Here is a 72,089-nt window from a genome sequence, read left to right on the forward strand (position 1 = left end):
ATAAAAAGTAGTATAGTGAGCTGCGAGCGCTGCCATTTTCAGCTTATGTGAAAGCTGAGAGTCTGCCCTTTAAAATAAGCTAGCGATCAGCTGACCAGGGGGTCGCTGATCGCAGCTGTCAACTAAAAAACATGGCAGTACCGCTCCGTGACGCGACAATAGAAGGGGAGGGGGAGCGCTCACATAAAGCTTTACAGTGAGATGAAAATTGCAAGCAGCGTTGCAATTTTGATCTCATTTGAAAGCTAGGAACATGGGCTACAAAATAAACCAGCGATCAGCTGTCCAAAAGGTCGCTGATCGCAGCTATCACATAAAAAAATGTCGATATCTCTCCACCGGTCCCTCACTTGTCTGTACTGCTGAAGAACGTGCAGCGCTCGTATAAACTACGACTGTAATATGAATCTTGTGAATAGTATCACAATTTTAATATCATTTGGAAGCTATGAACATGGGCTATAAAATAAGCCAATGATCAGCTGTCCAAGGGGTTGCTGATCACAGCTGTCAACTAAAGAAGTCAGCGGTACTGCACAGTGTCGGCACTATTGAAGGGGATGAGGGAGAGCTCACATAAAGTGTTACAGTGAGATGAAACCTGCAAGTAGATTTGCAGTTTCCATCTCATCTGAAAGGAACATGGGCTATAAAATGAGATAAAATTGTGAATCTACTTGCAGTTTTCATCTCACTGTAACACTTTATGTGAGCTCTCCCTCATCCCCTTCAATAGTGCCGACACTGTGCAGTACCGCTGACTTCTTTAGTTGACAGCTGTGATCAGCAACCCCTTGGACAGCTGATCATTGGCTTATTGTATAGCCCATGTTCATAGCTTCCAAATGATATTAAAATTGTGACACTATTCACAAGATTCATCTCACAGTTGCACTGTATACGATCGCTGCACGATCTCAGCACCATAGATAAGAGGGACAGAGGGAGCGTACGTCTTTTTTATCTGATAGCTGTGATCAGTGACCTTTTGGTCAGCTTATCACTGGCTTATTTTATAGCCCATGTTCCTAGGTTTCAGACAAGCTGACCAAAAGGTCACTGATCACAGCTATCAGATAAATAAGACGTACGCTCCTGCCATCTCTGTCCCTCTCTTATCTGTGGTGCTGAAGAATGGGCACTGTGCTACTGAGTATGAGATGTATTGTGACACTCACAATTTCAATCTCATTTGGAAGCTAAATGTCTGAGCTTCAGAGTAAGGTAACATCTAGTGAGCAATAGGTCATCAGATTATTCCTATCTGCATGGAAACTGTCCTTACCTGTGTAAAGTGAGAAGCCCAGGAAGCCGTGGCACTAAGCACTTCCACTAACAGAATAACATTTATACACGGACATACCCCTTTTTAAAATTCTTAGCACCTTACCCCTGTCCCTGATATACTGACCCCACTCCCCTTCTATTATCCAAAACCCCTATTTCCTATCATTTCTTTAAGTTAAGGGATGATTCTTTAAATTTAAGCAATTATATACTGTTAAAAGTTAGTATTGCTTAGTGCACAAAGAACTCAGCTTTATATATATATATATATTTATATATATATATATATATATATATATATATATATATATATATATATATATATATATATTCTGTATGTGGGGGGGCTAACAATGTCTTATGAAAAATTATGTATAGAGGTGGGGGCTGAGATTGTTCTATCTGTCCAGAGATGAGCAGTTTGGAACTTGCCAGACTGGTTATGTAGACACTATGCTCTGTGTATTGGGTGATGCTATCTTACAAAGAACGGAGACAGTTTGGCTGGGACCAGGGGCATTGTTAGGAAAAGATCAAAGACGAAAGACCCCTTTATAGATAAAGGAAGAAGAGAAGGGTAATTAAGCTAATTGTCTCCAACGAAGATGTAAACAGAGGATGTCTATTGTCTTTAGAATGCCTTGAGATAGACATCTAGAGAGAGAGAGAGACTGTGGGGTGGTAGTTTCCTGTTGGAATGTACTAATTAGATGTAATTAGGCCTTAGCCAATGAGAAGATGCTAGGTTATGTTACTATGTCATTAGAATAACCCAACCTGTATAAATACTACCTCTCTGTAACAATAAATCAGAATCCATTTTGATACACCACCATCTGTGTCTTTGTGGTTCTCCAGGCCAAAGGATGGCTATAGCCAATCTAGGCCTGTTATTTAAGTTGAAACTACAACAACATAAGCTCTGGGGGTCTTGTGCCCCTAACATGTATATATAGTGCAAACTGTCTCAGAGATTTAGTTTCAAACCTGAACTTTTGTGTAATTTTTGCAAAAAATCAATGTTTGATAAAAAGTTGCATGAAGGTGTCTGTGAGTATAATAAGCTAGATGGTATTTTTATGATCGTCAGGGTGTCTGCTGTTAGGAAATATATAGGTTTATGGGGTTTAGTCATTGATTGTAATGTCTATGGCATGTTTTATTCATGCTACTATTTTTTTCACATTTAAGGCCAAAATCAAGATTTTGAGGTGCACTTTTTTAGGGTCTTAAAGGGAGTTTAGTCACATATATGTAGTATTGATGAATTAAAGGCACCTTAGACTTTAGTATACTAAAGAAATTATGTCAGTATATCCCAGCATGTGGTAGTTTAGGTCAGAAATTTGATATTTTGGATATATTTTAGAAAAAAAAACTTTAACTCAAATGTATAGAAGTATAATGTAGCATTCCGAGATAGAACTGTTCAAGCTATATTCCCCTGGCTCCCTGCTTTCAGAAAATATATTGGTTTGGGGGTCTTTGACAAACATTTAATTTAGAAATATGAGTTTTATTCAGACATGTCAAAACTGTGAAAATTGCTCTGGCTACCGGAGATGCAAAATTTCCAGAGACCCTTTGGCAGTGAAAAGGTTAAATGAAGCCCAAGATAAGTATCAAAGTGTCATTTATGCAGTGAGTAACATGTGAGACCAAAACTCCATTCTCTTTATGTTATTAGGCAGGGGAGGATTTGGCATCTCTGGTGTCACAAGTAAAGTTATATGTGAAACACACACAGTACACTGCCCCCTACGTGGTCCCCACACAAACAGCAAAACGTAGAAAATCATTGCAATATGTAAATTATCAGTTAGGAGTCATGCGGTTGTTGCTGATACCAGGAAGCGTCAGGAAATCTGGATTGATTGACATGTCCCAGGTTGTGCTGTGTCATCTCCAACTACCTCCTATGTTCTAGCAGCATGGCACATACAATGTTGGTCAAAAGTATTGGCCCCCCGCTGCAATTCTGTCAGATAATACTCGTGTTCTTCCAGATAATGATTGCAGTCACAAATTCTTTGGTATTATCTTCATTTAATTTGTCTTCAATGGAAAACCACAAAAAGAATTGTCAAAAAGCCAAATTGGATATAATTCCACAGCAAACATAAAAAAGGAGGTGGACAAAAGTATTGGCACTGTTTGAAAATCATGTGATGCTTCTCTAATTTGTGTAATTAACAGCATCTGTTACTTACCTGAGGCACCTAACAGGTGGTGGCAATAACTAAATCACACTTACAGCCAGTTGAAATGGATTAAAGTTGACTCCACCTCTGTCCTGTGTCCTTGTGTGACCACATTGAGCATGGAGAAAAGAAAGACCAAAGAACTGTCTGAGGACTTGAGAAGCAAAATTGTGAGGAAGCCTGAGCAATCTCAAGGCTACAAGTCCATCTCCAAAGACCTGAATGTTCCTGTGTCTACCGTGCGCAGTGTCAGTAAGAAGTGTAAAGCCCATGGCCCTGTGGCTAACCTCCCTAGATGTGGACGAAGAAGAAACATTGACCAGAGATTTCACCTCAAGATTGTGCGGATGGCGGATAAAGAACCGCGACTAACATCCAAACAAGTCCAAGCTGCCCTGCAGTCCGAGGGTACAACAGTGTCACCCCGTACTATCCAGCGTCAGCGTCTGAATGAGAAGGGACTGTATGGTAGGAGACCCAGGAAGACCCCACTTCTTACCCACAGACAGAAGCCAGGCTGGAGTTTGCCAAAACTTACCTGAGAAAGCCAAAACCGTTCTGGAAGAATGTTCTCTGGTCAGAGGAGACAAAAGTAGGAGAAGGCCTCAACATAGAGATTACAGGGAAAAAGAGAAGAAGACGCCCCCTACAGTCAGACATGGCGGAGGGCCCTGATGGTTTGGGGTTGCTTTGCTGCCTCTGGCACTGGACTGCTTGACCGTGTGCATGGCATTATGAAGTCTGAAGACGACCAACACATTGTGCAGCATCATGTAGGGCCCAGTGTGAGAAAGCCGGGTCTCCCTCAGAGGTCAGGGCTCTTCCAGCAGGACAAGGACCCAAAACACACTTCAGGTCAGCACTAGAAAATGGTGGTGAGAGAAAGCCCTGGAGACTTGTAAAGTGGCAGCAATGAGTCCAGCCCTGAATCCCATAGAACACCTGTGGGGGAGGGGGAGAGATCTCTTGGTGGCAGTTTGGAGAAGGCCCCCTTCACATCTCAGGGGGGACCGCGAGCAGTTTGCCAAAGAAGAAGGGTCTAAGATTCCAGCAGAGCCTTGTAAGAAACTCATTGCTGATTAGCGGAAGCGGTTGTGCGCAGTTATTGTGTCTAAAGGTTGTGCGACCAAGTATTAGTCTGAGGGCGTCAATACTTCTGTCCGCACCAGTTTTGGAGTTTGGTGTAAAATGATCAATGATCTGACTTTTATTTTTTCATTCTCTGTGTTTTTTCATTGCAAGCAAAATAAATGAAGATATTACCAAAGAGTTTGGTTTGTGCTTGTAATCATTATCTGGGGGACAACAAGGATTATCTGACAGGACTGCAGGGGGCGATACTTATACTGTATATACCCTGTGTCACTTATATACTATATAAGAGTCTGTGCTGTGTAATCATTATCTAGGGACAACGAGGATTATCTGTTATGTCAGTCCAGGTAGCTGCAACGGGGCTAAGGGATAGCAGTAGGGAATCTCGCCCTGCACTACTCCCACTAGCTATCCCGGTCCCTGCCTCATGGGTGTGGGTCGGCTGTACTCAGGCTAAGCCTGACCCCGACAGCTCCTCTCTCACTGATACCGTAGGCCTAGAGGGAAGTGGGAGAAGGAATGCCCTATAAGACCTCTAGGGACTGGAGACTAAAGGGGGTCACCCCTAACGAACAAGTGAAGCTGCTACTGACAGGGACTGACAAGGGTGTGCGCTGACTAACAACACAAGCAGCACACAGGAAAAATGTGGGAAAGGATTCCCCCAAACCAATATGGGAAGGAACCTTACACTAGGAAACAAACACAGGGAAACTGAGTAGAAATCAAAGGATAAGGCAATTCACTCACACAGTCAATTATACACAGAGGGAGGATTGGTGAACACAGAGGGGAAAACACACAAACCAACTCGTTCACCCAAACCTCCCAAAAATCAACCACGGAACTTCCTCTATCCCAGAACACCACCTACTCCTCCTGCTAAGGCCTAGCTCTGTAAAAGCGACACTCAGCACAGAACCATGGGAGGCATGGGTTTAAATACAGAGTAGAGACCACTCCTCCCAGGTGCAAATGGGAGGACAGACTAATCAACCAGGAGATAAAGCTGCCTACCATCAGTGCGCACGAGCAAGCCAGAAGGTGTGCACCAATACTCACGACAGGACAACCCCGCAGCGCCAGGATGCCACCCCAGACACTGCGCAGCCAAAAACTCCCCAGGTAAGAAAAATAGAAATTAAAGAACCTAAATACTCCTAACATTATCTGACATGACTGCAGGGGGCGATACTTATACTGTATAAACCCTGTGTCACTTATATACTATATAAGAGTCTGTGCTGTGTAATCATTATCTAGGGACAACGAGGATTATCTGACAGGACTGCAGGGGGCGATACTTATACTGTATATACCCTGTGTCACTTATATACTATATAAGAGTCTGTGCTGTGTAATCATTATCTAGGGACAGCGAGGATTATCTGACAGGACTGCAGGGGGTGATACTTATACTGTATATACCCTGTGTCACTTATATACTATATAAGAGTCTGTGCTGTGTAATCATTATCTGGGGGACAGCAAGGATTATCTGACAGGACTGCAGGGGGTGATACTTATACTGTATATACCCTGTGTCACTTATATACTATATAAGAGTCTGTGCTGTGTAATCATTATCTGGGGACAGCGAGGATTATCTGACAGGACTGCAGGGGGCGATACTTATACTGTATATACCCTGTGTCACTTATATACTATATAAGAGTCTGTGCTGTGTAATCATTATCTGGGGGACAGCGAGGATTATCTGACAGGACTGCAGGGGGCGATACTTATACTGTATATACCCTGTGTCACTTATATACTATATAAGAGTGTGTGCTGTGTAATCATTATCTGGGGGACAGCGAGGATTATCTGACAGGACTGCAGGGGGCGATACATATACTGTATATACCCTGTGTCACTTATATACTATATAAGAGTCTGTGCTGTGTAATCATTATCTGGGGACACCGAGGATTATCTGACAGGACTGCAGGGGGCGATACTTATACTGTATATACCCTGTGTCACTTATATACTATATAAGAGTCTGTGCTGTGTAATCATTATCTGGGGACAGCGAGGATTATCTGACAGGACTGCAGGGGGCGATACTTATACTGTATATACCCTGTGTCACTTATATACTATATAAGAGTCTGTGCTGTGTAATCATTATCTGGGGACAGCGAGGATTATCTGACAGGACTGCAGGGGGCGATACTTATACTGTATATACCCTGTGTCACTTATATACTATATAAGAGTTTGTGCTGTGTAATCATTATCTGGGGGACAGCGAGGATTATCTGACAGGACTGCAGGGGGCGATACTTATACTGTATATACCCTGTGTCACTTATATACTATATAAGAGTTTGTGCTGTGTAATCATTATCTGGGGGACAGCGAGGATTATCTGACAGGACTGCAGGGGGCGATACTTATACTGTATATACCCTGTGTCACTTATATACTATATAAGAGTCTGTGCTGTGTAATCATTATCTGGGGGACAGCGAGGATTATCTGACAGGACTGCAGGGGGGACAATACTTTTGGCCAACACTGTATAGTCGTGAATGAAGCCAAGCACAGTAAAGCTCACTTCAGCCTGTCACTGTGCTATACTCCCCACGTATAGGAGGTAGTAGTAGACAGGTCAGACAAGACTGGATTGTATGTAGAGGGACTGGACAACAATCAGATGACTCCTAATTGGTCATTTTTATACTGCAGGCATTTATCTCGCTTTATAGTTTTTTGCTGCATCTGCAACTATACATAGAAGCGACTTGTACTACCGCACGGTGCCAATTTAAGGGGCTAATTGTACTTGTGAAGTAGTGCTGCTGGTGAAATCTCTGGCCTACAGGGAATTGTCATTATGGGAACCCGAGATGGCTTCACTTCTGACACTACCAATGAAACATCAAGTCAAAATTGCGAATGAGAACATAGAAAAACCCTTTAGGGTCCCTAGTAGCCATAACTAACCCCCCCCCCACCTGGCAAGGGTCTCTAGTAGCCATAACTAACCCCCCCCCCACACCTGGCAAGGGTCCCTAGTAGCCATAACTAACCCCCCCCACCTGGCAAGGGTCCCTAGTAGCCATAACTAACCCCCCCACCTGGCAAGGGTCCCTAGTAGCCATAACTAACCCCCCCACCGGGCAAGGGTCCCTAGTAGCCATAACTAACCCCCCCCCCCACCTGGCAAGGGTCCCTAGTAGCCATAACTAACCCCCCCACCTGGCAAGGGTCCCTAGTAGCCATAACTAACAACCCCCCCCCCCCACCTGGCAAGGGTCCCTAGTAGCCAGAACTAACCCCCCCCCCCCCACCTGGCAAGGGTCCCTAGTAGCCAGAACTAACCCCCCCCCCCACCTGGCAAGGGTCCCTAGTAGCCAGAACTAACCCCCCCCACCTGGCAAGGGTCCCTAGTAGCCATAACTAACCCCCTCCCATTGTAACTTACCTGAACCATGATCAGGAGCTGCTCCACGAACTGGCGTGTCATCTTCCTGGTGTGTCATCATCCTCGGCTGCCGTCTTCTTCACTGCCCTGCGAGCTGACGTAGTTCCGGCAGTGTCCAGTCTTGACATCCACAATTACGGATACACACTGAACATGTGCTGTGTGTATCCGCAAAAATGCACGCGCCCATAGACTTGTATTGGACCTTCCGTGCTGTGCCGTAAAAGCACGGCCATTACGGACATGCGGTATACTGTCCGCACCACGGTTGCGGCGCGCCACAGCACTGTCAAAATCTATGGTATTGTAAGAGGCCTCATATACAATTATGGTACCGTAAATGGTCCGCAATTTTAAACCCGCAATTGCGGACCATTTGCGGTGGAAAACTACGGTCGTGTAAGACCAGCCTAACTTCCACTTGTAGAGGAGGAGCAGCTATAAATCACAGGTGTTAGACTATGACTGCAGCACCAGGTATCAGATAAAGCAAAGATTAGTAACATCTAGGGGTTAAATTAGAATGCAGAAAGGAAATCCCATCCTGCTAATATTAGAAATGTGAAACTTTGTGGCTTTGTTATTCTCTCACGCAAAAATAGCTGAACAGACTGTCTTATATTCATACTAGCTTCTGCCCGTGACTTTGTCTGCGTGTTGTTGAAGGCTGTGCTCTGCCTATATTCAGCAAATTGCTGACGTCGATGGTTCGCCTACTCCGGCGTTTCGGCAGCTCTCAACCTGTCCTGCTGCTGAACTTGTTCCTTGCACCGTGCCTGTGATTGTTCCGACATCTCAGCAGCTGGCTGGGATGTCATATAATGAGTCAATGATCCACCTGCACCAGTGTTTTGGCTACTCTAAGAGCCACTTGACAACTAGCTTACTCAATTCTCCTGAGCTCCGCTTGAGGAGAAGTCTGTGACTTCTGACTACCTTCATAGCTCTCATTGCTTGAGAATTTTGCCACAAATTAGATTTTCTTTTTCCTAGCAAGTTTAAAATTGGCAAACTGCCAATTTGGATTTAAGGGGTTTTCCCATCCAGTGTGTTAGCACTGGAGCAGATCAGATAATATGCAAATACTTGTTCACAATGGACTCAGTGTTAGCTGTGCGTTTACATAGAGAGATAACAGACCAGGCTTCATCAGCAAAGAGCAATTAGCTGATAGTCCTGGAAGCAAGAGCAGTTTGATATATATATATATATATATATATATATATATATATATATATATATATGAAATTATTATTATAAATGTGAAAGTTTGTGGGTTTGTATTATAAATGTGAAAGTTTGTGTATTTGTGGGTTTGTTACTCATTCACGCAAAAACGGCTGAACCGATTTGGATGAAATTTGGCACATAGTTTGTAACCTCGATTCAAACATAGGCTACTTTTTATTCCAGTAAATGACATGGCGTCATGACTTATGAATTTATGTTCATATACTATATTAAACTGCTCTTGCCAGCAGTAGTGTCTCAGCTAAAAGCCTGGTCTGTTATCTCTCTATGTAAACACACAGATAACACTCTGTCCATTGTGTACAAGCATTTGCATATTATCTGATCTGCTCCAGGCAGTGCTGAGACACTGACATAGGAAAACCCCTTAAATCCAAATTGGCAGTTTGAAAATGTGGCAAAATTCTCAAGCAATGAGAGCTATGAAGGTAGTCAGAAGACACAGACTTTCTTCCTCAAACAGAGCTCAGAAGGATTGTGCAAGCTAGACATCGAGCGTCTCTTAGAGCAGCCGAAACACCGGAGCAGGCGGATCATCGATGCCAACAACACACTCATTATATGGCGTCCCAAATGAGGGACAATCAGAAATGTAACTAAAGACAAGGGAAGAGAGGGACAAGCGACATGAGGACTAAAGGGAAGGGGAGTGAGCGGCACAGGATGGGTAGGGGAATAGCAGAGCCAGGAGAGCAGCCTCCCAGAGTACCATATCACATTGCCTTTAATGGGATTCTTTTGGAGATCCTGTGTTCATACCTCTGCACATCATGGCTGGAGATGGACCACTATTCTATAAGTCCACTTTCCACTGCAATTGTGAGTTACCACTAAACATGGAGAAAAAGGGACCCGAAAAAACACAGAAAAATTTGGTATATGTTGGGGGAGAGGGGGACACCCTTTTGGAAAGGCGACAATATATTACCTGATAGTGGTATAATGTACTTACCTGTATACCAAGTAAGTGGCGATTCACCCCGGGAGATTCGGCTACAAGCTGATTTCAGCATCAAGTGGCAAATATGCAGATTTGGATATCTCCTCCAAAATGGTGTGTATGGTGGATGGGCTGGCAAGGCTTGGGGTGCCTCCACCAAAAAATATGGAGGGTACTCTATTTGTAATAAAACATAATAAATTATTCATTCCTCAGATGCCATATAATGATCGTGTTGTTGGCATCGATGATCTGTGTAAGCAGCCATTTTCTTGTGGCCGGTGGGCATGTGCAGTCAGCTCTGCCCGAGGCCTAGAAGTTTGACCCCCAACGCTGGAAGAAGATGTGTGAAGAGGCCATTCCTGAAGAAGATGGAGGCGGCGCTGGAGAGTTCTCTCGCAGCATTGGGGACACCCCCATTGCTGCAAGAGAATGCATTTGCATACCGACAAAACCCGGGATTTCTACCGAACGGCGGCGCAGAAAAGATATCTAAAGGTAGGAGAATAGCTTTTCATAAGGCTATTCCTACGTGTTAGTCACAAAAAAATGTGTTTTAATGACAGGATCCCTTTAAAAAAACATTTTTGATATTTTACACTCCCCACCTTCCAAAATCCACACCTTTTTATTTTTTCTGTTCATTGAGCCACATGACGACTTAATATTTGAGGAACATACAGGACTTTGTAATAGTGTTACCTGTATAGGTGGTGCTAACACAGTCATAGCCTCAGCAATTTTGGGTGTCAAATTGTGATGTAGAGGAGAACTCTGTCTCCAGTATAGGTAACCCTAACTCTGTCTCCAGTATAGGTAACCCTAACTCTGTCTCCCCTATAGGTAACCCTTGCTCTGTCTCCCCTATAGGTAACCCTTACTCTGTCTCCCCTATAGGTAACCCTAGCTCTGTCTCCTCTATAGGTAACCCTAGCTCTGTCTCCTCTATAGGTAACCCTTACTCTGTCTCCCCTATAGGTAACACTAGCTCTGTCTCCCCTATAGGTAACCCTAGCTCTGTCTCCCCTATAGGTAACCCTAACTCTGTCTCCAGTATAGGTAACCCTAACTCTGTCTCCAGTATAGGTAACCCTAACTCTGTCTCCCCTATAGGTAACCCTTACTCCGTCTCCCCTATAGGTAACCCTTACTCCGTCTCCCCTATAGGTAACCCTAGCTCTGTCTCCTCTATAGGTAACCCTTACTCTGTCTCCCCTATAGGTAACCCTAGCTCTGTCTCCTCTATAGGTAACCCTTGCTCTGTCTCCCCTATAGGTAACACTAGCTCTGTCTCCCCTATAGGTAACCCTAGCTCTGTCTCCCCTATAGGTAACCCTAACTCTGTCTCCCCTATAGGTAACCCTAACTCTGTCTCCCCTATAGGTAACCCTTACTCTGTCTCCCCTATAGGTAACCCTTGCTCTGTCTCCCCTATAGGTAACCCTAGCTCTGTCTCCTCTATAGGTAACCCTTACTCTGTCTCCTCTATAGGTAACCCTTACTCTGTCTCCCCTATAGGTAACCCTTACTCTGTCTCCCCTATAGGTAACCCTTACTCTGTCTCCCCTATAGGTAACCCTAGCTCTGTCTCCCCTATAGGTAACCCTAGCTCTGTCTCCTCTATAGGTAACCCTTACTCTGTCTCCCCTATAGGTAACCCTAGCTCTGTCTCCTCTATAGGTAACCCTTACTCTGTCTCCCCTACAGGTAACCCTTACTCTGTCTCCCCTATAGGTAACCCATGCTCTGTCTCCCCTATAGGTAACCCTAACTCTGTCTCCTCTATAGGTAACCCTAGCTCTGTCTCCTCTATAGGTAACCCTTACTCTGTCTCCCCTATAGGTAACCCTTACTCTGTCTCCCCTATAGGTAACCCTTACTCTGTCTCCCCTATAGGTAACCCTAGCTCTGTCTCCCCTATAGGTAACCCTAGCTCTGTCTCCCCTATAGGTAACCCTAGCTCTGTCTCCCCTATAGGTAACCCTAACTCTGTCTCCTCTACAGGTAACCCTTACTCTGTCTCCCCTATAGGTAACCCTTACTCTGTCTCCCCTATAGGTAACCCTAGCTCTGTCTCCCCTATAGGTAACCCTAGCTCTGTCTCCCCTATAGGTAACCCTAGCTCTGTCTCCCCTATAGGTAACCCTAACCCTGTCTCCCCTATAGGTAACCCTAACCCTGTCTCCCCTATAGGTAACCCTTACTCTGTCTCCTCTACAGGTAACCCTTACTCTGTCTCCACTATAGGTAACCCTTACTCTGTCTCCCCTATAGGTAACCCTAGCTCTGTCTCCCCTATAGGTAACCCTAGCTCTGTCTCCCCTATAGGTAACCCTAGCTCTGTCTCCCCTATAGGTAACCCTAACCCTGTCTCCCCTATAGGTAACCCTAACCCTGTCTCCCCTATAGGTAACCCTTACTCTGTCTCCCCTATAGGTAACACTAACTCTGTCTCCCCTATAGGTAACCCTAGCTCTGTCTCCCCTATAGGTAACCCTAACTCTGTCTCCCCTATAGGTAACCCTAACTCTGTCTCCCCTATAGGTAACCCTTACTCTGTCTCCTCTATAGGTAACCCTAACTCTGTCTCCCCTATAGGTAACCCTTACTCTGTCTCCCCTATAGGTAACCCTTACTCTGTCTCCCCTATAGGTAACCCTAGCTCTGTCTCCCCTATAGGTAACCCTTACTCTGTCTCCCCTATAGGTAACCCTTACTCTGTCTCCCCTATAGGTAACCCTAACCCTGTCTCCTCTATAGGTAACCCTAGCTCTGTCTCCCCTATAGGTAACCCTAACCCTGTCTCCTCTATAGGTAACCCTAACCCTGTCTCCCCTATAGGTAAACCTTACTCTGTCTCCCCTATAGGTAACCCTAGCTCTGTCTCCCCTATAGGTAACCCTTACTCTGTCTCCCCTATAGGTAACCCTAACCCTGTCTCCCCTATAGGTAACCCTTACTCTGTCTCCCCTATAGGTAACCCTAGCTCTGTCTCCTCTATAGGTAACCCTTACTCTGTCTCCCCTATAGGTAACCCTTACTCTGTCTCCCCTATAGGTAACCCTAACCCTGTCTCCTCTATAGGTAACCCTAGCTCTGTCTCCCCTATAGGTAACCCTTACTCTGTCTCCCCTATAGGTAACCCTAACCCTGTCTCCTCTGTAGGTAACCCTAGCTCTGTCTCCCCTATAGGTAACTCTTACTCTGTCTCCCCTATAACCCTAGCTCTGTCTCCCCTATAGGTAACCCTTACTCTGTCTCCCCTATAGGTAACCCTTACTCTGTCTCCCCTATAGGTAACCCTTACTCTGTCTCCTCTATAGGTAACCCTTACTCTGTCTCCCCTATAGGTAACCCTAACCCTGTCTCCCCTATAGGTAACCCTAACCCTGTCTCCCCTATAGGTAACCCTAACCCTGTCTCCCCTATAGGTAACCCTTACTCTGTCTCCCCTATAGGTAACCCTTACTCTGTCTCCCCTATAGGTAACCCTTACTCTGTCTCCCCTATAGGTAACCCTAACTCTGTCTCCCCTATAGGTAACCCTTACTCTGTCTCCCCTATAGGTAACCCTTACTCTGTCTCCTCTATAGGTAACCCTAACTCTGTCTCCCCTATATGTAACCCTTACTCTGTCTCCCCTATAGGTAACCCTTACTCTGTCTCCCCTATAGGTAACCCTAGCTCTGTCTCCCCTATAGGTAACCCTTACTCTGTCTCCCCTATAGGTAACCCTTACTCTGTCTCCCCTATAGGTAACCCTAACCCTGTCTCCCCTATAGGTAACCCTAGCTCTGTCTCCCCTATAGGTAACCCTTACTCTGTCTCCCCTATAGGTAACCCTAACCCTGTCTCCCCTATAGGTAACCCTTACTCTGTCTCCCCTATAGGTAACCCTTACTCTGTCTCCCCTATAGGTAACCCTTACTCTGTCTCCCCTATAGGTAACCCTTACTCTGTCTCCCCTATAGGTAACCCTAACCCTGTCTCCCCTATAGGTAACCCTAGCTCTGTCTCCCCTATAGGTAACCCTTACTCTGTCTCCCCTATAGGTAACCCTAACCCTGTCTCCCCTATAGGTAACCCTTACTCTGTCTCCCCTATAGGTAACCCTTACTCTGTCTCCTCTATAGGTAACCCTTACTCTGTCTCCCCTATAGGTAACCCTTACTCTGTCTCCTCTATAGGTAACCCTTACTCTGTCTCCTCTATAGGTAACCCTTACTCTGTCTCCTCTATAGGTAACCCTTACTCTGTCTCCCCTACAGTGGCCACAGCAGGCGGAGCCTCATAGATACGGGCTCAGCAGCAGCGCCACCTACCGGATTCTCAGCAGACCAGGCAGCTCCAGATTTTACCCGCTCCATTCTAGCGTAGCGACGATGTGGTCATGTGATCAGTATGGGCGGAGTCAGGGGATCACATGCTCAGGTACCGTCCGCATAGAGGGCTCTGCAGTGCGGGGTGAGTTGAATTTCCCGGCTATGCTGACGGTGTATATCATCTCTATAGAGCAGTGACCCTATGGAGAGGTGCAGCAGAGCTGTGTATATCTGCTGTGCATGTTCTAGGAACAAACTTATACTATATACAGTGCTATAGGCAAATGCTATGTACAGTATATATGTACCCCAGTGCTATAGACTACTATATACATATATACTACACAGTGCTATAGACATATATACAGTACTATAGACATATACACTATATACAGTACTATATTATGTACATATATACTACACAGTGCTATAGACATATATACAGTACTATAGACATATACACTATATACAGTACTATATTATGTACATATATACTACACAGTGCTATAGACATATATACAGTACCATAGACATATACACTATATACAGTACTATATTATGTACATATATACTACACAGTGCTATAGACATATATACAGTACCATAGACATATACACTACATACAGTACTATATTATGTACATATGTACTACACAGTGCCATAGACATATATACAGTACTATAGACATATACACTATATACAGTACTATATTATGTACATATATACTACACAGTGCTATAGACATATATACAGTACTATAGACATATACACTATATACAGTACTATATTATGTACATATATACTACACAGTGCTATAGACATATATACAGTACTATAGACATATACACTATATACAGTACTATATTATGTACATATATACTACACAGTGCCATAGACATATATACAGTACTATAGACATATACACTATATACAGTACTATATTATGTACATATATACTACACAGTGCCATAGACATATATACAGTACCATAGACATATACACTATATACAGTACTATATTATATACATATATACTACACAGTGCTATAGACATATATACAGTACTATAGACATATATACTATATACAGTACTATATTATGTACATAGGTACTACACAGTGCTATAGACATATATACAGTACTATAGACATATACACTATATACAGTACTATATTATGTACATATATACTACACAGTGCTATAGACATATATACAGTACTATAGACATATACACTATATACAGTACTATATTATGTACATATATACTACACAGTGCTATAGACATATATACAGTACTATAGACATATACACTATATACAGTACTATATTATGTACATATATACTACACAGTGCTATAGACATATATACAGTACTATAGACATATATACTATATACAGTACTATATTATGTACATAGGTACTACACAGTGCTATAGACATATATACAGTACTATAGACATATACACTATATACAGTACTATATTATGTACATATATACTACACAGTGCCATAGACATATATACAGTACTATAGACATATACACTATATACAGTACTATATTATATACATATATACTACACAGTGCCATAGACATATATACAGTACTATAGACATATACACTATATACAGTACTATATTATGTACATATATACTACACAGTGCTATAGACATATATACAGTACTATAGACATATACACTATATACAGTACTATATTATGTACATATGTACTACACAGTGCTATAGACATATATACAGTACTATAGACATATACACTATATACAGTACTATATTATGTACATATATACTACACAGTGCTATAGACATATATACAGTACTATAGACATATACACTATATACAGTACTATATTATGTACATATATACTACACAGTGCTATAGACATATATACAGTACTATAGACATATACACTATATACAGTACTATATTATGTACATATGTACTACACAGTGCTATAGACATATATACAGTACTATAGACATATACACTATATACAGTACTATATTATGTACATATGTACTACACAGTGCTATAGACATATATACAGTACTATAGACATGTACACTATATACAGTACTATATTATGTACATAGGTACTACACAGTGCTATAGACATATATACAGTACTATAGACATATACACTATATACAGTACTATATTATGTACATATGTACTACACAGTGCTATAGACATATATACAGTACTATAGACATGTACACTATATACAGTACTATATTATGTACATAGGTACTACACAGTGCTATAGACATATATACAGTACTATAGACATATACACTATATACAGTACTATATTATGTACATAGGTACTACACAGTGCTATAGACATATATACAGTACTATAGACATATACACTATATACAGTACTATATTATGTACATATGTACTACACAGTGCTATAGACATATATACAGTACTATAGACATATACACTATATACAGTACTATATTATGTACATATGTACTACACAGTGCTATAGACATATATACAGTACTATAGACATATACACTATATACAGTACTATATTATGTACATATGTACTACACAGTGCTATAGACATATATACAGTACTATAGACATATACACTATATACAGTACTATATTATGTACATAGGTACTACACAGTGCTATAGACATATACACAGTACTATAGACATATACACTATATACAGTACTATATTATGTACATATATACTACACAGTGCTATAGACATATATACAGTACTATAGACATATACACTATATACAGTACTATATTATGTACATATATACTACACAGTGCTATAGACATATATACAGTACTATAGACATATACACTATATACAGTACTATATTATGTACATATATACTACACAGTGCTATAGACATATATACAGTACTATAGACATATACACTATATACAGTACTATATTATGTACATATATACTACACAGTGCTATAGACATATATACAGTACTATAGACATATACACTATATACAGTACTATATTATGTACATATATACTACACAGTGCTATAGACGTCTATACAGTACTATAGACATATACACTATATACAGTACTATATTATGTACATATATACTACACCGTGCTATAGACATATATACAGTACTATAGACATATACACTATATACAGTACTATATTATGTACATATATACTACACAGTGCTATAGACATATATACAGTACTATAGACATATACACTATATACAGTACTATATTATGTACATATGTACTACACAGTGCTATAGACATATATACAGTACTATAGACATATACACTATATACAGTACTATATTATGTACATATGTACTACACAGTGCTATAGACATATGTACAGTACTATAGACATATACACTATATACAGTACTATATTATGTACATATGTACTACACAGTGCTATAGACATATATACAGTACTATAGACATATACACTATATACAGTACTATATTATGTACATATGTACTACACAGTGCTATAGACATATATACAGTACTATAGACATATACACTATATACAGTACTATATTATGTACATATGTACTACACAGTGCTATAGACATATATACAGTACTATAGCCATATACACTATATACAGTACTATATTATGTACATAGGTACTACACAGTGCCATAGACATATATACAGTACTATAGACATATACACTATATACAGTACTATATTATGTACATATGTACTACACAGTGCCATAGACATATATACAGTACTATAGACATATACACTATATACAGTACTATATTATGTACATATGTACTACACAGTGCCATAGACATATATACAGTACTATAGACATATACACTATATACAGTACTATATTATGTACATAGGTACTACACAGTGCTATAGACATATATACAGTACTATAGACATATACACTATATACAGTACTATATTATGTACATAGGTACTACACAGTGCTATAGACATATATACAGTACTATAGACATATACACTATATACAGTACTATATTATGTACATATATACTACACAGTGCTATAGACATATATACAGTACTATAGACATATACACTATATACAGTACTATATTATGTACATATATACTACACAGTGCCATAGACATATATACAGTACTATAGACATATACACTATATACAGTACTATATTATGTACATAGGTACTACACAGTGCTATAGACATATATACAGTACTATAGACATATACACTATATACAGTACTATATTATGTACATATATACTACACAGTGCTATAGACATATATACAGTACTATAGACATATACACTATATACAGTACTATATTATGTACATATATACTACACAGTGCTATAGACATATATACAGTACTATAGACATATACACTATATACAGTACTATATTATGTACATTCGTACTACACAGTGCTATATCAGATGCAGCTGAGCTGAGTGTGCAGCATGGTTCAACGCACACTCAGCACTGCTACATTTGAGATTGGACCACACTGAAAACTGCTGTGGACGGATCTTAGACTCCGCCTCCTCTGGCAGAACCAGCGTTGATGGTCAATGCATTCCTATGACAAGATCTAGCAGGGCTGGCCGCACGCTCAGCTTGACTACTCCGAAGATGCTACATGGGAGATGAAGCAGTGCTGGCCGTGTGCTCAGCTCAGCTACTCCGAAGATGCAGACGAGCTGAGCGCACGGCCAGCACTACTACATCATCGCAGTGCTGAGTGTGCTTTGAACCATGTTGCACACTCAGCTCTGCGGCATCTCTGTGTGTGCTGAGCTCTGCCGCTTCTCCGTGTAGCAGAGTTGTGTCAGCACTGCTACATCTGAGATCAAGCCACAATGGAAACTGCTGTGGACGGATCTTAGACTCCGCCTCCTCCGGCAGAACCAGCGTTGATTGGCCGAATGCTGTACACTGGCCAATCAACGCTGGTCAATGCATTCCTATGGGAAAAAGAGGTGTTGGCATCATTTCCTGAGGTGTCCTAGTGGACTTGGTGACTCTCCTGAGGTGAATGGTGGGATCCCCTGAAACGAAGCATTTTCTCCCATAGACTATAATGGGGTTCCATATTCGTTTGAAGAGTCCAATATTTTACTGTTTTCTCATCTCTACCGGTATTACATTGCAGCCTGTTCACACTATGCATGTGTCTTTATTTTCCTCTTGTTATGTGGTTGTTGGCTTCGGCGCACTGTATGTCGTGCCTTCGCTGACATACCTCCATGGTTAGGCCCACAGTCTTTCTATGTAGTTGGTGGGTGTGCTTGTGTGCGCCTATGTCATCATGCAGGAGGACGTTGCTATACATCTTCTATGATAGGTTGGTATTAATGGGCGATTCATTGCAATGACGTCGCTGCATCACGTGGGGGCGTTGGTGTCCTCAAACCCTTTGGACCCTTTTACATATCATTAGGGCTTTTGGGGTATTTAAACTTGCGGCTATGCATTTATTTTGAGCCTTTAATGTCTCCGTTATCTTTTATGCCACTTGTCATTATGACCTCGCCTTTCATTAATTATTTGTTATATTTTATGTATATGTATGAAAGCCTGGGAGTATACGGGAGTGTTAGGGCGTCTGACATGGTGGGTGTTACATCACGCAGCTGCAATTCATTATCATGGTCCTTTAGTCTGCATACATATACCCCTCTATTTTATATGAGCTTTGCCTCCTGACGAAGTTGGTGTGTGGCAAAATGCGTGTTGGGGTGTGGCGAAATGCGTGTTGGGGTGTGGCGAAATGCATGTTGGGGTGTGACGAAATGCGTGTTGGGGTGTGGCGAAATGCGTGTTGGGGTGTGGCGAAATGCGTGTTGGGGTGTGGCGAAATGCGTGTTGGGGTGTGGCGAAATGCGTGTTGGGGTGTGGCGAAATGCGTGTTGGGGTGTGGCGAAATGCGTGTTGGGGTGTGGCGAAATGCGTGTTGGGGTGTGGCGAAATGCGTGTTGGGGTGTGGCGAAATGCGTGTTGGGGTGTGACGAAATGCGTGTTGGGGTGTGGCGAAATGCGTGTTGGGGTGTGGCGAAATGCGTGTTGGGATGTGGTGAAATGCGTGTTGAGGTGTGGCGAAATGCGTGTTGGGGTGTGGCGAAATGCGTGTTGGGGTGTGGTTTTGACATCTCCTTCATCTGAGTGTCCACTGCATTCCCGTTCGTTTGGTCTACGGCTAACCATGGCTACAGGTATTACGTTTTGTTACTGACTGTTATATCTCATACTTGTAGACATTTGGTTACATGTCATTGTATTTATCTATGATATATGTTTTGTATTGAGTTATATTCATTGTATGTATCTTATGTAGTGACTCTTTGGGGGGGGGGTTAGTGGTTGAGAATGCAATCATGAAACTAGTAGACCTCCACACACCCAGCAACTCGTGTCACAGACGCTCCTGCCCGGCGCACACCAAGAACGAACCCCTTTTGGAACTTTCTCATGTCTAACATGCCACTTCCCTATTTTTAGAGCAGCACAAGTAATAACGTTTATGAAGCGCAGTATAAGCTGTGTGACTAGGTAGAGTTACCAGTGATGCTCAGTGTGTCAAGAAGAATTTAACTTAATCATGGAAAAAAATGGGTGTTATGTTGTCCATGTGTCACTGCCTGTGTGACAGTAAGTCTTTGTTTTACCTATTGCTCAGTATTTCACATAATGTTGTACTCCTGTTCACCCAGGGACCTCTGGAAAGCTCTTTCTCTTGAACGACCCACCAAGAATGGACAAGGACAGGGATGGGATCACCAACAGAATATTAGCCTTCACCTTGGAGATTATCTACCTGCTGAGCGGAGAGGTATCTGTACTACATTTCTATCATCTATCTGCTGAGCGGAGAGGTATCTGTACTACATTTCTATCATCTATCTGCTGAGCGGAGAGGTACCTGTACTACATTTCTATCATCTATCTGCTGAGCGGAGAGGTATCTGTACTACATTTCTATCATCTATCTGCTGAGCGGAGAGGTATCTGTACTACATTTCTATCATCTCCCTGCTGAGCAGAGAGGTATCTGTACTACATTTCTATCATGTATCTGATGAGCGGAGAGGTATCTGTACTACATTTCTATCATCTATCTGCTGAGCGGAGAGGTATCTGTACTACATTTCTATCATCTATCTGCTGAGCGGAGAGGTATCTGTACTACATTTCTATCATCTATCTGCTGAGCGGAGAGGTAACTGTACTACATTTCTATCATCTATCTGCTGAGCGGAGAGGTATCTGTACTACATTTCTATCATCTATCTGCTGAGCGGAGAGGTATCTGTACTACATTTCTATCATCTCCCTGCTGAGCGGAGAGGTATCTGTACTACATTTCTATCATCTATCTGCTGAGCGGAGAGGTAACTGTACTACATTTCTATCATCTATCTGCTGAGCGGAGAGGTATCTGTACTACATTTCTATCATGTATCTGATGAGCGGAGAGGTATCTGTACTACATTTCTATCATCTATCTGCTGAGTGGAGAGGTATCTGTACTACATTTCTATCATCTATCTGCTGAGCGGAGAGGTATCTGTACTACATTTCTATCATCTATCTGCTGAGCGGAGAGGTATCTGTACTACATTTCTATCATCTATCTGCTGAGCGGAGAGGTATCTGTACTACATTTCTATCATCTATCTGCTGAGCGGAGAGGTAACTGTACTACATTTCTATCATCTATCTGCTGAGCGGAGAGGTATCTGTACTACATTTCTATCATCTATCTGCTGAGCGGAGAGGTATCTGTACTACATTTCTATCATCTATCTGCTGAGCGGAGAGGTATCTGTACTACATTTCTATCATCTATCTGCTGAGCGGAGAGGTATCTGTACTACATTTCTATCATCTATCTGCTGAGCGGAGAGGTATCTGTACTACATTTCTATCATGTATCTGCTGAGCGGAGAGGTATCTGTACTACATTTCTATCATGTATCTGCTGAGCGGAGAGGTATCTGTACTACATTTCTATCATCTATCTGCTGAGCGGAGAGGTATCTGTACTACATTTCTATCATCTATCTGCTGAGCGGAGAGGTATCTGTACTACATTTCTATCATCTATCTGCTGAGCGGAGAGGTATCTGTACTACATTTCTATCATCTCCCTGCTGAGCGGAGAGGTATCTGTACTACATTTCTATCATCTATCTGCTGAGCGGAGAGGTATCTGTACTACATTTCTATCATGTATCTGCTGAGCGGAGAGGTATCTGTACTACATTTCTATCATGTATCTGTTGAGCGGAGAGGTAACTGTACTACATATCTATCATCTATCTGCTGAGCGGAGAGGTATCTGTACTACATTTCTATCATCTATCTGCTGTGCGGAGAGGTATCTGTACTACATTTCTATCATCTATCTGCTGAGCGGAGAGATATCTGTACTACATTTCTATCATCTCCCTGCTGAGCAGATAGGTATCTGTACTACATTTCTATCATGTATCTGCTGAGCGGAGAGGTATCTGTACTACATTTCTATCATCTATTGTCTCTCCATACACAGGAATACTCACTAGTAAAGAAGACATCGGGGGACTGTGTGGCTCTCAGGAGCCGGGGCCCCATCACAGAGCCAGGAGGAGGAGGGAGCAGGAGCCGGGGCCCCATCACAGAGCCAGGAGGAGGAGGGAGCAGGAGCCGGGGCCCCATCACAGAGCCAGGAGGAGGAGGGAGCAGGAGCCGGGGCCCCATCACAGCCCCTCCCCCTCTCTCCCTGATACATGAGCAGAAGATTCTAGAACTCGCCAACAAGATGCTGGAGCTGCTGACTGGAGAGGTGACACTGCTGGGAATGCTGGGAAATTCTCCAGTAACAGCACTGGAGGGGGAGGGGTGATGACTGTATCATTGTGTTGTCAGGTTCCTATAAGGTGTCAGGATGTCGCTGTCTATTTCTCCATGGAGGAGTGGGAGTATTTAGAAGGACACAAGGATCGGTACAATGATTTTTGGGTGGAAAATTACCAGCCCCTCACTTTACAAGGTAAGAGGAGACACATGTATATTCTGATCATCCACGACATTAAAACCATTTGCCTAATATCGTTTGGGTTCACTCGTGCCACTAAGACACCCCTGACCCATTGGACTCTACAAGACGTTTGAAGGTGTCCTGTGGTAGATGGCACAAGTCATTAGCAGCAGATCTTCTCCTGATAGGACTCGTCTTACTACAAAGTCAGATTGAGATCTGCGCACTTCTGAAGAACATGACAATCGGTTCAATGTGTTGACTGGGCTTCCATTTATTCCGGAACAATTATTGCAGATTGGTAGAGTGCATTACCCTAACATTGCCGTTATGGAGAATTGCTGCCATTCATGGGGTACGTTCTCTTTACATTTTAACCCTTTCTCTTCCAGGGTTGTGTTTTTGCAATAAAAAAACATATAGAACAAGCACGGAGCAGTGCATAGGGCATGAGCAATGATACCCACAAAGCTTCAGAAATGTTTATAGGTGGCTTCTCACCTTATTGGGTTGTATTTGAAGTCACAAGCAACTATCAGAGCAGAAATAAATCTCATAACCAGAGATAGGATGGCAACAAGGTCACCACATCTGCTTGGAGGGGCGTCAAGGGAATGTCCGTAAAAGTACCGGGTGGAGGAGGGACCACGCAAACCCAAAGTAGACTTCTTTAAAGGGGTTGTCCATGATAAACTGATGATTAACCCCTAAACTCCCTCCCACCACCTAACTTATAATTTCCATCATTTAAAAGAAATCTATAACTACCCATATAATCCGGTGACGTTCTGTTTCACCGCTTCCGAAACGGAACGTCACCGTCAATCTTCCCCCTGCGCTACTTACCAAGCCTTTCTGTGGCTGGGAAACTGCTCCTCCCCCTCTTCCTCTCTTCTAGTAGTGGCCGGATTAGCTTAGCAAGGGAGACGGGGAGAGTGGGAGGGGCTAGTAATGGGTGGTATCAATAGACTTAGTGAGTTAGCAAGGGTGGGGTCGCGTGACAGTGGGAGGGGCTAGGCTTAGTGAGCCTTCTACAGAGACAATTCTGAAGTTTCTGCAAAATGGTCTGGATAAAGGCTTAACTGCAGCAACCCTGAAGGTCCATGTAGTCGCCCTTTCCGCTCTCCTGGGTACTCGTCTATCACAGGATCCTATGATTGCTCAATTCCTAAAAGGGGCCATTAGGCTCCGCCCCCTATTCAGACCCCTGTCCCACAGTGGGATTTGGCTGCAGTCCTTCAGGGGTTATGTTGTGCTCCCTTTGAATCTCTGGAAGAAGTAGATCTGAAATATCTCTCTTAAACTTTTCTTCTGGCTATAACTTCAGCCAAGAGGATCAGTGAGCTCCAGGCGTTGGCCACCTCGGAGCCCTACTTGTCTGTCTTCCCTGACCGGGTACAGCTCAGGTTTATTTAGGGGTTCTTGCCAAAGGTTCTGCTCAAACATCAATTAGGTAATTTCTCTAGCAGCCTTTTTTCTCTCTCCCTCGCCTGAAGCGGAGGAGAGATTACATACCTTGGACCTGGTAAGGTGCTTCCGAATCTACCTTGAGTGAACTTCTTTCAGGAAATCTGAACATTTGCTGATTAATGTCTTTGGGCACAACAGGGGAGCTAAAGCTTCCAAGACTACCTGATCAAGGTGGATTAAGAAGGCAATTTTTTTGCTATTTGCACACTCAGGGCTTGCCTGCCCCTGAGTTAGTATGTGCCCATTCCACCAGAGCAGTTGCAACCTCTTGGGCTGAGAGACGCTCTCTCTCCCTGGACCAGATTTGCGGCCACTTGGCGTTCTCGCCTAACATTCGTAAAGCATTATAGATTTGATTGGCGCAGTTCAGAGGCTGTCGCCTTTGGACGTTTGGTTTTGTCATCCACATGTTAAGAGATCCCTCCCTTGCTATCTCCCTATTCTTGTGCTGTTGTTGGACGTAGGAGGATGAAGGATTATGTAGATCTGTTTTCCCTTAGTCCAAACAGCAGCGTAAAACTTTTTTTTTAATTTTTTTACGATTATACTGTATAACTAACACAGGGGGAGGGGAGGTCTCTCTGACCTCTTGTAGGGGAGATGTGATTGATTAATTAAAATTTCCACCTGTCCTAACATCACACACAGGGGCAGGAATACCCCATTCTTGTGCTGCTGTTTGGACTCTCCATTTTTCTGCAGAGCACAGAGATGCCCCATATGTGTTTGTAATCTGCTTTATGGGTACGTGGTGGTGGCTTAGAGAAGAAAGAGCGCTGTTTGTCTTTTGGGAGACAGATTTTGCTGGAATATTTTTCGGGTGCAATGGCGCATTTGCAGAGTCCCTAAAGTACCAATACAATGGAAACCTCTAAAAGTGATGCCATTTAGGAAACTACACCCCTCAAGGTATTTGTCAAGGTTTATAGTCAACATTTTGACCCTGCAGCTGTTTCAAATTAATACATTAAATAAAAAGTAACTTTTTTTTTGCAATATAATGTGACTTTAGCGCCTAATATCTTATTTTCACAAGTTAAAGAAGAAAATGCGCCCCTAAATTTGATATACAATTTCTTCTGATTACGGAATTACTTGACATGCGAATGAAAGCTGTTGTTTGGGTACATATCAAGGCGCAGAAGGTGAGGGGCGCCATTAGGGTTTTGGAGGGCAGAATCATTTGCAGAGGCCATAAGACGTATTAAGGGGTGTGGGGATTATTCTGACTCCAGAGATGGTTTCTAAAAAAGAAATGCGTATTCAGTGGTACAAAATGAAAACTGACAGATCTCCTATTTCGGTGCCCAATATGTCATTCCCATTGGTGGCACCGTGAAAGGTTCGCTGCCCAGTTACTTTGCTGTTCTCTGATTTTGGAAACTCTCATCATGTGACCTTAGAAAAATGACAGGGCACAGAAGTGAAAGAGCACCTTGTACTTTGGAATCCCAATCTGATGATTTACACTGCCTTGGAGGGCAATTGTGGGGCTCTGAGGAAAAATTAAAAAAAAACTTAAACCCAAAATTTGACCCCATTTTAGAAATTAATGTGCAAAGTGAAAATTTAAATTTTTAAAGAAATATGCCTTCTATGTTGTGCCCACTTTATCACAGACATGCAATTCCAAAATTTTAAGCAGGTTGCCATGGATATAAAAGTCTATGAAGGTGTAAACTGCTTTTTGTACTCAGCCAGGCTCAGGAAGAAAGGAGAGGTTTTTGGCCTTTGGGGTGTAGATTTAGAGTGACTGGTTTTTGGACGCCATATCACATTTACAGAGCTCCTGAGGTGCCAGAACATTAAAATTCCCCCAAAAGTGATGCCATTTTGTAAACTATAGTCTTCAAGGGACTAATCAAGGGGCGCAGCGAGTGTAATCCCAGGACTACCATGATAATAGATGGGCAACACTTTAGAACACTTAGGAAACCATAGCTTGCTTTAATGCAATATTAAAATATCTTTTTTAGAACAGCAGCTCCATAAGTCACCCTAGAAGTGTCTGATGTATAGACAGATCTCCAGCAGCTCATGGATTCCGTCACTGTGTGTTTGTGTCTCCACAGATGGATCCAGTAGGAGAAATCCCCCCGAGAGATGTCCCCTGAGTCCTCTGTATTCCCAGGACTGCCCGGAGGAGAATAATAATTTCCCAAAGAATCCTTTAGTAGGCGCCTCCAAATTCCCACCAATATTTTACCAAATAGTAACTGGTGTTACATTTTTCTTTTCCTTTTTTTGTATCTGTTTAGGATGAAGATCTGATGGATATTAAGATCGAGTTTGTGGATGAAGTAGATGAGGAGACGGATTACTGGACTGATCAGCAGTGTAAGGAGGGTCTGAGGGTAACCTAGATACTACTACTCCCATCATCATATGCAGTCATTACCTCATTCTGTGTTATCTACAGATGGATCCAGTAGGAGAAATCCCCCCGAGAGATGTCCCCTGAGTCCTCTGTATTCCCAGGACTGCCCGGAGGAGAATGTCCCAGACAGTCAGCAGGTAGATGGCGCTGCTGAGTCCTGGGGTACATCAATATAGGGGGTGGAGCTCCTGTACTCATACATGTACCAGACAGTCAGCAGGTAGATGGCGCTGCTGAGTCCTGGGGTACATCTATATAGGGGGTGGAGCTCCTGCACTCATACATGTACCAGACAGTCAGCAGGTAGATGGCGCTGCTGAGTCCTGGGGTACATCTATATAGGGGGTGGAGCTCACCGCTCCTGTACTCATACATGTACCAGACAGTCAGCAGGTAGATGGCGCTGCTGAGTCCTGGGGTACATCTATATAGGGGGTGGAGCTCCTGTACTCATACATGTACCAGACAGTCAGCAGGTAGATGGCGCTGCTGAGTCCTGGGGTACATCTATATAGGGGGTGGAGCTCGCCGCTCCTGTACTCATACATGTGCCAGACAATCAGCAGGTAGATGGCGATGCTGAGTCCTGGGGTACATCTATATAGGGGGTGGAGCTCCTGCACTCATACATGTACCAGACAGTCAGCAGGTAGATGGCGCTGCTGAGTCCTGGGGTACATCTATATAGGGGGTGGAGCTCGCCGCTCCTGTACTCATACATGTACCAGACAGTCAGCAGGTAGATGGCGCTGCTGAGTCCTGGGGTACATCTATATAGGGGGTGGAGCTCACCGCTCCTGTACTCATACATGTACCAGACAGTCAGCAGGTAGATGGCGCTGCTGAGTCCTGGGGTACATCTATATAGAGGGTGGAGCTCGCCGCTCCTGTACTCATACATGTACCAGACAGTCAGCAGGTAGATGGCGCTGCTGAGTCCTGGGGTACATCTATATAGGGGGTGGAGCTCCTGCACTCATACATGTACCAGACAGTCAGCAGGTAGATGGCGCTGCTGAGTCCTGGGGTACATCTATATAGGGGGTGGAGCTCCTGTACTCATACATGTACCAGACAGTCAGCAGGTAGATGGCGCTGCTGAGTCCTGGGGTACATCTATATAGGGGGTGGAGCTCGCTGCTCCTGCACTCATACATGTACCAGACAGTCAGCAGGTAGATGGCGCTGCTGAGTCCTGGGGTACATCTATATAGGGGGTGGAGCTCCTGCACTCATACATGTACCAGACAGTCAGCAGGTAGATGACGCTGCTGAGTCCAGGGGTACATCTATATAGGGGGTGGAGCTCCTGTACTCATACATGTACCAGACAGTCAGCAGGTAGATGGCGCTGCTGAGTCCTGGGGTACATCTATATAGGGGGTGGAGCTCACCGCTCCTGTACTCATACATGTACCAGACAGTCAGCAGGTAGATGACGCTGCTGAGTCCAGGGGTACATCTATATAGGGGGTGGAGCTCCTGTACTCATACATGTACCAGACAGTCAGCAGGTAGATGGCGCTGCTGAGTCCTGGGGCACATCTATATAGGGGGTGGAGCTCCTGTACTCATACATGTACCAGACAGTCAGCAGGTAGATGGCGCTGCTGAGTCCTGCGGTACATCTATATAGGGGGTGGAGCTCGCCCCTCCTGCACTCATACATGTACCAGACAGTCAGCAGGTAGGAGGCGCTGCTGAGTGCTGGGGTACATCTATATAGGGGGTGGAGCTCCTGTACTCATACATGTACCAGACAGTCAGCAGGTAGATGGCGCTGCTGAGTCCTGGGGTACATCTATATAGGGGGTGGAGCTCGCTGCTCCTGCACTCATACATGTACCAGACAGTCAGCAGGTAGATGGCGCTGCTGAATCCTGGGGCACATCTATATAGGGGGTGGAGCTCACCGCTCCTGCACTCATACATGTACCAGACAGTCAGCAGGTAGATGGCGCTGCTGAGTCCTGGGGTACATCTATATAGGGGGTGGAGCTCGCTGCTCCTGCACTCATACATGTACCAGACAGTCAGCAGGTAGATGGCGCTGCTGAGTCCTGGGGTACATCTATATAGGGGTGGAGCTCCTGTACTCATACATGTACCAGACAGTCAGCAGGTAGATGGCGCTGCTGAGTCCTGGGGTACATCTATATAGGGGGTGGAGCTCCTGCACTCATACATGTACCAGACAGTCAGCAGGTAGATGGCACTGCTGAGTCCTGGGGAACATCTATATAGGGGGTGGAGCTCCTGTACTCATACATGTACCAGACAGTCAGCAGGTAGATGGCGCTGCTGAGTCCTGGGGTACATCTATATAGGGGGTGGAGCTCACCGCTCCTGCACTCATACATGTACCAGACAGTCAGCAGGTAGATGGCGCTGCTGAGTCCTGGGGTACATCTATATAGGGGGTGGAGCTCCTGTACTCATACATGTACCAGACAGTCAGCAGGTAGATGGCGCTGCTGAGTCCTGGGGTACATCTATATAGGGGGTGGAGCTCGCCGCTCCTGTACTCATACATGTACCAGACAGTCAGCAGGTAGATGGCGCTGCTGAGTCCTGGGGTACATCTATATAGGGGGTGGAGCTCGCCCCTCCTGCACTCATACATGTACCAGACAGTCAGCAGGTAGATGGCGCTGCTGAGTCCTGGGGCACATCTATATAGGGGGTGGAGCTCCTGTACTCATACATGTACCAGACAGTCAGCAGGTAGATGGCGCTGCTGAGTCCTGGGGTACATCTATATAGGGGGTGGAGCTCCTGTACTCATACATGTACCAGACAGTCAGCAGGTAGATGGCGCTGCTGAGTCCTGGGGCACATCTATATAGGGGGTGGAGCTCCTGCACTCATACATGTACCAGACAGTCAGCAGGTAGATGGCGCTGCTGAGTCCTGGGGCACATCTATATAGGGGGTGGAGCTCCTGCACTCATACATGTACCAGACAGTCAGCAGGTAGATGGCGCTGCTGAGTCCTGGGGTACATCTATATAGGGGGTGGAGCTCGCTGCTCCTGCACTCATACATGTACCAGACAGTCAGCAGGTAGATGGCGCTGCTGAGTCCTGGGGTACATCTATATAGGGGGTGGAGCTCCTGCACTCATACATGTACCAGACAGTCAGCAGGTAGATGGCGCTGCTGAGTCCTGGGGTACATCTATATAGGGGGTGGAGCTCCTGCACTCATACATGTACCAGACAGTCAGCAGGTAGATGGCGCTGCTGAGTCCTGGGGTACATCTATATAGGGGGTGGAGCTCGCCGCTCCTGTACTCATACATGTACCAGACAGTCAGCAGGTAGATGGCGCTGCTGAGTCCTGGGGTACATCTATATAGGGGGTGGAGCTCCTGCACTCATACATGTACCAGACAGTCAGCAGGTAGATGGCGCTGCTGAGTCCTGGGGCACATCTATATAGGGGGTGGAGCTCCTGTACTCATACATGTACCAGACAGTCAGCAGGTAGATGGCGCTGCTGAGTCCTGCGGTACATCTATATAGGGGGTGGAGCTCGCCCCTCCTGCACTCATACATGTACCAGACAGTCAGCAGGTAGGGGGCGCTGCTGAGTCCTGGGGTACATCTATATAGGGGGTGGAGCTCCTGTACTCATACATGTACCAGACAGTCAGCAGGTAGATGGCGCTGCTGAGTCCTGGGGTACATCTATATAGGGGGTGGAGCTCGCTGCTCCTGCACTCATACATGTACCAGACAGTCAGCAGGTAGATGGCGCTGCTGAATCCTGGGGCACATCTATATAGGGGGTGGAGCTCACCGCTCCTGCACTCATACATGTACCAGACAGTCAGCAGGTAGATGGCGCTGCTGAGTCCTGGGGTACATCTATATAGGGGGTGGAGCTCGCTGCTCCTGCACTCATACATGTACCAGACAGTCAGCAGGTAGATGGCGCTGCTGAGTCCTGGGGTACATCTATATAGGGGGTGGAGCTCCTGCACTCATACATGTACCAGACAGTCAGCAGGTAGATGGCGCTGCTGAGTCCTGGGGCACATCTATATAGGGGGTGGAGCTCGCCGCTCCTGTACTCATACATGTACCAGACAGTCAGCAGGTAGATGGCGCTGCTGAGTCCTGGGGTACATCTATATAGGGGGTGGAGCTCGCCCCTCCTGCACTCATACATGTACCAGACAGTCAGCAGGTAGGGGGCGCTGCTGAGTCCTGGGGTACATCTCTATAGGGGGTGGAGCTCCTGTACTCATACATGTACCAGACAGTCAGCAGGTAGATGGCGCTGCTGAGTCCTGGGGTACATCTATATAGGGGGTGGAGCTCCTGCACTCATACATGTACCAGACAGTCAGCAGGTAGATGGCGCTGCTGAGTCCTGGGGTACATCTATATAGGGGGTGGAGCTCCTGCACTCATACATGTACCAGACAGTCAGCAGGTAGATGGCGCTGCTGAGTCCTGGGGAACATCTATATAGGGGGTGGAGCTCCTGTACTCATACATGTACCAGACAGTCAGCAGGTAGATGGCGCTGCTGAGTCCTGGGGTACATCTATATAGGGGGTGGAGCTCACCGCTCCTGCACTCATACATGTACCAGACAGTCAGCAGGTAGATGGCGCTGCTGAGTCCTGGGGTACATCTATATAGGGGGTGGAGCTCGCCGCTCCTGTACTCATACATGTACCAGACAGTCAGCAGGTAGATGGCGCTGCTGAGTCCTGGGGTACATCTATATAGGGGGTGGAGCTCACCGCTCCTGTACTCATACATGTACCAGACAGTCAGCAGGTAGATGGCGCTGCTGAGTCCTGGGGTACATCTATATAGAGGGTGGAGCTCGCCGCTCCTGTACTCATACATGTACCAGACAGTCAGCAGGTAGATGGCGCTGCTGAGTCCTGGGGTACATCTATATAGGGGGTGGAGCTCCTGCACTCATACATGTACCAGACAGTCAGCAGGTAGATGGCGCTGCTGAGTCCTGGGGTACATCTATATAGGGGGTGGAGCTCCTGTACTCATACATGTACCAGACAGTCAGCAGGTAGATGGCGCTGCTGAGTCCTGGGGTACATCTATATAGGGGGTGGAGCTCGCTGCTCCTGCACTCATACATGTACCAGACAGTCAGCAGGTAGATGGCGCTGCTGAGTCCTGGGGTACATCTATATAGGGGGTGGAGCTCCTGCACTCATACATGTACCAGACAGTCAGCAGGTAGATGACGCTGCTGAGTCCAGGGGTACATCTATATAGGGGGTGGAGCTCCTGTACTCATACATGTACCAGACAGTCAGCAGGTAGATGGCGCTGCTGAGTCCTGGGGTACATCTATATAGGGGGTGGAGCTCACCGCTCCTGTACTCATACATGTACCAGACAGTCAGCAGGTAGATGACGCTGCTGAGTCCAGGGGTACATCTATATAGGGGGTGGAGCTCCTGTACTCATACATGTACCAGACAGTCAGCAGGTAGATGGCGCTGCTGAGTCCTGGGGCACATCTATATAGGGGGTGGAGCTCCTGTACTCATACATGTACCAGACAGTCAGCAGGTAGATGGCGCTGCTGAGTCCTGCGGTACATCTATATAGGGGGTGGAGCTCGCCCCTCCTGCACTCATACATGTACCAGACAGTCAGCAGGTAGGAGGCGCTGCTGAGTCCTGGGGTACATCTATATAGGGGGTGGAGCTCCTGTACTCATACATGTACCAGACAGTCAGCAGGTAGATGGCGCTGCTGAGTCCTGGGGTACATCTATATAGGGGGTGGAGCTCGCTGCTCCTGCACTCATACATGTACCAGACAGTCAGCAGGTAGATGGCGCTGCTGAATCCTGGGGCACATCTATATAGGGGGTGGAGCTCACCGCTCCTGCACTCATACATGTACCAGACAGTCAGCAGGTAGATGGCGCTGCTGAGTCCTGGGGTACATCTATATAGGGGGTGGAGCTCGCTGCTCCTGCACTCATACATGTACCAGACAGTCAGCAGGTAGATGGCGCTGCTGAGTCCTGGGGTACATCTATATAGGGGTGGAGCTCCTGTACTCATACATGTACCAGACAGTCAGCAGGTAGATGGCGCTGCTGAGTCCTGGGGTACATCTATATAGGGGGTGGAGCTCCTGCACTCATACATGTACCAGACAGTCAGCAGGTAGATGGCACTGCTGAGTCCTGGGGAACATCTATATAGGGGGTGGAGCTCCTGTACTCATACATGTACCAGACAGTCAGCAGGTAGATGGCGCTGCTGAGTCCTGGGGTACATCTATATAGGGGGTGGAGCTCACCGCTCCTGCACTCATACATGTACCAGACAGTCAGCAGGTAGATGGCGCTGCTGAGTCCTGGGGTACATCTATATAGGGGGTGGAGCTCCTGTACTCATACATGTACCAGACAGTCAGCAGGTAGATGGCGCTGCTGAGTCCTGGGGTACATCTATATAGGGGGTGGAGCTCGCCGCTCCTGTACTCATACATGTACCAGACAGTCAGCAGGTAGATGGCGCTGCTGAGTCCTGGGGTACATCTATATAGGGGGTGGAGCTCGCCCCTCCTGCACTCATACATGTACCAGACAGTCAGCAGGTAGATGGCGCTGCTGAGTCCTGGGGCACATCTATATAGGGGGTGGAGCTCCTGTACTCATACATGTACCAGACAGTCAGCAGGTAGATGGCGCTGCTGAGTCCTGGGGTACATCTATATAGGGGGTGGAGCTCCTGTACTCATACATGTACCAGACAGTCAGCAGGTAGATGGCGCTGCTGAGTCCTGGGGCACATCTATATAGGGGGTGGAGCTCCTGCACTCATACATGTACCAGACAGTCAGCAGGTAGATGGCGCTGCTGAGTCCTGGGGCACATCTATATAGGGGGTGGAGCTCCTGCACTCATACATGTACCAGACAGTCAGCAGGTAGATGGCGCTGCTGAGTCCTGGGGTACATCTATATAGGGGGTGGAGCTCGCTGCTCCTGCACTCATACATGTACCAGACAGTCAGCAGGTAGATGGCGCTGCTGAGTCCTGGGGTACATCTATATAGGGGGTGGAGCTCCTGCACTCATACATGTACCAGACAGTCAGCAGGTAGATGGCGCTGCTGAGTCCTGGGGTACATCTATATAGGGGGTGGAGCTCCTGCACTCATACATGTACCAGACAGTCAGCAGGTAGATGGCGCTGCTGAGTCCTGGGGTACATCTATATAGGGGGTGGAGCTCGCCGCTCCTGTACTCATACATGTACCAGACAGTCAGCAGGTAGATGGCGCTGCTGAGTCCTGGGGTACATCTATATAGGGGGTGGAGCTCCTGCACTCATACATGTACCAGACAGTCAGCAGGTAGATGGCGCTGCTGAGTCCTGGGGCACATCTATATAGGGGGTGGAGCTCCTGTACTCATACATGTACCAGACAGTCAGCAGGTAGATGGCGCTGCTGAGTCCTGGGGTACATCTATATAGGGGGTGGAGCTCGCCCCTCCTGCACTCATACATGTACCAGACAGTCAGCAGGTAGGGGGCGCTGCTGAGTCCTGGGGTACATCTATATAGGGGGTGGAGCTCCTGTACTCATACATGTACCAGACAGTCAGCAGGTAGATGGCGCTGCTGAGTCCTGGGGTACATCTATATAGGGGGTGGAGCTCGCTGCTCCTGCACTCATACATGTACCAGACAGTCAGCAGGTAGATGGCGCTGCTGAATCCTGGGGCACATCTATATAGGGGGTGGAGCTCACCGCTCCTGCACTCATACATGTACCAGACAGTCAGCAGGTAGATGGCGCTGCTGAGTCCTGGGGTACATCTATATAGGGGGTGGAGCTCGCTGCTCCTGCACTCATACATGTACCAGACAGTCAGCAGGTAGATGGCGCTGCTGAGTCCTGGGGTACATCTATATAGGGGGTGGAGCTCCTGCACTCATACATGTACCAGACAGTCAGCAGGTAGATGGCGCTGCTGAGTCCTGGGGCACATCTATATAGGGGGTGGAGCTCGCCGCTCCTGTACTCATACATGTACCAGACAGTCAGCAGGTAGATGGCGCTGCTGAGTCCTGGGGTACATCTATATAGGGGGTGGAGCTCGCCCCTCCTGCACTCATACATGTACCAGACAGTCAGCAGGTAGGGGGCGCTGCTGAGTCCTGGGGTACATCTCTATAGGGGGTGGAGCTCCTGTACTCATACATGTACCAGACAGTCAGCAGGTAGATGGCGCTGCTGAGTCCTGGGGTACATCTATATAGGGGGTGGAGCTCCTGCACTCATACATGTACCAGACAGTCAGCAGGTAGATGGCGCTGCTGAGTCCTGGGGTACATCTATATAGGGGGTGGAGCTCCTGCACTCATACATGTACCAGACAGTCAGCAGGTAGATGGCGCTGCTGAGTCCTGGGGAACATCTATATAGGGGGTGGAGCTCCTGTACTCATACATGTACCAGACAGTCAGCAGGTAGATGGCGCTGCTGAGTCCTGGGGTACATCTATATAGGGGGTGGAGCTCACCGCTCCTGCACTCATACATGTACCAGACAGTCAGCAGGTAGATGGCGCTGCTGAGTCCTGGGGTACATCTATATAGGGGGTGGAGCTCCTGTACTCATACATGTACCAGACAGTCAGCAGGTAGATGGCGCTGCTGAGTCCTGGAGTACATCTATATAGGGGGTGGAGCTCGCCGCTCCTGTACTCATACATGTACCAGACAGTCAGCAGGTAGATGGCGCTGCTGAGTCCTGGGGTACATCTATATAGGGGGTGGAGCTCCTGTACTCATACATGTACCAGACAGTCAGCAGGTAGATGGCGCTGCTGAATCCTGGGGCACATCTATATAGGGGGTGGAGCTCGCCCCTCCTGCACTCATACATGTACCAGACAGTCAGCAGGTAGGGGGCGCTGCTGAGTCCTGGGGTACATCTATATAGGGGGTGGAGCTCCTGTACTCATACATGTACCAGACAGTCAGCAGGTAGATGGCGCTGCTGAGTCCTGGGGTACATCTATATAGGGGGTGGAGCTCCTGCACTCATACATGTACCAGACAGTCAGCAGGTAGATGGCACTGCTGAGTCCTGGGGAACATCTATATAGGGGGTGGAGCTCCTGTACTCATACATGTACCAGACAGTCAGCAGGTAGATGGCGCTGCTGAGTCCTGGGGTACATCTATATAGGGGGTGGAGCTCACCGCTCCTGCACTCATACATGTACCAGACAGTCAGCAGGTAGATGGCGCTGCTGAGTCCTGGGGTACATCTATATAGGGGGTGGAGCTCCTGTACTCATACATGTACCAGACAGTCAGCAGGTAGATGGCGCTGCTGAGTCCTGGGGTACATCTATATAGGGGGTGGAGCTCGCCGCTCCTGTACTCATACATGTACCAGACAGTCAGCAGGTAGATGGCGCTGCTGAGTCCTGGGGTACATCTATATAGGGGGTGGAGCTCGCCCCTCCTGCACTCATACATGTCCCAGACAGTCAGCAGGTAGATGGCGCTGCTGAGTCCTGGGGTACATCTATATAGGGGGTGGAGCTCCTGCACTCATACATGTACCAGACAGTCAGCAGGTAGATGGCGCTGCTGATTCCTGGGGCACATCTATATAGGGGGTGGAGCTCCTGCACTCATACATGTACCAGACAGTCAGCAGGTAGATGGCGCTGCTGAGTCCTGGGGTACATCTATATAGGGGGTGGAGCTCCTGCACTCATACATGTACCAGACAGTCAGCAGGTAGATGGCGCTGCTGAGTCCTGGGGCACATCTATATAGGGGGTGGAGCTCGCCGCTCCTGTACTCATACATGTACCAGACAGTCAGCAGGTAGATGGCGCTGCTGAGTCCTGGGGTAAATCTATATAGGGGGTGGAGCTGACCGCTCCTGTACTCATACATGTACCAGACAGTCAGCAGGTAGATGGCGCTGCTGAGTCCTGGAGTACATCTATATAGGGGGTGGAGCTCGCCGCTCCTGTACTCATACATGTACCAGACAGTCAGCAGGTAGATGGCGCTGCTGAGTCCTGGGGTACATCTATATAGGGGGTGGAGCTCCTGTACTCATACATGTACCAGACAGTCAGCAGGTAGATGGCGCTGCTGAGTCCTGCGGTACATCTATATAGGGGGTGGAGCTCGCCCCTCCTGCACTCATACATGTACCAGACAGTCAGCAGGTAGGGGGCGCTGCTGAGTCCTGGGGTACATCTATATAGGGGGTGGAGCTCCTGTACTCATACATGTACCAGACAGTCAGCAGGTAGGGGGCGCTGCTGAGTCCTGGGGTACATCTATATAGGGGGTGGAGCTCCTGTACTCATACATGTACCAGACAGTCAGCAGGTAGATGGCGCTGCTGAGTCCTGGGGTACATCTATATAGGGGGTGGAGCTCCTGTACTCATACATGTACCAGACAGTCAGCAGGTAGGGGGCGCTGCTGAATCCTGGGGCACATCTATATAGGGGGTGGAGCTCACCGCTCCTGCACTCATACATGTACCAGACAGTCAGCAGGTAGATGGCGCTGCTGAGTCCTGGGGTACATCTATATAGGGGGAGGAGCTCCTGCACTCATACATGTACCAGACAGTCAGCAGGTAGATGGCGCTGCTGAGTCCTGGGGTACATCTATATAGGGGGTGGAGCTCGCTGCTCCTGTACTCATACATGTACCAGACAGTCAGCAGGTAGATGGCGCTGCTGAGTCCTGGGGTACATCTATATAGGGGGTGGAGCTCGCTGCTCCTGTACTCATACATGTACCAGACAGTCAGCAGGTAGATGGCGCTGCTGAGTCCTGGGGTACATCTATATAGGGGGTGGAGCTCACCGCTCCTGCACTCATACATGTACCAGACAGTCAGCAGGTAGATGGCGCTGCTGAGTCCTGGGGTACTTCTATATAGGGGGTGGAGCTCGCCCCTCCTGCACTCATACATGTACCAGACAGTCAGCAGGTAGGGGGCGCTGCTGAGTCCTGGGGTACATCTATATAGGGGGTGGAGCTCCTGTACTCATACATGTACCAGACAGTCAGCAGGTAGATGGCGCTGCTGAGTCCTGGGGTACATCTATATAGGGGGTGGAGCTCCTGCACTCATACATGTACCAGACAGTCAGCAGGTAGATGGCACTGCTGAGTCCTGGGGAACATCTATATAGGGGGTGGAGCTCCTGTACTCATACATGTACCAGACAGTCAGCAGGTAGATGGCGCTGCTGAGTCCTGGGGTACATCTATATAGGGGGTGGAGCTCACCGCTGCTGCACTCATACATGTACCAAACAGTCAGCAGGTAGATGGCGCTGCTGAGTCCTGGGGTACATCGATATAGGGGGTGGAGCTCCTGTACTCATACATGTACCAGACAGTCAGCAGGTAGATGGCGCTGCTGAGTCCTGGGGTACATCTATATAGGGGGTGGAGCTCGCCGCTCCTGTACTCATACATGTACCAGACAGTCAGCAGGTAGATGGCGCTGCTGAGTCCTGGGGTACATCTATATAGGGGGTGGAGCTCGCCCCTCCTGCACTCATACATGTACCAGACAGTCAGCAGGTAGATGGCGCTGCTGAGTCCTGGGGCACATCTATATAGGGGGTGGAGCTCCTGCACTCATACATGTAGCAGACAGTCAGCAGGTAGATGGCGCTGCTGAGTCCTGGGGTACATCTATATAGGGGGCGGAGCTCCTGCATTCATACATGTAGCAGACAGTCAGCAGGTAGATGGCGCTGCTGAGTCCTGGGGTACATCTATATAGGGGGTGGAGCTCGCCGCTCCTGTACTCATACATGTACCAGACAGTCAGCAGGTAGATGGCGCTGCTGAGTCCTGGGGCACATCTATATAGGGGGTGGAGCTCCTGCACTCATACATGTACCAGACAGTCAGCAGGTAGATGGCGCTGCTGAGTCCTGGGGTACATCTATATAGGGGGTGGAGCTCGCTGCTCCTGCACTCATACATGTACCAGACAGTCAGCAGGTAGATGGCGCTGCTGAATCCTGGGGCACATCTATATAGGGGGTGGAGCTCACCGCTCCTGCACTCATATATGTACCAGACAGTCAGCAGGTAGATGGCGCTGCTGAGTCCTGGGGTACATCTATATAGGGGGTGGAGCTCGCTGCTCCTGCACTCATACATGTACCAGACAGTCAGCAGGTAGATGGCGCTGCTGAGTCCTGGGGTACATCTATATAGGGGGTGGAGCTCCTGCACTCATACATGTACCAGACAGTCAGCAGGTAGATGGCGCTGCTGAGTCCTGGGGCACATCTATATAGGGGGTGGAGCTCGCCGCTCCTGTACTCATACATGTACCAGACAGTCAGCAGGTAGATGGCGCTGCTGAGTCCTGGGGTAAATCTATATAGGGGGTGGAGCTCGCCGCTCCTGTACTCATACATGTACCAGACAGTCAGCAGGTAGATGGCGCTGCTGAGTCCTGGGGTACATCTATATAGGGGGTGGAGCTCGCCGCTCCTGCACTCATGCATGTACCAGACAGTCAGCAGGTAGATGGCGCTGCTGAGTCCTGGGGTACATCTATATAGGGGGTGGAGCTCCTGTACTCATACATGTACCAGACAGTCAGCAGGTAGATGGCGCTGCTGAGTCCTGGGGTACATCTATATAGGGGGTGGAGCTCCTGCACTCATACATGTACCAGACAGTCAGCAGGTAGATGGCGCTGCTGAGTCCTGGGGTACATCTATATAGGGGGTGGAGCTCCTGTACTCATACATGTACCAGACAGTCAGCAGGTAGGGGGCGCTGCTGAGTCCTGGGGTACATCTATATAGGGGGTGGAGCTCCTGTACTCATACATGTACCAGACAGTCAGCAGGTAGATGGCGCTGCTGAGTCCTGGGGTACATCTATATAGGGGGTGGAGCTCACCGCTCCTGTACTCATACATGTACCAGACAGTCAGCAGGTAGATGGCGCTGCTGAGTCCTGGGGTACATCTATATAGGGGGTGGAGGTCGCTGCTCCTGCACTCATACATGTACCAGACAGTCAGCAGGTAGATGGCGCTGCTGAGTCCTGGGGTACATCTATATAGGGGGTGGAGCTCGCCGCTCCTGCACTCATACATGTACCAGACAGTCAGCAGGTAGATGGCGCTGCTGAGTCCTGGGGCACATCTATATAGGGGGTGGAGCTCGCCGCTCCTGTACTCATACATGTACCAGACAGTCAGCAGGTAGATGGCGCTGCTGAGTCCTGGGGTACATCTATATAGGGGGTGGAGCTCCTGTACTCATACATGTACCAGACAGTCAGCAGGTAGATGGCGCTGCTGAGTCCTGGGGTACATCTATATAGGGGGTGGAGCTCGCCCCTCCTGCACTCATACATGTACCAGACAGTCAGCAGGTAGGGGGCGCTGCTGAGTCCTGGGGTACATCTATATAGGGGGTGGAGCTCCTGTACTCATACATGTACCAGACAGTCAGCAGGTAGGGGGCGCTGCTGAGTCCTGGGGTACATCTATATAGGGGGTGGAGCTCGCTGCTCCTGCACTCATACATGTACCAGACAGTCAGCAGGTAGATGGCGCTGCTGAGTCCTGGGGCACATCTATATAGGGGGTGGAGCTCACCGCTCCTGCACTCATACATGTACCAGACAGTCAGCAGGTAGATGGCGCTGCTGATTCCTGGGGCACATCTATATAGGGGGTGGAGCTCCTGCACTCATACATGTACCAGACAGTCAGCAGGTAGATGGCGCTGCTGAGTCCTGGGGTACATCTATATAGGGGGTGGAGCTCCTGCACTCATACATGTACTAGACAGTCAGCAGGTAGATGGCGCTGCTGAGTCCTGGGGCACATCTATATAGGGGGTGGAGCTCGCCGCTCCTGTACTCATACATGTACCAGACAGTCAGCAGGTAGATGGCGCTGCTGAGTCCTGGGGTAAATCTATATAGGGGGTGGAGCTGACCGCTCCTGTACTCATACATGTACCGGACAGTCAGCAGGTAGATGGCGCTGCTGAGTCCTGGAGTACATCTATATAGGGGGTGGAGCTCGCCGCTCCTGTACTCATACATGTACCAGACAGTCAGCAGGTAGATGGCGCTGCTGAGTCCTGGGGTACATCTATATAGGGGGTGGAGCTCCTGTACTCATACATGTACCAGACAGTCAGCAGGTAGATGGCGCTGCTGAGTCCTGCGGTACATCTATATAGGGGGTGGAGCTCGCCCCTCCTGCACTCATACATGTACCAGACAGTCAGCAGGTAGGGGGCGCTGCTGAGTCCTGGGGTACATCTATATAGGGGGTGGAGCTCCTGTACTCATACATGTACCAGACAGTCAGCAGGTAGATGGCGCTGCTGAGTCCTGGGGTACATCTATATAGGGGGTGGAGCTCCTGTACTCATACATGTACCAGACAGTCAGCAGGTAGGGGGCGCTGCTGAATCCTGGGGCACATCTATATAGGGGGTGGAGCTCACCGCTCCTGCACTCATACATGTACCAGACAGTCAGCAGGTAGATGGCGCTGCTGAGTCCTGGGGTACATCTATATAGGGGGAGGAGCTCCTGCACTCATACATGTACCAGACAGTCAGCAGGTAGATGGCGCTGCTGAGTCCTGGGGTACATCTATATAGGGGGTGGAGCTCGCTGCTCCTGTACTCATACATGTACCAGACAGTCAGCAGGTAGATGGCGCTGCTGAGTCCTGGGGTACATCTATATAGGGGGTGGAGCTCGCTGCTCCTGTACTCATACATGTACCAGACAGTCAGCAGGTAAATGGCGCTGCTGAGTCCTGGGGTACATCTATATAGGGGGTGGAGCTCGCTGCTCCTGCACTCATACATGTACCAGACAGTCAGCAGGTAGATGGCGCTGCTGAGTCCTGGGGTACATCTATATAGGGGGTGGAGCTCCTGCACTCATACATGTACCAGACAGTCAGCAGGTAGATGGCGCTGCTGAGTCCTGGAGTACATCTATATAGGGGGTGGAGCTCGCCGCTCCTGTACTCATACATGTACCAGACAGTCAGCAGGTAGATGGCGCTGCTGAGTCCTGGGGTACATCTATATAGGGGGTGGAGCTCCTGTACTCATACATGTACCAGACAGTCAGCAGGTAGATGGCGCTGCTGAGTCCTGGGGTACATCTATATAGGGGGTGGAGCTCACCGCTCCTGCACTCATACATGTACCAGACAGTCAGCAGGTAGATGGCGCTGCTGAGTCCTGGGGTACATCTATATAGGGGGTGGAGCTCGCCCCTCCTGCACTCATACATGTACCAGACAGTCAGCAGGTAGGGGGCGCTGCTGAGTCCTGGGGTACATCTATATAGGGGGTGGAGCTCCTGTACTCATACATGTACCAGACAGTCAGCAGGTAGATGGCGCTGCTGAGTCCTGGGGTACATCTATATAGGGGGTGGAGCTCCTGCACTCATACATGTACCAGACAGTCAGCAGGTAGATGGCACTGCTGAGTCCTGGGGAACATCTATATAGGGGGTGGAGCTCCTGTACTCATACATGTACCAGACAGTCAGCAGGTAGATGGCGCTGCTGAGTCCTGGGGTACATCTATATAGGGGGTGGAGCTCACCGCTGCTGCACTCATACATGTACCAAACAGTCAGCAGGTAGATGGCGCTGCTGAGTCCTGGGGTACATCGATATAGGGGGTGGAGCTCCTGTACTCATACATGTACCAGACAGTCAGCAGGTAGATGGCGCTGCTGAGTCCTGGGGTACATCTATATAGGGGGTGGAGCTCGCCGCTCCTGTACTCATACATGTACCAGACAGTCAGCAGGTAGATGGCGCTGCTGAGTCCTGGGGTACATCTATATAGGGGGTGGAGCTCGCCGCTCCTGTACTCATACATGTACCAGACAGTCAGCAGGTAGATGGCGCTGCTGAGTCCTGGGGCACATCTATATAGGGGGTGGAGCTCCTGCACTCATACATGTAGCAGACAGTCAGCAGGTAGATGGCGCTGCTGAGTCCTGGGGTACATCTATATAGGGGGCGGAGCTCCTGCACTCATACATGTAGCAGACAGTCAGCAGGTAGATGGCGCTGCTGAGTCCTGGGGTACATCTATATAGGGGGTGGAGCTCGCCGCTCCTGTACTCATACATGTACCAGACAGTCAGCAGGTAGATGGCGCTGCTGAGTCCTGGGGTACATCTATATAGGGGGTGGAGCTCGCCCCTCCTGCACTCATACATGTACCAGACAGTCAGCAGGTAGGGGGCGCTGCTGAGTCCTGGGGTACATCTATATAGGGGGTGGAGCTCCTGTACTCATACATGTACCAGACAGTCAGCAGGTAGATGGCGCTGCTGAGTCCTGGGGTACATCTATATAGGGGGTGGAGCTCCTGCACTCATACATGTACCAGACAGTCAGCAGGTAGATGGCACTGCTGAGTCCTGGGGAACATCTATATAGGGGGTGGAGCTCCTGTACTCATACATGTACCAGACAGTCAGCAGGTAGATGGCGCTGCTGAGTCCTGGGGTACATCTATATAGGGGGTGGAGCTCACCGCTGCTGCACTCATACATGTACCAAACAGTCAGCAGGTAGATGGCGCTGCTGAGTCCTGGGGTACATCGATATAGGGGGTGGAGCTCCTGTACTCATACATGTACCAGACAGTCAGCAGGTAGATGGCGCTGCTGAGTCCTGGGGTACATCTATATAGGGGGTGGAGCTCGCCGCTCCTGTACTCATACATGTACCAGACAGTCAGCAGGTAGATGGCGCTGCTGAGTCCTGGGGTACATCTATATAGGGGGTGGAGCTCGCCGCTCCTGTACTCATACATGTACCAGACAGTCAGCAGGTAGATGGCGCTGCTGAGTCCTGGGGCACATCTATATAGGGGGTGGAGCTCCTGCACTCATACATGTAGCAGACAGTCAGCAGGTAGATGGCGCTGCTGAGTCCTGGGGTACATCTATATAGGGGGCGGAGCTCCTGCACTCATACATGTAGCAGACAGTCAGCAGGTAGATGGCGCTGCTGAGTCCTGGGGTACATCTATATAGGGGGTGGAGCTCGCCGCTCCTGTACTCATACATGTACCAGACAGTCAGCAGGTAGATGGCGCTGCTGAGTCCTGGGGCACATCTATATAGGGGGTGGAGCTCCTGCACTCATACATGTACCAGACAGTCAGCAGGTAGATGGCGCTGCTGAGTCCTGGGGTACATCTATATAGGGGGTGGAGCTCGCTGCTCCTGCACTCATACATGTACCAGACAGTCAGCAGGTAGATGGCGCTGCTGAATCCTGGGGCACATCTATATAGGGGGTGGAGCTCACCGCTCCTGCACTCATATATGTACCAGACAGTCAGCAGGTAGATGGCGCTGCTGAGTCCTGGGGTACATCTATATAGGGGGTGGAGCTCGCTGCTCCTGCACTCATACATGTACCAGACAGTCAGCAGGTAGGAGGCGCTGCTGAGTCCTGGGGTACATCTATATAGGGGGTGGAGCTCCTGCACTCATACATGTACCAGACAGTCAGCAGGTAGATGGCGCTGCTGAGTCCTGGGGCACATCTATATAGGGGGTGGAGCTCGCCGCTCCTGTACTCATACATGTACCAGACAGTCAGCAGGTAGATGGCGCTGCTGAGTCCTGGGGTAAATCTATATAGGGGGTGGAGCTCGCCGCTCCTGTACTCATACATGTACCAGACAGTCAGCAGGTAGATGGCGCTGCTGAGTCCTGGGGTACATCTATATAGGGGGTGGAGCTCGCCGCTCCTGCACTCATACATGTACCAGACAGTCAGCAGGTAGATGGCGCTGCTGAGTCCTGGGGTACATCTATATAGGGGGTGGAGCTCCTGCACTCATACATGTACCAGACAGTCAGCAGGTAGATGGCGCTGCTGAGTCCTGGGGTACATCTATATAGGGGGTGGAGCTCCTGTACTCATACATGTACCAGACAGTCAGCAGGTAGGGGGCGCTGCTGAGTCCTGGGGTACATCTATATAGGGGGTGGATCTCCTGTACTCATACATGTACCAGACAGTCAGCAGGTAGATGGCGCTGCTGAGTCCTGGGGTACATCTATATAGGGGGTGGAGCTCACCGCTCCTGTACTCATACATGTACCAGACAGTCAGCAGGTAGATGGCGCTGCTGAGTCCTGGGGTACATCTATATAGGGGGTGGAGCTCGCTGCTCCTGCACTCATACATGTACCAGACAGTCAGCAGGTAGATGGCGCTGCTGAGTCCTGGGGCACATCTATATAGGGGGTGGAGCTCGCCGCTCCTGTACTCATACATGTACCAGACAGTCAGCAGGTAGATGGCGCTGCTGAGTCCTGGGGTACATCTATATAGGGGGTGGAGCTCCTGTACTCATACATGTACCAGACAGTCAGCAGGTAGATGGCGCTGCTGAGTCCTGGGGTACATCTATATAGGGGGTGGAGCTCGCCCCTCCTGCACTCATACATGTACCAGACAGTCAGCAGGTAGGGGGCGCTGCTGAGTCCTGGGGTACATCTATATAGGGGGTGGAGCTCCTGTACTCATACATGTACCAGACAGTCAGCAGGTAGATGGCGCTGCTGAGTCCTGGGGTACATCTATATAGGGGGTGGAGCTCCTGTACTCATACATGTACCAGACAGTCAGCAGGTAGGGGGCGCTGCTGAGTCCTGGGGTACATCTATATAGGGGGTGGAGCTCGCCGCTCCTGTACTCATACATGTACCAGACAGTCAGCAGGTAGGGGGCGCTGCTGAGTCCTGGGGCACATCTATATAGGGGGTGGAGCTCCTGCACTCATACATGTACCAGACAGTCAGCAGGTAGATGGCGCTGCTGAGTCCTGGAGTACATCTATATAGGGGGTGGAGCTCGCCGCTCCTGTACTCATACATGTACCAGACAGTCAGCAGGTAGATGGCGCTGCTGAGTCCTGGGGCACATCTATATAGGGGGTGGAGCTCCTGCACTCATACATGTACCAGACAGTCAGCAGGTAGATGGCGCTGCTGAGTCCTGGGGTACATCTATATAGGGGGTGGAGCTCGCTGCTCCTGCACTCATACATGTACCAGACAGTCAGCAGGTAGATGGCGCTGCTGAATCCTGGGGCACATCTACATAGGGGGTGGAGCTCACCGCTCCTGCACTCATATATGTACCAGACAGTCAGCAGGTAGATGGCGCTGCTGAGTCCTGGGGTACATCTATATAGGGGGTGGAGCTCGCTGCTCCTGCACTCATACATGTACCAGACAGTCAGCAGGTAGATGGCGCTGCTGAGTCCTGGGGTACATCTATATAGGGGGTGGAGCTCCTGCACTCATACATGTACCAGACAGTCAGCAGGTAGATGGCGCTGCTGAGTCCTGGGGCACATCTATATAGGGGGTGGAGCTCGCCGCTCCTGTACTCATACATGTACCAGACAGTCAGCAGGTAGATGGCGCTGCTGAGTCCTGGGGTAAATCTATATAGGGGGTGGAGCTCGCCGCTCCTGTACTCATACATGTACCAGACAGTCAGCAGGTAGATGGCGCTGCTGAGTCCTGGGGTACATCTATATAGGGGGTGGAGCTCGCCGCTCCTGCACTCATACATGTACCAGACAGTCAGCAGGTAGATGGCGCTGCTGAGTCCTGGGGTACATCTATATAGGGGGTGGAGCTCCTGCACTCATACATGTACCAGACAGTCAGCAGGTAGATGGCGCTGCTGAGTCCTGGGGTACATCTATATAGGGGGTGGAGCTCCTGTACTCATACATGTACCAGACAGTCAGCAGGTAGGGGGCGCTGCTGAGTCCTGGGGTACATCTATATAGGGGGTGGAGCTCCTGTACTCATACATGTACCAGACAGTCAGCAGGTAGATGGCGCTGCTGAGTCCTGGGGTACATCTATATAGGGGGTGGAGCTCCTGTACTCATACATGTACCAGACAGTCAGCAGGTAGGGGGCGCTGCTGAGTCCTGGGGTACATCTATATAGGGGGTGGAGCTCCTGTACTCATACATGTACCAGACAGTCAGCAGGTAGATGGCGCTGCTGAGTCCTGGGGTACATCTATATAGGGGGTGGAGCTCCTGCACTCATACATGTACCAGACAGTCAGCAGGTAGATGGCGCTGCTGAGTCCTGGGGTACATCTATATAGGGGGTGGAGCTCGCCGCTCCTGCACTCATACATGTACCAGACAGTCAGCAGGTAGATGGCGCTGCTGAGTCCTGGGGTACATCTATATAGGGGGTGGAGCTCCTGCACTCATACATGTACCAGACAGTCAGCAGGTAGATGGCGCTGCTGAGTCCTGGAGTACATCTATATAGGGGGTGGAGCTCGCCGCTCCTGCACTCATACATGTACCAGACAGTCAGCAGGTAGATGGCGCTGCTGAGTCCTGGGGTACATCTATATAGGGGGTGGAGCTCGCCGCTCCTGCACTCATACATGTACCAGACAGTCAGCAGGTAGATGGCGCTGCTGAGTCCTGGGGTACATCTATATAGGGGGTGGAGCTCGCCGCTCCTGTACTCATACATGTACCAGACAGTCAGCAGGTAGATGGCGCTGTTGAGTCCTGGGGTACATCTATATAGGGGGTGGAGCTCCTGTACTCATACATGTACCAGACAGTCAGCAGGTAGATGGCGCTGCTGAGTCCTGGGGTACATCTATATAGGGGGTGGAGCTCGCCCCTCCTGCACTCATACATGTACCAGACAGTCAGCAGGTAGGGGGCGCTGCTGAGTCCTGGGGTACATCTATATAGGGGGTGGAGCTCCTGTACTCATACATGTACCAGACAGTCAGCAGGTAGATGGCGCTGCTGAGTCCTGGGGTACATCTATATAGGGGGTGGAGCTCGCCGCTCCTGCACTCATACATGTACCAGACAGTCAGCAGGTAGATGGCGCTGCTGAGTCCTGGGGTACATCTATATAGGGGGTGGAGCTCGCCGCTCCTGTACTCATACATGTACCAGACAGTCAGCAGGTAGATGGCGCTGCTGAGTCCTGGGGTACATCTATATAGGGGGTGGAGCTCCTGTACTCATACATGTACCAGACAGTCAGCAGGTAGGGGGCGCTGCTGAGTCCTGGGGTACATCTATATAGGGGGTGGAGCTCCTGCACTCATACATGTACCAGACAGTCAGCAGGTAGATGGCGCTGCTGAGTCCTGGGGTACATCTATATAGGGGGTGGAGCTCCTGCACTCATACATGTACCAGACAGTCAGCAGGTAGATGGCGCTGCTGAGTCCTGGGGTACATCTATATAGGGGGTGGAGCTCCTGTACTCATACATGTACCAGACAGTCAGCAGGTAGATGGCGCTGCTGAGTCCTGGGGTACATCTATATAGGGGGTGGAGCTCCTGTACTCATACATGTACCAGACAGTCAGCAGGTAGATGGCGCTGCTGAGTCCTGGGGTACATCTATATAGGGGGTGGAGCTCGCCGCTCCTTATATTGATCTGGTAGATTTTCCTCCTGTATTTCTGCTGTATTGGACTGACTTGTGACCTCTGACCAATCAGGGAGAAGATGTGACTGATATTAAAGCGGAGGCTGAAGAAGAGAGGATGAGGGGCCATCACCTGTGTAAGAGGGAAGTGGAGGAGGAGATTCCAGGAGGTGTTACCACAGGTATATAAATTGAAAGGGCTGTAAAACAGCAGCCACGTTGGGTCATTATCCTGGAGTGCTGCCTTTTTACATCGCTCTAGACTATATGCTGCCCAGGTGTCTCATATGGACTGGAGTAGATACTCCACTTACAATTGCCAAACTCCTGCTTAATGGCCATGTTCATTGGAAAAACCAAACCCAGCCATGTAAGGTCGGGTTCACACCTGCGCCTGGTCTCCGCTTTAGCTTATCCGGCAGGTTTCCGTCTTCTGTCCCAAGAAACTGGACAGGGGACGGAAACCTGGCGGTCAGTTTTCAAACCCATTCACTTGAATGGGTTTGCAAAAGTGACCCCCCTCTGTGCGTCTTCTGCCTCTCTGTGACAAAACTGGGGAACAGGCGGCGCAGGTGTGAACCCACCCTCACCCCTGAGGATAAAGCCAGGTTTGGCCTGGTAGACATAGCCCAGTTTTAGGGTAAATCTGACATGTGTTGCTTTACGCTACAATAATGTTATTGCTTTTACTCATCCGTTTTCTATGACTTGTTAGAGTAAGTGTTGAATGCGCAGCGACACATTTCTGGGTGAAAACCCCTTTTCAAGCTAAATTACACATCACATTTGGCTTGAAAAAGGGGTTCTTGTTACCTTAAAACTGTTGCTGTGTATTCCAGACATAAAAGGGGTCTATCACCTCCTTCAAGTCTATTCATCTGCTAGCACCATTGTACACAGCACATTGCAGGGATAAACAACAGACGTATATGATGTATAGCAGTTTTGTAGTTTTGGAGAAAAGTAATGTTGAAGTGATATGTAAATGAGGCGGTTGGTGCACTCAGGGCACATCTTCAGCACCACTTGTGTCCCATCTCTTAATTCTATGAGGTCACCCATCCTACTCAGTGAGCTTTCGTGCAGAAGAGGGACCCAAGGGTAAGAATGCTACTCTCTCTCCAGTGGTCAGGACTGAACTTATCCTTTTAAGAGATTATTTGTTTTCTTTAATGACAAGCTAATCAATTTGGTATATAAAGAACTGATAAAAGAATAGTGTGGTCAGACCATGGTCCAATAATTATCCAACAGCCAAAACCTTGTGGAAACTGAAAAGGTGATGTTAGAGCCGTTGCATTAGAAATGAGCAGAAACTCTCAAAGGGGTTTTCTCATCTCAGGATTTCTTGTTCCTGCTGATAATACACAGATACCAGGATCACTGCTCAAGAACCTTTACTGGGGTTTATCAGGGCTCAATAACTGGAGAAGAGAATATGGATGGCTGAAAGCAGGGACTGAGTCATCTTTAGGACCTGAGAACAGGTCTGTGACCTAAGCAACTAACTCTAAACACTGAGTACAAAGATTTAACCCTATCTGCAAACAAGGCAAGACAGAGAAAGCAGTGTATTTGGTAAAACACTTCCGTTAGCCTAAGCTACAAGTCTGAATATGATCCTTGAGATGGGAATACCTCTTTGAAAGACTATTTTCTACTACATGACAATATAAGCTCGCAGGTTTTCTCTTTGGTTGTGCAATAAGTCTCAATATGTCAATAATTTTTAAATATTTCTATAAAACCTGATTAGCTGTAAATTTTACGAGTCTCCATTGAGGTTTGAACTGTTCTTGACCGGTCCTCTCTGCGGTGTCTTTCAGATGTGCAGGACTGGGCCCTTGATGCTCTAATCACTGAAGGTAACATGGAGTATGCTCTACAGCTCTTGTCCCCAGGTAAGTCTCCTCGCATGGAAGGCTTTGTTGGAGAAAGTTTGACAACTGCATAATTAAACCTCATTATGAACTTAGGGATCATCAGAGATGAACCGGATTTATGTACAGAATATGAGAAAAGTCTTACACATAAATCACATTTTGTCAAAACATATATATAGAACAAACTCAAAGCAACAACCACACCCGCATTTCAATAAAACATTAGCAGTTTATTTTGTATCCAATGTTAAAATTATAAGGACACATGAAGACAAAATCATACACATAAATAACAGGGAAACCGTGAGGTTAAAGTGCCAGCAACACCAAAATGATACAGGTGAGCGTGCAGTATTATAATATCTCTCAATGTAAACATTGCCCACAATAGGATCTAAAAATACAAAGTCATAGGTTACCAAGAGAGTAAGGGAAGGATATACGATAACGCCTATAAAGTGCAAACCACCTCCCTGACTACTCTATGCTAAATCAGCCAATAAAATCCAAAGCAAAATATCCAAATCACAATGTTTTATTGAAATGCGGGTGTGGTTGTTGCATTGAGTTTGTTCTATAAATCACATTTTGATAGATATAAATGAATTCACACAGGTGAGAAGCCATATTCATGTTCAGAGTGTGGAGAAACATGGAAGGCTTTGTGTTAGAATTATGACATGATTAAATGTCAGTCCGTGGCCGAGGCATATGACCTTTGTCAGTGTGGAAGTGTCTAATATTTTGACACTAGAGTCAGCACCCCTAATTCACCCTGACTAGAATATCAATATTCAACAGTGTATTGTGATTTTATGATAAAGTGTTTTCTAGATTCATGTTTTCCTTTTCAAGAAAAGCTGAGAGCATGGCCTGGAAATCCACACGTGTCATGGCACCCATTTTCACCTGTGGCTCACACCAGAACTTGTCAATCTGTACATTATGGGTGACTTTCACAGGGGAAAATAGTGTATGCAGGGTGTCAGTATCACCCCTGACAGCAGAATATAAGGGGTTTAGAAGCGATTTTTCTGCTACTTTAAAGGGTAAATAAAGTATGAATATTATAAATTTGTCTACATTAAAGGTTTAAAAAAAAAAAAATCACAATCCATTTTCCACAGAAAATCCCAGTGCGATCTCTGAGGAAAACTTCATGTTATCAGTAAAGGATAATGGAGAAAATGAAGCTTTGATGGAGCGCTCCTCAGGAGAAAACCTCATTACCCCTAATTTAACACTTCACAATGCAGCTATATTATATAATCCTCATAAACGTGAAGAACCTTCTGACCAATCAGCGATTGTGAGCACAAGTACATATGTAAAAATGGGTAAAAAGTTTGAATGTGGTGAGTGTGGAAAACAGTTTACACAAAGTTCAGGTCTTTTCACGCACAGAAGAATTCACACAGGAGAGAAGCCATATTCATGTTCAGAATGTGGAAGAAGTTTTATTTCAAAATCACATCTTGTTAGACATGAGAGAATTCACACAGGTGAAAAGCCATTTCCATGTTTAGAATGTGGAAAATATTTTATTACTAAAGCCAAACTTAGGGATCATCAAAGAATTCACACAGGGGAAAAACCGTTTACATGTTCTGAATGTGGGAAGTGTTTTACACAAAAATCCCATCTTATTATACATGAAAGAAGTCACACAGGAGAGAAGCCATATTCATGTTCACTATGTGGAAAATGTTTTATAAATACATCAAGACTTGTTATACATGAAAGGCGTCACACAGGGGAGAAGCCATATTCATGTGCACTATGTGGAAAATGTTTTACAGATAAATCACATCTTGTTAGACATGAGAGAAGTCACACAGGAGAAAAGCCATATTCATGTGCACTATGTGGAAAATGTTTTACTGATAAATCAACTCTTGTTATACATGAGAGAAGTCACACAGGAGAGAAGCCATATTCATGTACAGAATGTGAGAAAAGTTTTACACATAAGTCACATCTTGTTAGACATAAGCGAAGTCACACAGGAGAGAAGCCATATTCATGTTCAGAATGTGGAAAATGTTTTACAAATAAATCACATCTTGTTAGACATGAGCGAAGTCACACAGGAGAGAAGCCGTATTCATGCTCACTATGTGGGAAATGCTTTACAGATAAATCAAGTCTTATTACTCATGTGAGAAGTCACACAGGAGAGAAGCCATATTCATGTTCAGTATGTGGAAAGTGCTTTACAGATAGATCAAGTTTTGCTACACATGTGAGAATTCACACAGGAGAGAAGCCATATTCCTGTTCAGAATGTAGCAAATGTTTTATTACTAAAGCCAAACTGAGAGATCATATTGCAAGGCTTCATTGACTATGGAAATGTTATGGTCTAAGTTCTAACTTTCTATTCTTTTACACATTGAATAAGCTTCTGATCACTTGGTCCCTGCCCTCTTCTCTTATATTGTGTTTCTTCTACCTGATTGTATTTTGATCTTGCATGTTTAAAAATAGTAATAAAAGATTATTAATGAAAATAAAAATACCCCATCAAGATCTGTTTATCCCATAAGGTAATTTAGGCATATTAATCTCTTTTTTTGCACTATACTATACATTTACGGTGTGGCAGGGAGGGTGCACCAGGCTATAGCAGAGGAGTCGGCCATCGTGTACAGCTTTTACCCTGTTGACTTATCCAAGTCTGAAAACACAAAAGTGTTTAAATGTACAAAATTTGCAAAAAAGGTTTACAGGATATACGGATTACACAGCAACTAAAAAAAAATGTTTGAGTGCAAGCAGCCTGGATATGCCATACATTCAGATTATATTTACCTGAGTTTACTTCATGTGACCAGAATCTATTGAGGAAGTCTTGTGGATACAAGGAAGAAAAGAAGATCCTTGTCTACTGTCACAGCCATGAAGCTGAAATACCACCGTCAGTGATTCAACAACCCTCCAGACACACAATATATTTATTTTGCTTGTATATCACCATCCTATTCCGCCGCGCTTTACAGACATTCAGTCACTGTTCACACACAGTTTTTTGGTCAGGAATTTGGTCAGAAAACTGACTCAAATTCCTCCTCCTGAAAAGGCTCACAATCTAGATTCCCGAATAGTCTGTCCTTGGAGTGTGGGAGGAAACCACTAAACATGGAAAAAACATACAAACTCCTTGCAGATGTCATCCTTGATTGGATTGGAACCCAAGACTGCAGCACTGCAAGGCTGTAGAGCTAACCACTGATCTACTGACACACACACAATTTAAAGGGAGACCTCCATTTCCACAATAACCTATCACAATAGGCTACAAAGGAGTGAAAAGACTCCACCATCCACTCAAGAAGCTACCACCACTTTTGGTAAGAAAAAATATCCTTGTACCATGGACCTCCCTGTGCCAAAACACTTCTGCAATGAAAATCATAATATGACCCAGGATATGAAGATCCCGGTACTGAGAGGGAATTTTAAAAACAAAAAGGATCCCCACATATGGGAGATTAAACTCATGATGACCTTCAACACTCTCCAATGGGGGTTAAATCAGGCCCAGGGTTTTATGACCTTTTATAACCACTAGACACCAGGTCACTGATCAAAAGAAGCCGCAAACCCAGAGAACTTTCCTGTGAACTGATAGATATGTTTATAAACTGTTTATTTACATGTTCTGTATTCCATCTACACTCACCGGCCACTTTATTAGGTACACCTGTCCAACTGCTCGTTAACGCTTAATTTCTAATCAGCCAATCACATGGCGGCAACTCAGTGCATTTAGGCATGTAGACATGGTCAAGACAATCTCCTGCAGTTCAAACCGAGCATCAGTATGGGGAAGAAAGGTGATTTGAGTGCCTTTGAACGTGGCATGGTTGTTGGTGCCAGAAGGGCTGGTCGGAGTATTTCAGAAACTGCTGATCTACTGGGATTTTCACGCACAACCATCTCTAGGGTTTACAGAGAATGGTCCGAAAAAGAAAAAACATCCAGTGAGCGGCAGTTCTGTGGGAGGCGGAAATGCGTTGTTGATGCCAGAGGTCAGAGGAGAATGGCCAGACTGGTTGGAGCTGATAGAAAGGCAACAGTGACTCAAATAGCCACCCGTTACAACCAAGGTAGCCAGAAGAGCATCTCTGAACGCCGCACAGTACGTCCAACTTTGAGGCTACAGATGGGCTACAGCAGCAGAAGACCACACCGGGTGCCACTCCTTTCAGCTAAGAACAGGAAACTGAGGCTACAATTTGCACAAGCTCATCGAAATTGGACAATTGAAGATTGGAAAAACGTTGCCTGGTCTGATGAGTCTCGATTTCTGCTGCGACATTCGGATGGTAGGGTCAGAATTTGGCGTCAACAACATGAAAGCATGGATCCATCCTGCCTTGTATCGGTAACGGTTCAGGCTGGTGGTGGTGGTGTCATGGTGTGGGGAATATTTTCTTGGCACTCTTTGGGCCCCTTGGTACCAATTGAGCATCGTTGCAAGCCAAAGCCTACCTGAGTATTGTTGCTGACCATGTCCATCCCTTTATGACCACAATGTACCCAACATCTGATGGCTACTTTCAGCAGGATAATGCAATGCCATGTCATAAAGCTGGAATCATCTCAGACTGGTTTCTTGAACATGACAATGAGTTCACTATACTCCAATGGCCTCCACAGTCACCAGATCTCAATCCAATAGAGCATCTTTGGGATGTGGTGGAACGGGAGATTCGCATCATGGATGTGCAGCCGACAAATCTGCGACTGCAACTGTGTGATGCCATCATGTCAATATGGACCAAAATCTCTGAGGAATGCTTCCAGCACCTTGTTGTATCTATGCCACCAAGAATTGAGGCAGTTCTGAAGGCAAAAGGGGGTCCGACCCGTTACTAGCATGGTGTACCTAAGAAAGTGGCCGGTGAGTGTATTTTGCATCTAACACCCCACTCCTCTGTGTGTGTGTATATATTTATATATATATATATATATATATATATATATATATATATATATATAGGGCCTAACATCAGACATTGTGTTAGACCATCCTGATGAAGAGACCTCTATAGTCTCGAAAGCTCGATATGGTATCAAAAAACTTTTTAAGTTAGCCATTAAAAAAGGTATCAACTACTGAGGACTTCTCTCAGAAATGTCTTTCATTTCATATCCACTTTTGGTCGACGAGGCATCAATATACCTACCGAGACCAGTCTCATCTGCACCCACTGCTATTACACAGTGAATCTCTAACACTCTGGCATAGAAAAGGTAACAAAGCGAAGTGGTATTTTCTCTTGTCAGGATTTTAGGGACATTTTAGAGCCGAGCACAAGCTTATTACATTTTACGATTAAATATACACAAAAAGAACTATTCGTAAAGAAAATGTAATAAGACACACACACAAGCAAACAGTATACAGAGTAAGGGTGAATTCACACTATGTAAACGCCAGCTTATTCTGAACGTAAAGCACGTTCAGAATCAGCGGCGTATAAAGCAGTTCCATTCATTTCTATGGGAGCCAGCATACGATGTGCTCGCGTGTACGGCTAGCTCTGCTCCTTCAGAGCCGTACACACAAGCACTCGCCATTCACTTCAATGGGAGCGCTCGTAGTGAAAAAAGCAGCCCATTAATTTCAATGGTTAGCGCTCGTGTGCCGGCTCCCATAGAAATGAATGGAACTGCTTTATACGCCGCTGATTCTTACGCTAGGTTCACACCTGCGTTCAGGGTCTCCGTTCTGTGGTTTCCGTCTTCTGCATGCCAGAAGACGGAAAGCACAGACCGGGTCCGGCCCTGAGCGTTTTATGCTCTCCACTGCGAAACCGGATTTTTTAATCCAGACACAGAGTACTGCATGTCACAGCCGGACATCTTTCTCACCCATTCAAATGAAAGACTCCTGCAGGTTTCCGTCTCCTGCTCTGTTTTATGCAGGAAACGGAAACCTGCAGAATGGACACCTGGGCGCAGATGTGAACGAGCCCTGAACGTGTTTTACGTTCAGAATAAGCTGGTGTTTACGTAGTGTGAATTCACCCTAAAAGAGAATAACATAAAGAAACAGACCACTTACAAGCCTAGGCATGGAGATCAGTAAAGAAAGTGGACAGACTGCAAGCTTGGCTGTATCTAAATTAACATCCTGTAATTAATAGAGATGAGCGAGTATTATCCAATCGAATACCTCCCTTTTCATAGTTATTGGTGTAATCAGTCGAATACCACGTGGTAAACGCAGTAAAAATTTGATGCCCCTCCCACCTTCACCTCCCAATTAAGTCATTACCTGGAATGTGCATTATGAATTTGGAGTAACATATACAAAAGACACACGTGTACCTAACCCAGCGATCCTAAATACAGCAATGAATGGAAGTCCTAACTAGATACAATACAATATACATGATATATAACTCATAACAGTCATCATGAGGGTGTGTATCCCTAGTATAAGTCATTAATATGAGATTGGGGGGGGGTCTGACATTCAACATTCGCATCAATCAGCTAATTTCATCACTATGTACAGAGCTGGAAATAGAGGTCTGTTCACTGTGCAGTGACTGGACAAGGCTATTACAGCTCAACTCAGCCATTACATGTTGAATTTCTGTTAGGTTTGGTATAATATTAAGATGCCTAGACCTTTATGCGGATGCAAACCATCACCACCACACCAAACATCTTCTGATTTTGTGGCCAAATAGCTGTTTCAATCATTTTTCCATAGCAGACAGTGTTAAGTACAGGCCATTCCCTAACGTCCCCAACAGCAGCACAACATAGGGGGTATTTTCTGACCCTGTATGCTAATAGGACAGGCAGAATTTTTAATTAGCATAATAAAATGCAGCCTAGCTCCCAGGCCATCAGGGGGGAACCTTTGTTATGCTGCTATGTTGCGGGGGGGGGACTTTCTTAGTGGCACTACCTATTCACCGCTGTGACAGGAAGTGGTGTATTCTATGCTGTTTTCGGCCGGAGCAATTGAGTCAAGGTGAGCACTTAGCCTGGAGGGGTCCAGGACTGTTTTGGGGAGGGGAGGAAGCTTATGGGACAAGTTTAATCCAGGGAATAAACTTGTCCCATAAGCTTCCTCCCCTCCCCAAAATAGTCCTGGACCCCTCCTGCTTTTAGGTCAGCTACAGGGTTGTTGTTAAGCCCCGCCCCTGGGCGGTGCTGGGCTCTTCGAGCTCTCAGTGGCTTCTATCCCCTGCCGCCTTGTGTTACATAGGCAGGTTCTGGCGTGTCACTTGCTAGTTGCTAGCTACTTTCTCCTTTGCTGGTCATTGCATGCATTTACTGCTTACCTTCATTGAAGACGTTGTCTCTATTCAAGGTTTTGGTGAGTTTTTGTCTGTGAGCCCTTTGATTATCTTTGGAAAAAGAGTATATCCTTCACCACTGTCAGCTGGTGAGGTTAGTGCTATATATGATGGTTACTTGCTAATTGAAATTGTTTGTCAGTCTAAATACTGATTATATTTCTTCAGATATCCTCAACCCCTCCTGGGGCTCACAGGGCTAGGAAAAGTCCAACCAAAAGGAAACACTTGGCATGTTTGGGGTGTGAAATCCCGCTTCCTGATGGTAGGCGAACGTCTTTACCCTTTATTAAATCCGGAAGACCTTCCAGCCTAAGTCTGTCTTTTGTTTCAGGCTATGATTATACCAGATGCCGCTCCTGCCGTGGCCCTCCGGAAGAGGACCTCTTATGGAGGATGTCAACTTGTGTAACCTCCATTTTAGATTTCAGACATGTGGTCTTGCCATGTGTTCACAGACTCCATTTTGGATTTTGAGACCATGCGGTCCTACCTGCAGCCATTTTACAAATCACCTTTGTTCAAGAGAACTCACATCTCCCCTCAGGGGTGTGTAACCTCTCTCCAGTTCCTTATCCAATAGACATTCATCAGGGCTATTGTTACAGCTTGTCCACCAATCATGTTATGCTAATTATCCTAGCCAAACCTATTCCTGTGTATGCAATGTGTTATATACGGCTTCATTGTCCTCATTAAAGAAGAACCACCATTTACACCACAGCTGAGTGTACTTTGTGCGTGTCTCTAGCATATGCAAATATGTCTTTATTAATTTGGACTTCAATACGGTGATACTTAGAACGGATTGCGCTCACAGAAAATGGCGCCCAACCAGGGGCTAGAGGTCAATTACTACGCATCCGGAAAAAACACACGGAAATTTGGAAAATGGTTCAAAAAGCAGCTGCCAAGGTAAAAGATATATTCTTACAATTTCCATGTTTCCACTTTTCCTTGCCCTATGTGGCCTCTCTGGATGCCGGGTGACTTGTAAGAAATCTAAACCCTCTGGTCTTTTTAAAGAACTCTGTTTTATGAAGAAGTCTCCGGATTTCAAGAATCTGCAGCCCATTTAGTTTGTTTGTGTGTTGGACTCTGTGGAAAGTTAAGAAAAGATTAGCTGGGGGGCGGAGCCTGAACTCGTGTGTGTACAGACATACCTTCTCATTGCTCCTGGATCCCGGGTAGAATTTCCTCCTGTATATCGGGTCAGAACCGTCCTAGTCTCTCCACAGCAACATGGTTCGGTGTATAAGGCGTAAGGGGACCTCTTCCACACTTTCAGAGCCGCAGATTACACACTTCCTACTGTCAACAGCCTCTTCATCTCTGCCAGCAGTTGGATCCAAGATGGCTTTGGCAGGTGCTCCAGCCTCACAGACTGTGCATCAAGCTCTCCACATGCAGGTACAGGCTCCTTCACTATCCCAGCTGGATCCTTCACTATCCCAACCGGCTACTGGCTCACAACCATCATCCTCCCCTCTGATATGGCCAGCACTCCACAGGGTGTCCACTGTTTCTCCCCAAACTTCAGCCTCTCCCCCTCCCCCCAGCCAAGATAGCAGCCTCTGTGCTGTGAATGATGTCCTGCCTACTCCCCCCACCCTGGGACTATTAACCCTTGAGCATCTGCCACATGCCTCTTCCTCACCTACAGTCCTATCTGGTGGACCTTGCCAGCCATCACAAGTCTGTACTGCTGCAGCATTACTCCAACCTCAATTGTTTCAAACCCCCCCCCCCCCCTCTGGACTCAGGGATTCAGCTTCTGCCTCAGCTTGTGAGCCCCCGGTCCCCTGCTTCCCTCTCTGGGATGGACTCTGGTATGTCTGCACTTTCTCTTGGAGGAGTTTCAGTGACTCCAGCTGTTGCTCCCTGCTCGCCACCTTCCTCTGACGTGTCGGACTCTTCTCTCCGGGACTCGGCTTCAAGAGGCCGCAGATCTAAACATCCTAAATTGGCGGACATTTGGAACCTTCTCAGCTCTCTGCCCACTAAGGTGGACTTGGAAACTATCGTCCGCAGGGTTGAGGTGAAACAGGAGCGTCTTATTTTGGAGTTTAAGTCAGAGCTTCACTCTCTTTCTGAACAGGTCTCTACTCAACAACAGCAGACTGCTTCCATTGACTAACGTCTCTCCTCTGTGGAGCAATCCCTAACTACTCAACAAGCTCTTAATAGATCTCTCCTCCTACAAGTTGACGACAAGGAAAACAGAGGTCGCCGAAACAACGTCAAGCTACGGGGAATTCCTGATAAGGTTCCTGCTGTTGAGCTTCGTTCTGCTGTCACATGTATTTTCAATACAGTCCTCTCTCGCCCTGCAGATGCTGAGATCTAAATAGACAGAGTTCACCGTGTGTTGGGCCACAGACGTAAAGACACCACAGAGCCCCGAGATGTTTTATGCCGAGTCCATTTTTATAGGGAGAAGGAGGACATACTTCGAGCAGCCTGGCAGAAAGGTCCGATCCAATTTATGGCCTCTCAGGTGCAGCTTCTTCCTGATGTCTCCCGGCGCACTCTTGCCATGCGCAGAATCCTCAAGCCGGTTCTACAAGTTATCCGCAATGCGAGTTCTACATACAGATGGGGCCATCCCTTCTACCTCCAGGTTCATTGCAACAATGCATCGTTTTCTCTCCACTCTCCTGACCAAGCGGCCCTATTGGTGAAGTTCCTGGACCTTCCTGAACTGACTCTCCCAGACTGGTTGGATCATCCTCTGCCACTTGACACATCTGCTGGGTTACCTTCCTCCCCCATCCTGCCTCGTCGGCGTAATCTGGAGAAGAGCAGACTGCAGATTCCTCCTTGAGGCTATCTCCTCTATCTACAGCCCTCTACCTGGGACTTTTTTTTTTTGTCATTGCCTCCTAATTTGACATGCATGTTGTCCCGTCTCTCGTTACCTGGTTGTTCTCTGCTAGGGTACCATATCTCATCCCTTCTTCTTCTGTGACATTGGTTTCCTACCTGAATTTGGTTCCCCCTGGCCCCTGGTTAGTGACAGCTGTTGCCGGTGAGATTCTCCCTTGTCCACTGGCTCGTTGAGGCCTTGCGGCCTCCCTTCTGATTGAGGCGCTGGTACTATTCGGTCCCTCATGTAGACTTCCCTTCCTTGCCATTGTTCTTTAGGCTAGTCCTTCCTTCATGTCCAAGGTATCTTATTACCCCTGTAGGCCTCAGGGCCTGCCCCCCTTTACTAGTTCTGACCCCCCTCCAGTTTATCTCTACAATGTTTATCTCGCCCGGGTCGTGGGTAGCAATTCATTGTTGTTCTACCTCCCCCCCAATAAATTTAGTCTTGCAGCTCTCTGGGGGTATACTGCGGTGTGCCCCCGAGACCTGTTTAAGTGGGTTGTCCCACTGTTGATGTTTCCCCATTCTTAGGCTTGCTTTGAATGGGAGTTGTTATTGTGTTCTCGTCTTTTTTTTTTTTTTTTATTCTTTTCTCTTTTCATTTTCTATTTCTGTCTTTTCTCAGAATTTTTTTTTCTCCCTCTTTTCTTTCCCTGGTTTCCCTTCTTTATTGCTCAGCTGTTCCTTTGCCACACATTTATGGTCATTATTGAAATGCTTTTATTGCGCTGCACTGCTGCGCTTCTCCGCAGTCTGAGCCGTTGTCAGCCCCCTCTTCATTCGGGGCCAGTTTTTGTTTTGTATTGTTATTTCTTTTTCTGTTTTATTTGATATAAATAAAGAATTTATAAAAAAAAAAAAAGATTAGCCAGGAAAGATCAGGCCACTGCTATCTCTTGAAAGTTCTAGAGGAGAGACTAGCCCGGGGCTAGTGTATGGTTTCCTTGTAAGTAGTTAACACTTATGTGCCGGAAGATATCCTAGAGGATTTATGGTGAGACGTTGTCATAATTAAGCGCTGGGCGCCCGAGAGTTCTCTTTATGGAGGATCTACTACAAGTAGTGTGTCGTTAAGCATAGGAGGCCCGAGAGGTACCGGTACCGTTTGTACCCTTTGAGGTTCAAAACAGAAGATTAGGCAAATCATGGAGGGTTTGCCTGGGCAGTGTAGGCTGATTTTAGGAATAGATGAAGTCCAGCTATAGAGATTGAGAACAAATGAGGGTGCTGATGTATTGAAGGGGTGTTTTATTGGGCAAGTGAAAGCACCAAAAACAGCAAGATAGGTGATAATAGGATGTGAAAAGATGGATATGTGCATGTTGAAAGATGGAGTGGAATGGAGGGATTCTCATTAAGCAAGGTGTTTAAGCAAGTCAGTTATTGATTGAAGGTTTCAAAGGAAGTGTATGCTGTTTCGATATCGCCCCTCCCCTTGCACTGCAAACAATAGAAGATATAAGCTACAGATTTTGTGCACACAGTTGTTGAAGAAAAATCCAGTTTCAGTGCATTAGAAGTAACTCGCATGTCCATTTTGTAATGTCTTTTTGTTTATAATGCGCATTTTAAGGAATTTATGAGTGTGACTGAATGAAGGCTATTATTTGCAAGAATGTGTATGAGAGTCCTGTATATTGTCTATAAATCTTGTATTTGCTTAGGATTTGAGTAGGTGTCTGATTAGTAAGAATGGATGTGGTATGGTAGATAGATTTGGGAGACCAGTGGCCACGATAAAAATTCTTTTTGATTTTTAATCCATATTATAAGCTCTCCCATTTCTTCTGTTTGCTGCACTGACCGGCAATATTTTGTGTATTTACTAAAGTCATTGCGTTGTTTGTACTTGTGGAGTGTGTAGGAGCTTGAGAAAGTTATGTTGACTTAGTCTGAATGATCTGACAATTTAAAACACGGCTAAACTGTGAATTATAGTGTAGAAATCCCTTTGTCTATATAATCCCTATGCAATGTGCTCAGACATAAAAAAAAGCCAGTTCTTTGTATGTTAATAAGGTTGGAGGTTGAAATTAGACACAGAAAGGAATCTAATTGATTTTGGAGACAATTACCTGTAGTTTAGAAGTGTGAACGAGATGGTTGAAAGATGATAAACTAGTTGAATAATGCAAAATATAGATGAAAGGAAGTGATAAAGAAAAAAATATATAGAAAGAGGACAAATGGAAATAAGGTGTTATACGAGGGTTTTACAGGAAATATTCCAAGCCATGTAAGGGAGAGGTGCTAAATGCCTCAAAAGAAGGGCCATTAAAACCCTGAGTTAGATCTAAATTCTATTGCAGACAGGCCCAGACCTATATACTACAAGAGGCAGATTTATACTGCCTGCCCCCCAGGAGATATGTGTGCAAGTATCAGTATCTGACTTGTTAGCAGAAAATGGATGTAAAGCATCCAAGTCTAAGCCTGCAGTTCTGCCTTACTAAGGTTGATTTTGTATGTCAGCTCACATCCCCTAATGGTGCGTCATAATTTAGGACATTCTTAAGCCTTGTGTCCTGCTGCAGACAGTGGATCAGTAATGCATCCTTCTTAGTGCAATCTTTTTATGACTGCATTACTAGAACATGGGAAGAATATGCAAATCTGTCTCCCTTGCAGTGGAGCAACTATGGCTGTATAAGTCTCCACACACCTGAGAAGGTGGTCTCTCCCTAAGGATAGATGTTATCCCCATAATCTAAACTAGAACAAGCAGTGGAAAACTTCCACTCCCTTAAGTTGGCAAACTTATTTACGCAAGTTTTAGGACTTTCTATTTATGACAAGATCTTTTCTCTTTACTGAACTTGAGATTTTAGGATATGAAGCAGCAGCGCTTACATAAAGCCATGGACACCAACAAAGACCAGTAGCTTACTATTCTTCTAGAGTAGACCCAGTGTCCAGAGGGAAACCTTGTGATAGGGCTGTAGCTTTGGTCTAACAGTCCCTGGAGTAAAGTGCTGATATACAGTACATGGTATATAGTGCCGTATTTATGACACACTTCATCCCTCTACCCTGTTAGCAATAGATTCAAGGGGGGGGGGGAGGACAAAGGACAGCAGTAAAATAATCTGTACATACATGTATTTTCTGATGAACTGAATTTAACTGATGAATCTTTTGCTAACTTTTTGATTTTGAGCTCTTTTATAGATGGTTTTGGATTAGGGAAAATGGCGGATCCTGAACCAGATATGCTGTGGTCACTGAAAACAAGGTAAAGCAAGCAGAACCATTACCCCACAGGCCTCAGCTCAAGAAGCTGAACTGAAAACAGGCCTCACTGAAACGGTGTAAAACAGCTGAGGGTAGGCCCGTTATGCCCCTGATATAGAATATGACTATGGTCTGATCTGGAGAGCAAGAGCTTTCCTTATGTTTAATGGTAAGCCTATAAAGAACCTCCAGGCTGTTCAGGAACTGATGGAGGCCTTACTTCTACCCGAACAGGTGGGTATAGTCAAAGGTCAAGGCACACACCAAGGCTGATACAAAATAGAGGTAACGCAAAGGCAGATGCTGCCGCCAAACTAGCTGCAGAAAAGCCTAGGGAACGTGCTCCAACATCATCTCCAGATAGCTATCATCTTCCTACAGAAGTTAGGATAGTCAATTGGGAGAAATCAGAGATCGTGCCAGCTACCTGGAAGAAGTTCCTGGGTTTCATTGAGGATTCAGAGTCGATGCAGATCTTCCTTTGCAGCCCAAGGAGGTTGAGAATAGAGGCTGCCATCCGCTTCCTATTTCGGACCCGGCAAGTTACCATCCGTACCGCCGTGAGAGTCCTCGGCCTGATGTCATCTTCGGCCAGGGCGGTCCCTTGGGCTTTATGGCATTTGCGTCCCCTTCAGACAGAAGTGTTGAAAACCTGGAATGGCTCTCCACTGGGATTGCACAAGAAGATCTGCCTTTCTCCCAGTACCCGTCTTTCCCTCAGATGGTGGATACACCTAAAAGACGGAAGGTCCTTGGTCCCGACAGAGTGGACCCTGTTGACAACAGATGCATCCCATCTGGAAGACAAGACTGTGCAAGGTCGTTGGAGGAGACCGGAGTTGGGAACGTCCAATATCAAAGAGCTCAGAGCAGTGTACCTGGTGCTTCTTCACTTTGCTCAGGATCTCAGAGGCAAAGCAGTGAAGGTTTGTTCAGACAACAAGACCACTGTAATCTGTCTGAACAAACAAGACAGCACCAGATCTCCAGCCCTGCTCAGAGAGGCGAATCTAATCTTCTCCTGGGCAGAAAAGATTCTGACCCAGTTAGCCACTGTTCACATCAAGGGCTCCCTGAACATAGTAGCAGATCAGTTGAGTCGGGGTATCACCGTATCAGTAGAATGGTCTCTCAGTTCAGACGTATTTCAACAGATCATCCAAAGCTGGGGTCTCCCAGAGGTCGATCTTATGGCAACCCGACTCAACACCAAGGTGGAAACCTACATTCTGCTCTCTGTACCAGGAGGACAATCTCTTGGCAGTGGATGCCCTGTCCATCCCATGGAGGTTCAGGCTAATATACATCTTCCCTCCAATTCCCATCATACCCAAGGTATTGATGAAGATAAGACAGGACCAAGTATCGGAAATCGCCATAATCCCGTTCTGGCCGAAAAGGACTTGGTTTGCCCAGCTCATGAGGATGAGTCAAGGCGTTTACTGGAGGCTTCCCCTCCTCCCAGACCTGGTAACCCAAGGAAAACTGACCTGTCAGGATCTGAGGAGATTCAGCCTGGAGGTTGACCAGTCCCTATTAAGGAATAGTGGACTTTCAAGAGCTGTCCTGAAGACGCTTACATATGCCTGGGCGGAATCAACTAACAAAAATTACCGTAGAATCGGTAATGTATTTACTTCCTGATGCCAGGAACATGAGGTGGACTCCTCGGATCCCCCAGTGGAGGTGATCCTGGACTTCCTTCAGGACGGGCTAGACAAGGGGCTTTCTGTCGCTACCCTGAAGGTACACGTAGCCGCTTTGGGGAGGCGTTTATCTCAATACTCTCTAATAATAAATTTTATTTATATAGCGCCAACATATTCCGCAGCGCTGTACAATTTGTAGGGTTCAAATACAGACAGAAAGATACATTATAAAGAAAATCATTTCACACAATGGGACTGAGGGCCCTGCTCGCAAGAGCTTACAATCTATGAGGTAGAGGGGGTGACACAGAAGGTAGCAGGGGCGGCATTGCTTATACAGAGGTCAGACACTTCTGTAATAGAGGTGACTGTCATTACATAAACATAAAACTTTATGAGCCCTCGACACTCGTGTCCTGTAACATGTGGATGGAGCTTGGACCTATAAAGTTAGCATGAGATGACATCATATCATGTGGGGTAATGTGGGGGCGGGGACAGAGGAGGGTGAAGGGTTTACGTTAGACATTGTGATCGGCCGCTCTGATAAGATGCGTCTTTAGTTTGCATTTGAAACTGTAGAAATTGGGAGTTAGTCTGATTGTCCGGGGTAGAGCATTCCAGAGAAGTGGTGCAGCCCGGGAGAAGTCTTGTATACGAGCGGGGGAGGTTCTGATAATAGAGGATAGAGGCACAGACCAGAGGCCTCGCTGTAGTGACCGGCACAGACCGGAGGCATCGCTGTAGTGACCGGCACAGACCGGAGGCATCGCTGTAGTGACCGGCACAGACCGGAGGCCTCGCTGTAGTGACCGGCACAGACCGGAGGCATCGCTGTAGTGACCGGCACAGACCGGAGGCCTCGCTGTAGTGACCGGCACAGACCGGAGGCCTCGCTGTAGTGACCGGCACAGACCGGAGGCCTCGCTGTAGTGACCGGCACAGACCGGAGGCCTCGCTGTAGTGACCGGCACAGACCGGAGGCATCGCTGTAGTGACCGGCACAGACCGGAGGCCTCGCTGTATTGAACGGCACAGACCGGAGGCCTCGCTGTAGCGACCGGCACAGACCGGAGGCCTCGCTGTAGCGAGCGGCACAGACCGGAGGCCTCGCTGTAGTGACCGGCACAGACCGGAGGCCTCGCTGTAGCGTCTGGCCTGATAGATGAGCCTGGCCGCTGCATTCAGAATAGATTGTAGAGGGGAGAGTTTACCAATTAGTAAGGAGTTACAGTAGTCAAGGCAAGAATGAATCAGAGAGACAATAAGTGTCTTTAGTGTATCTCTGGTAAGGAAAGGGTGTATTCTGGAGATGTTTTTGAGGTGGAGGTGGCATGAACGTGCGAGTGATTCAATATGAGGGGTGAAGGAAAGGTCTGCGTCAAACATGACCCCGAGGCAGCGGGCCTACTGCCTAGGAGTTATAGTAAGGCCTGAGACTGCAATGGATATATCAGGGACAGATCTATTAGATGGTGGAAACAGTAGTAGTTCAGTCTTGGAGAGATTTAGTTTCAGATAGAGAGAGGACATGATATTTGAGACAGCAGAGAGACAGTTGCTGGTGTTCTGTATGAGTGCAGGGGTGATGTCACGGGAAGATGTGTATAATTGGGTGTCATCAGCATAAAGATGGTACCTGAAGCCAAATCGGCCAATGGGGGCTGTGTAGAGAGAAAAGAGCAGGGGGCTTAGGACCGAGCCCTGAGGAACCCCAACAGCAAGGGAAAGAGGGGAGGAAACAGAGCCTGCAAATGATAGACTGAAAGTGCGGTCTGAGAGATAAGAGGAGAACCAGGAGAGCGCAGTGTCCATGAGGCCGACTGAGCGGAGCAGAGTGAGGAGGAGATGATGGTCAACAGTGTCAAAAGCTGCAGAGAGGTCCAGAAGAATAAGAAGAGAGAGAAGTCACCATTGGATTTAGCCATTAGGAGATCATTGGAGACTTTTGTGAGAGCCGTTTCAGTAGAGTGGAGAGCGCGGAAGCCAGATTGTAAGGGGTCAAGCAGAGAGTTAGCAGAGAGCTAGCGGAATAAACGACAACAGACCAGGCGTTCCAAGAGTTTAGAGATGAAGGGGAGGTTAGAGACGGGTCCAGAGAGGGTTTTATCAATAGCGGAGTTATAACAGCATGCTTGAAGGAGGATGGGAAGATTCCAGAAGAGAGAGAGAGAGGGTAAATATTTTAGTGGGCAAAAAATTGTAAAGGGAAACAGGGCACTCACCAACCAAAAGTAAAATTTTCAATCTTTAATTCGTCATTATTAAAAAATGGCACTTAGTATACACAATCGGAGATGGATTAAATGGAATGCAGAGACAGTGAGAAAGAGGCTTTGACTAATCTCCATGCATTACAAAATGAAGAAGGGCCTCAGGATAATCTGACTAGAGGGGAAATTTTTAGAGGTGGGGCAACATCATCATTTGATCCTCCTATAACCCCAGGTAGTAGCCTTGACTTGTTTCATGCTCATGTCATGAAAGAAGTGAAAGCTTTGATTTATGATAAACCCCGTGAAAATTTAACTGCAAAAGAAAAAAAGGCTCTAGCATGGTTAAAAAAACAAGATCACTTAGTGTATAAAAAGGCAGACAAAGGTGGGAATACTGTAGTAATGAGTAAAAGTTATTATTTAAGCGAAGCTACAAGACAATTGTCGGACTCAAGTACATATTTAAAGTTAAAAAGTAATCCGACACAAAAAATCAAGACTAAGGTTATCAGTTATTTGCGGAAATATGTGAATGAGGGAGTAATTTCTAAAAAAAAACGGGTGAAAAATTATTGATAGATCAACCAGTAAAACTATGCTGGTATTTCTTACCTAAGATTCACAAGTCATTAATTAATCCCCCAGGGCGCCCCATAGTGGCTGTTACAGGGTCAATCACCGAGTCAATATCACAGTATCTTGATTGGATGCTGCGACCTTCGCTGAAAAATATTCCTGCTTTCATTCAGGATACAAAAGATTTTTTGAGTACAATTAATTCAATTGTTTAGGAGACAGGTTACAGGCTTATGTCTGTGGATGTTGAGGGTTTATACTCCTGGATCCCCCATTCGAAAGGGATTGATGCGGTTATTAGTATAATCATCTCTTCAATCTATCCCTAACCAATGGATCCTTCCCCTCAGCCTTCAAACACGCCACTGTCACTCCTATACTTAAGAAACCGTCCCTCGCCCCGTCCTCTCCTGCCAACTATCGTCCCATCTCACTGTTCCCGTACGCCTCAAAACTTCTTGAGCAGCACGTCCACTCAGAACTCTCCTCCTATCTCTCGTCCAACCTGCTCTTTGACAGACTTCAGTCAGGCTTCAGACCCCGGCACTCCACTGAAACTGCCCTAACAAAAGTCACTAATGACCTGCTAACCGCCAAAGCCAAGCGCCATTACTCTGTCCTCCTCCTCCTCGACCTCTCCTCTGCCTTTGACACAGTTGACCACTCCCTCCTGTTAGAAATTCTCTCATCCCTTGGTATCTCAGACCTGGCCCATTCCTGGATCTCCTCATACCTGTCTGACCGCACATTCAGTGTCTCCCACTCGCACACCACCTCCTCACCTCGCCCTCTCTCTGTAGGTGTCCCCCAAGGCTCCGTCCTAGGACCCCTCCTGTTCTCCATCTACACCCTTGGCCTGGGCCAACTCATAGAATCTCATGGCTTTCAGTACCATTGCTATGCCGACGACACCCAAATATATATCTCTGGACCAGACATTACCTCCCTGTTGGCCAGAGTTCCAGATTGTTTAGTGGCCGTAGCCTCCTTCCTCTCCTCCCGCTTTCTCAAACTCAACATGGAGAAAACAGAGTTTATCATCTTCAGCCCATCCTGTATGGCCCCTCCACCTGACCCATCTATCAAAGTTAATGGAACCCCACTTACCCCTGTCCCACAGGCCCGATGCCTTGGGGTAACCCTGGACTCCGACTTATCCTTCAAACCACATATTCAAACCCTCAACACCTCTTGTGGCCTCCAGCTCAAGAACATCCACCGAATCCGCTCCTTCCTCACCCCAGAAACTACCAAGATGCTCTTCCAGGCCCTCATAATCTCCCGCTTAGACTACTGCAACACCCTTCTGCATGGACTCCCGGCAAACACCCTCGCCCCCCTCCAGTCCACCTTAAACTGTGCTGCTCGCTTAATCCACCTCACCCCCCGATCTTCATCGGCTGCTCCCCTCTGCCAGTCCCTCCACTGGTTACCCATAGCCCAGCGAATTGAGTTCAAGCTACTAACGCTAACATACAAAGCCATCCACAACCTGTCCCCTCCATATATCTCTGACCTCATCTCCCGCTACCTGCCCACACGTAACCTCAGATCCTCCAACGACCTCCTACTCCGCTCTGCCCTCATCCGCTCCTCACACAACCGTCTCCAAGATTTCTCCCGTGCATCCCCCATACTCTGGAACTCCTTACCACGACACATAAGACTGACCCCCACAATCACAGGATTCAAGAAGGCCCTGAAGACTCACCTATTCAGGAAGGCCTACAACCTCCAATAACACTATCACCGCACCGCCATCTGTACAGTCTCCCCCTCTCCTTCTGTCTCTACCCCCTTCCCTCATGGATTGTAAGCCCTCGCGGGCAGGGCCCTCTACCCCACTGTGCCAGCCGATCACTGTTAGTATGATATGTACCTGTATATTTTGTGAATTGTATGTAACCCCCAAATGTAAAGCACCATGGAATTAATGGTGCTATATAAATAAACAATAATAATAATAATAATAATAATGTTAAAATCAGCAGGGGAAACCCAAAAAAGAACTGAGTTTATTCAGGATGGTTTAGAATTAATCCTCAATAATAACTGTTTCATTTTTGATAACGTGTGGTATAGTCAACGAACGGGTACAGCCATGGGGACCCCGTCTCCTGCACTTATGCTAATATTTTTTTGGGGATGTTTGAAGCGGAAAAAGTTTTTACATCCAGGAATCCTTTTGCTAGCTCAATAAAATTATATCTAAGATATATTGATGATATCTTCATCATTTGGACATCTACTGATGATGAATTTGTACAGTTCGTTAATTATCTAAATAAGAATGAATATAACATGAATTTTACATATAAAATCGGAGGTGCGTCTTTAGAATTCCTGGATGTACAACTTGATGTGAATAATGGTGAACTTAACACTCACATATATCGGAAGGCTACTGCAACAAATTCGTTGTTGCATTTTCAAAGTTTTCATCCCCATCATGTAAAGGAGGCTTTACCGTATAGCCAGTTTATTAGATTAAAAAGGATTAACAATCGTAGTGACCAATATGAGAGGCAAGCGAAAGAACTAAAAGGACGATTAAAGGAGAGAGGGTACCCTGAGTCTTTAATTAATAAGGCTTATGACAGAGCCAGTATGGTTGGAAGGAATAGCCTGTTCTGTAATAGTAAATCAAAAGAACAGGATAGGTTTGTGTTTTCATTTAAATACAGCCCTCTAGCTAATCGTATTAAGAGTGCATTGTATAATAATTGGTATTTGTTAGAGAATGACCCCATACTGTCAAAAAAAGCTAGTAATCGACCCCTGATCACTTTTAAAAAATGCGGTGCAATAAAAGATCATATTGTCCACAGTAATTTTGTGACACAGAAAAGTACGTGGCTAGATGTTACTAACCCAAATGGAAATCATCACTGTGGGCATTGTTCTTTTTGTAAATTTAATAATCGAGCCAAATATATTAATTTGGGAGGAATTGACTTTAATATCAGGCAATTTTTTACATGTCAAACTATTCATGTCGTATACTGTATTCAATGCCCTTGTAAGAGGTTTTATATAGGTAAGACCATTAGACCCTTGTTCCACAGGATAAGGGAACATTTTAAATCCGTGAATAGCGGTAAAGGGTCACCACGATTTATTCAGCATATAAGGGAGTCACATAACGGTAATCCCGATTGTCTGACATTTTGTGGCTTAAAGCATGTAGCCCCTCTGCCAAGAGGGGGCGATAGGGGAAAGAAACTCTTGCAAGAGGAGGGTAAGATCATATTGAAAACGGAAGCGATGGGTCCACTTGGACTAAACGACAGGATAGATATGAATATTTTTCTTTGAATAGAGCTCTCAATACCTAGTCAATATATTTTTCCATACTTTTGTAATTTAAAGAGTCTGCAATTATGAGTTTTGTCGATTTATTTAGATCG

General features: G+C 46.7%; 1 protein-coding gene across 3 annotated transcripts; it reads left to right on the forward strand.

Moving 5' to 3' along the window:
* Positions 1-14,633: 14,633 nt before the first annotated feature.
* On the forward strand, positions 14,634-53,340 carry LOC142188108 (uncharacterized). Of its 3 annotated transcripts, XM_075261771.1 has the most exons (9): positions 14,634-14,671; positions 21,244-21,362; positions 23,085-23,357; positions 23,441-23,564; positions 27,095-27,195; positions 27,281-27,359; positions 27,442-27,536; positions 49,008-49,116; positions 51,945-53,340. In XM_075261771.1, exons 2-9 carry the CDS (start codon positions 21,285-21,287, stop codon positions 53,159-53,161), a joined length of 2,076 nt encoding a protein of 691 aa, XP_075117872.1. In that variant the 5' UTR covers positions 14,634-14,671; positions 21,244-21,284; the 3' UTR covers positions 53,162-53,340. The 3 variants fall into 3 exon arrangements, with proteins under 3 accessions (XP_075117872.1, XP_075117874.1, XP_075117873.1); XM_075261773.1 differs by lacking the exons at positions 14,634-14,671; positions 21,244-21,362 and adding an exon at positions 22,852-22,867; XM_075261772.1 differs by lacking the exons at positions 14,634-14,671; positions 21,244-21,362; positions 23,085-23,357; positions 23,441-23,564 and adding an exon at positions 23,854-23,907.
* The last annotated feature ends 18,749 nt before the right edge of the window (positions 53,341-72,089 follow it).

Source organism: Leptodactylus fuscus, unplaced genomic scaffold, assembly GCF_031893055.1.
Source record: "Leptodactylus fuscus isolate aLepFus1 unplaced genomic scaffold, aLepFus1.hap2 HAP2_SCAFFOLD_372, whole genome shotgun sequence".
Classification (NCBI taxonomy): Eukaryota; Metazoa; Chordata; class Amphibia; order Anura; family Leptodactylidae; genus Leptodactylus; species Leptodactylus fuscus.

Excerpts from the sequence above, each read along its gene's own strand:
- LOC142188108 (XM_075261771.1), top strand. The coding sequence starts at position 21,285 with ATGGACAAGGACAGGGATGGGATCACCAACAGAATATTAGCCTTCACC. Across the intron at positions 23,565-27,094 it reads CCAGCCCCTCACTTTACAAG|ATGGATCCAGTAGGAGAAAT; the intron begins GTAAGAGGAGAC and ends GTGTCTCCACAG. Across the intron at positions 27,196-27,280 it reads ATTTCCCAAAGAATCCTTTA|GATGAAGATCTGATGGATAT; the intron begins GTAGGCGCCTCC and ends GTATCTGTTTAG.